General features: G+C 34.5%; 5 protein-coding genes and 1 long non-coding RNA gene across 7 annotated transcripts; 3 read left to right on the top strand and 3 right to left on the bottom strand.

The window, feature by feature from the left end:
• The first annotated feature begins 11,773 nt into the window (after positions 1 to 11,773).
• On the top strand, positions 11,774 to 13,398 carry LOC145006528 (uncharacterized). Its single transcript, XR_013662934.1, has 2 exons — positions 11,774 to 12,495; positions 12,599 to 13,398. It is a non-coding gene; the product is annotated as an uncharacterized LOC145006528 (long non-coding RNA).
• A 1,372-nt stretch (positions 13,399 to 14,770) lies between these two features.
• On the bottom strand, positions 14,771 to 16,091 carry LOC145005536 (uncharacterized). The gene is made up of 2 exons (XM_078964623.1): positions 15,209 to 16,091; positions 14,771 to 15,099 (listed from the first exon to the last, which is right to left on the bottom strand). The coding sequence occupies exons 1-2, from the start codon at positions 15,526 to 15,528 to the stop codon at positions 15,027 to 15,029; spliced, it is 393 nt and encodes a 130-aa protein (XP_078820749.1). The 5' UTR covers positions 15,529 to 16,091; the 3' UTR covers positions 14,771 to 15,026.
• Positions 16,092 to 16,180: 89 nt separating this feature from the next.
• Positions 16,181 to 17,345, top strand: LOC145005535 (uncharacterized). Its single transcript, XM_078964622.1, has 5 exons — positions 16,181 to 16,324; positions 16,414 to 16,705; positions 16,779 to 16,854; positions 16,956 to 17,080; positions 17,188 to 17,345. Exons 1-5 carry the CDS (start codon positions 16,181 to 16,183, stop codon positions 17,271 to 17,273), a joined length of 723 nt encoding a protein of 240 aa, XP_078820748.1. The 3' UTR covers positions 17,274 to 17,345.
• A 2,080-nt stretch (positions 17,346 to 19,425) lies between these two features.
• On the top strand, positions 19,426 to 30,261 carry LOC145007316 (uncharacterized). Its single transcript, XM_078966273.1, has 9 exons — positions 19,426 to 19,440; positions 19,513 to 19,585; positions 19,657 to 19,905; positions 20,015 to 20,086; positions 20,197 to 20,867; positions 20,986 to 21,226; positions 21,310 to 24,382; positions 29,750 to 29,840; positions 30,094 to 30,261. The coding sequence occupies exons 1-9, from the start codon at positions 19,426 to 19,428 to the stop codon at positions 30,259 to 30,261; spliced, it is 4,653 nt and encodes a 1,550-aa protein (XP_078822399.1).
• Positions 30,262 to 33,831: 3,570 nt separating this feature from the next.
• MEE14 (maternal effect embryo arrest 14) lies at positions 33,832 to 34,940 on the bottom strand. The gene is made up of 3 exons (XM_078965037.1): positions 34,700 to 34,940; positions 34,445 to 34,518; positions 33,832 to 34,341 (listed from the first exon to the last, which is right to left on the bottom strand). The coding sequence occupies exons 1-3, from the start codon at positions 34,863 to 34,865 to the stop codon at positions 34,003 to 34,005; spliced, it is 579 nt and encodes a 192-aa protein (XP_078821163.1). The 5' UTR covers positions 34,866 to 34,940; the 3' UTR covers positions 33,832 to 34,002.
• A 958-nt stretch (positions 34,941 to 35,898) lies between these two features.
• LOC145004722 (kinesin-like protein KIN-12D) lies at positions 35,899 to 44,608 on the bottom strand. 2 transcript variants are annotated; one of them, XM_078963701.1, is made up of 25 exons: positions 43,805 to 44,606; positions 43,579 to 43,734; positions 43,408 to 43,491; positions 43,194 to 43,313; positions 42,991 to 43,104; positions 42,803 to 42,895; positions 42,507 to 42,667; positions 42,355 to 42,429; positions 42,164 to 42,251; positions 41,604 to 41,662; positions 41,453 to 41,516; positions 41,272 to 41,337; positions 41,044 to 41,184; positions 40,829 to 40,933; positions 40,511 to 40,746; positions 40,311 to 40,425; positions 40,192 to 40,236; positions 39,995 to 40,108; positions 37,506 to 39,914; positions 37,306 to 37,412; positions 37,131 to 37,218; positions 37,002 to 37,052; positions 36,642 to 36,923; positions 36,454 to 36,549; positions 35,899 to 36,296 (listed from the first exon to the last, which is right to left on the bottom strand). In XM_078963701.1, the coding sequence occupies exons 1-25, from the start codon at positions 44,417 to 44,419 to the stop codon at positions 36,165 to 36,167; spliced, it is 5,616 nt and encodes a 1,871-aa protein (XP_078819827.1). In that variant the 5' UTR covers positions 44,420 to 44,606; the 3' UTR covers positions 35,899 to 36,164. The 2 variants fall into 2 exon arrangements, with proteins under 2 accessions (XP_078819827.1, XP_078819828.1); XM_078963702.1 differs by lacking the exon at positions 37,002 to 37,052 and having other exon boundaries at positions 43,805 to 44,608.
• Positions 44,609 to 72,089: the final 27,481 nt, after the last annotated feature.

Below are 72,089 nucleotides of genomic sequence, written 5' to 3'. Positions count from 1 at the left end.
AATATTATCAAGTCAATTCTTGGAACAAATTATGGTCTTACTCTCGTGAAATTATATGTAACAAAACATGCTCAAACATCTTTGTTTCATAAAATATAACAATGTTCGATTCCAGCTATTTGTTGGTCAACAACAATCTTTTTCTGAAAAATCTTTTCTAAAAATTCCCTAATATTTATCTAGATTGGTTACAAACTTCAAACCACTTACACCAGTCGAAGTAATTAACATTCAGTCCAATGTCATAAATTCAAATCCAAGTCCAATGGAATCTTTTGACAGCCATTTATTTTTCCTAAACACAACATCTAATTAAACTATAAACACAACTATGTACAAACTTTCTAATTACATTTTTTTTTTATAAATAAAGCTCATGGCTTTCTTTGAAATCCGTGTAGCAGGCTTTCAACCAACACATCCAAATCAAATGACCTTAGTGTGCTAGATTTAAAGAGATCCCTCGGGTTTACTTGCCCGAACTTCAAAGGCCACAGATTAGCTTTATTTACTATTATTAAGTTCATGACTTTCTATGGAATCCATATAGCGAACTTTCAACCCAATCAATCCCAAACAATTTAGCTTTAGGTGATTAGGTGTAGAACACCCCCTCAGAGTTTACTTGTTCGAATCCCAAAGGTCACAGATTAACTTAATAATAGTTTTTTTTTTAAATATAACACATATACAAATAACTAAGTTAACACATAGCACTCTTATTAATTTATTTATTTGGCCAATTTCCTTATATTTCCGTCCTTGACTTTTCTATTGTGGGACATATCACGGTCTATTACCGTGAGGACTTCTAAGATATTTTTCGGGGGACTAAATGTTAACATGCAAAAACCCGTAAGTATAGTTGAAAGCTATGTCCTCAAGCAGGGTATATATAAAAGGGAATAAGTAGAAAGAACTTTTAAGAGCGCTGGAAGGCGGGACATTGAGATTTTGCATTCTTTTTATGAACTTTTGAATTTGAAATTTTAAGTGCAATTGAGCATTACTACTCATAAGGCCGGTCATATGTCCCAAAGAATTAACTCATACCTGCTGTTATGCTTCAGTGTTGACAATCTTCTCATTTTCTGTTTTGCACAAGTAGCTTCGGGAGATGTGCTCGTGTGTGATTAACTTGCTTTTAGATTTTTTTCAATAAGAAGAGCAAGCCAATTTCAAGGCACATGACTCATTTACATGCTCAACTGTTTTGAAAAGATTCGGTTGCTTGGGATTGGATCGTTTTTTTTTTTTATGCAAAAATTTGGATGCAAAGAAAATAATAAAAATTAGAATAGAAAGAAAATCTTTTTGGTTTATGAAAAATTTTCCATGCAGAAAAAATGAAAAAGAAAATGAAATGAAAATTAATGCAATATGTACAAATCTACATGCAACCTACATGCAACGGGATTTATGCATGGATGGATACCCCTCCCCAAGCTTAAAGTATAGCATCGTCCTCGATGCTTGGAGAGAGGCGTAGCCATCCTATTGAGGACCGGGCGGAGGATATGGAGGGAACTGTGAAGGGTAATCTGTAGGATAGTAGGGAGGCCATTAGGGTTGGGATGCTGATGGCTGCTGCGACTATGTGGGAAGCACAAGAACTCTATGGATATCACTCAGCAGATGGTGAATGTTGCGGTTGTGCTGCTCTTGAGTAGCCCATCTTTGATCTTGCTCAGCCCACCGCAACTCTTGTTGGGCCCAATGCTCTTCCTGTAAGTTACGGTAGTCTTGAAAATCAGAAGTGATTTCAGCGACACCCGTATAAATGTCCCCGACTTCCTGTTGTAGACTGGTGTAACGATGATTCAAACGCGCAAACTCGCCCATATAAAGATTATGTTCAGAAAAAGGAATAGGGCGAGAGGAACTAGAAGCACCAGAAGTAGGAGCAGGAGGAGGAGAGGATGGAGGACTATGATCTACTGTAACACCTAAGTTGGATCTGAGTTTCCAATTAGTTGATGGAATATCATTGGCTAAATTGAGTATCTTCTTATTTCTGCTGTCTATACGTAGATACTCTTTCCCATCTACTGTCCAATGAATATCCCCAGTGGGAAGGCGGTGGAAGAGATGCATTGTTTCCATAACATCAATTGATAGACGAGTACGGCCCATGATGATGTTTGTTGGGTTATTAGGTAGATGGAGGCCAAGATGCTCTACAATAATAGAAACCATGCCTCCACAATGTAGCTGTCCACCATTGCTCGTAGCACTTCTGAGCATTTTTTAAATAACCCAACAACCAAAATGAGGGACTTCTGCAGGCTTGTTAATCATACACCACAAGACTTCTAGCTCTTTTTTATTAGCCTTGCTAATCTCTTCTTGAGGGAATAAGAGAGAAGCAATGATCCAGTAAGCTACTTTTAAGACCGGATGGATAATGCTAGAAGCTTTGGCAGTGCCTGATTGATACTCATACTCACAAGAGATGTTTCTCCAAAAATTTGCACAGTCTTGCTCAAAAACAACATTTTTTCTACCCTTAGTTGTGTATATATCCCTTCTTGCTTTAGGAGCACCAATCATATCACAAAGGATATCAGCATGAAATTGATGTGTTTGGTTGAGCAGATGAAAAGTTAGGAGATGGGTTTGATAGTCAAAGGAAATGGAAGACAAAAGTTCCAACATCGGTGTTTGGTAACTAACTGCATGAAGATTCAAAAGACCCTCCCATCCTATGTTTTTAAAAAGCTTGTGAACACCCTTGTATATGTGTAAATCTTTGAGGGCCTGGATGTCCACAAATTTTTGAGCACCCATTGTTCTTGTAACAAGATTTGCATACAAGATTTCCTGTCGATTGTTCTCAAAAATAAGAGCAAATTCATAGGGGTTGTCTATGGCATGTGGGTCTTGCTCATCATGTGAGGTGCCAACTCTATGTCTTTTACCCCGGGAAGCCATAACCCAAATGAATCAACAAAATATTGCACACAATTAAGACAATTGAAGCACAAGAACTAGCAAGTTTCACCAATGTGTTCTATCTAAATGCACAAAGTAAGAGTTTGGAACAATTATACCAATTTGTGCTTGATAATGGTGATAAGATGATATCCAATGCTTCCCCAAGCTATCCCCAAGCTTATCCTACAAGAAATTTGAAACATTAGGTTGAGATTTCAAGTTCAAAAATTCTAGGGTTTTGTTAAAAAAACCCAAAATCGGCCATGGGAGAAGGATATAGATGTGGAAGATAAAGAAGATGAAGAAAAGGGAGGAATTTCATACCTTGGAGCTTGATTTTTGATGCAAAATTGAGGAAGATTGAGTATTTGGAAGGGTTTTTTCGAAGGGGGCAGTAGGGAGAGAGGGAATCGCAGGTATTGAGTGAAGAATGAGTTAGAAAAATCGAGATTTGACCTTAAAATCGTTCAGCCCTGTTTTTGCGTTTACACGGCCCGTGTAAATCAAAGGGGAGGGTTTACACGGCCGTGTAAATCCCTGAATCATTAAACCCGTGTTCAATCGTTTACACGGCCCGTGTAAATGCAAGGCATAAGTTTACACGGCCGTGTAAACTTCTGAGAAAGCCAAAAACTTGATTTTTTTCACTTTTTGAAATTGCAACCCGCTAAACCTCTACTGCCCGAAAAATGATTTTTAACCCTTTTTTAGCATGAAAAACAACTTGAAAGTTTGAAAACAAAGAAAATACAATGAAAATATACTAAATGACAAAAATACCCCCGGGTTGCCTCCCGGTTAGCCGCCCCTTTTTCATGTCGTTGGCCCGACTTGGATCCCAACTATTTGTCAATTTTCATACTTTGGATCCATTACTTCCTCCACCTCTTCATTCTTGACTTGAAATCCTTCATAATAAGGCTTCAAACGGTGACCATTTACCTTAAAAATCTTCCCGGTTTTCTCACTTGTGATTTCTATTGCACCATGCTCAAAAACATTAGTGACAACAAATGGTCCCACCCAACGGGACCTTAATTTACCAGGAATCAATTTAAAACGTGAATGGTAGAGTAGTACCTTTTGACCTTTGTGAAATACCTTGCGTGTAATCATCTTGTCATGGAATGCTCTAGTCTTTTCCTTATAAAGAACCTCATTCTCATACGCTTCATTGCGGATTTCTTCCAATTCTTGTATGTCCAGCTTCCTCTTCTTTCCCGATTCACTTAAATCCATGTTGAACTGCTTGATTTCCCAATATGCCCTATGTTCCAACTCAACGGGTAATCGACACGGCTTTCCAAAAACAATACGGTATGGCGACATTCCAATTGGAGTTTTGTATGCAGTGCGGTACGCCCACAAAGCATCATCAAGGCGTGTACTCCAATCTTTCCTTGTTGTATTCACGGTTTTCTCCAAAATGCCCTTGATTTGTCGATTGCTCACCTCAGCTTGTCCATTTGTTTGTGGGTGGTATGCGGTGGAAACTTTATGAGTGACACCATATTTCTTCAAAACACTCCCGAGTATACGATTACAAAAATGTGTACCACGATCACTGATCAAGGCCTTTGGAACACCAAATCTGGAAAAAATGTTAGCCTTCAAGAAATCTATCACAACTTTTGAATCGTTAGTACGGGTAGCCTTTGCTTCCACCCACTTGGAAACATAATCCATAGCCAAAAGAATATAAATAAAACCCGAAGATGATGGAAAAGGTCCCATAAAATCAATGCCCCAAACATCAAAATTTTCACAAACTAATATGGGGTTTAAGGGCATTTGATTCTTTGAGCTTAAAGAGCCTATTCGTTGACATTTATCACAGCTTGAGCAAAAAACATAAGAGTCATGGAAAATACTTGGCCAGTAAAATCCACTCTCTAAAACTATTCTTGCAGTCCTTTGAGGACCAAAATGTCCTCCACAAGCATAAGAATGACAAAATGTTAAGATAGAAGATACCTCATATTGATCCACACATCGTCTAATCATTTGGTCAGCATAATATTTCCACAAATATGGCTCATCCCAAACATACCTCTTGGCTTCTTTCTTGATCTTGTCTTTTTGCTATCGAGTTAAATCTGGTGGAAATTGATTTGTGACAATGTAGTTCACAATATCGGCATACCACGGGGCAACTTTTGCTAAAAACAGATTTTCATCAGGAAATGCATCATGAATGGGAGTTGAATCTTCGGGAGAAACAATCCTGCTAAGATGATCAGCTACAAGATTTGACTTTCCGCTCTTGTCTTTGATTTCAATGTCAAACTCTTGCAAGAGTAATACCCATCGAATGAGTCTAGGCTTCGAATCTTTCTTTGCAAGTAAATACCTAATAGCTGCATGATCAGAATAAACAATGACTTTAGAACCTAGCAGATATTGACGAAATTTGTCTAAAGCAAAGACAATAGATAACAATTCTTTTTCAGTTGTTGAATAATTGGCTTGTGCACTATCAAGTGTTTTTGAAGCATAATAAATGACATTAGGAACACGGTCTTTTCTTTGCCCTAACACTGCACCAACTGCGTGATTACAGGCATCACACATGATTTTAAAAGGCAAACTCCAATCCGGTGATTGAAGTATTGGTGCTGTGATCAACAACTCTTTCAACTGATCAAAAGCTTGCTTGCACTGTTTGGAAAACTCGAATTCTGCATCTTTTTGTAGGAGCTCACACATGGGACGAGATATCTTGGAAAAATCTTTAATAAACCTTCTATAAAATCCTGCATGACCAAGAAATGAGCGCACCTCACGAACACAAGTGGGATAAGGTAAAGATTTTATGACATCTATTTTTGCTTTGTCCACTTCTAGACCCTTAGAAGACACAATATGACCTAGTATGAGACCTTTGTCAACCATAAAATGACACTTTTCATAATTCAAAACAAGATTGGTTTCAATACATCTTTGCAAAATCTTTTTCAAATTTCCCAAACATTCATGAAAAGAATTACCATAAACAGTGAAGTCATCCATAAAAACTTCAATGATTTCCTCAACAAATTCCGAAAAAATACTTACCATGCACCTTTGAAAAGTGGCTGGAGCATTGCAAAGCCCAAAAGGCATTCGTCTATATGCAAATGTTCCGAAAGGACATGTGAAAGTAGTTTTTTCTTGGTCCTCAGGTGCAACAGGTATTTGATGGAAACCGGAATATCCATCCAAGCAACAATAATGTGTTTTTCCCGCTAACCTTTCCAACATTTGATCAATGAAGGGAAGTGGGAAATGGTCTTTCCGGGTTGAGGAATTGAGCCGTCTATAATCAATGCAAACTCTCCACCCGTTTTGCACACGGGTGGGGACTAACTCACCTTTGTCATTCTTTGTAACGGTAATACCTGTCTTCTTCGGCACGACTTGGACCGGACTTACCCACTTACTATCTGATATAGGGTAAATCATTCCCGCATTCAACAACTTCAAAATCTCTTTTTTCACAACCTCCATCATTGGAGGATTCAGACGCCTTTGAGCTTCTCGGGAAGGCTTGTAATCTTCTTCCATAAGGATTTTATGCATGCAAAGCAAAGGACTTAGCCCTTTGATGTCGGCTATAGTCCACCCAATTGCTTCCTTATATTCCTTCAAGGTGGTGACAAGTTCTTCCTCTTCTTTTGTTGACAACTTGGTGGAAATGATCACTGGTAGAGTTTCCTTATCTCCAAGATATGCATACTTGAGATGCTCGGGTAAAGTTTTTAGCTCCAATTCTGGTGCCTCCATAATCTCTTTATCAATTGTAAATTGATTGGCAAGTTTTTCCACTCTTTCCTTTTGAAGATTCCTGTCTAAAATAAGAGCTAACACATCAAGATTAGACAGATCAAAACACTCCTCTGTCAATGGTTCAATGACATCCACAAAATTCAAAGATGAAATATCACTTGGATATCTCATAGCATCATAAATATTGAAATTTATCACCTCCCCATCAAATTCCATGGACAATGTACCATCATAAACATCAATTTTCGTCCTGGCTATTTTCAAAAAGGGTCTTCCTAGGAAAATTGAACTCAAATTCGGTGAATCATCATCATCCATATCAAGTACATAAAAATTTGCTGGAAATACTAGTTCATTCACTTGGACTAACACATCTTCTAACACACCTTTGGGATGTACTAAAGATCTATCAGCCAATTGAATGATTACCCCGGTCTTCTTCAATGTACCAATATTTAATGTTTTAAAGATGGAATATGGCAAAACATTGATAGAAGCTCCAAGGTCTAGCATAGCTCGTGGAACATGAAGATTACCTAATTTGCAAGGAACCGTAAAAACACCCGGATCCTTACATTTTTTAGGTAATCTTTTTTGTAACATTGCAGACACATTTTCCCCTACTTTAACAGTTTCATTCCCTTTCAACTTTTTCTTGGATGTACATAATTCCTTAAGGAATTTTGCATACCTAGGGACTTGTTTGATGGCATCAATAAGAGGAATATTTACCTCTACCTTCCTGAACATCTCCATGATTTCATTATCTTCTCTTTCACGCTTTGACTTGCTTAATCTTGAGGTAAATGGAGGAGGAGTGACTTTTGCTTCAATAGGAACTTGCTTGGAAGGTGTTTTTGACTTCTCTTCTTCTTTCTCTAGCTCCATCTCTTCTTCTTCTTCAATCATTTTAGGACCTTCATATTCTTTACCATTCCTCAAAGTGATGGCACATGCACTATGTTTTGGATTCTTCTCAGTTTGCGCGGGTAGTTTGCCTTGTGACTCCAATTTACTCACAGATGTGGCGAGTTGAGTCATTTGTTTCTCCAAAGTCTTGATGCTCGTTGTGGTCTCATTTTGAAAGGTTTGAGTACTTGTGGCTAAACTCTTAACAATGTCTTCCAAAGACATTCCCGATCCGCTTGAACTACTTCCTTGATGCATGTTTTGAGGTTGATATTAAGATTGATGAGGAGGTTGAGTTGGCTGGAAATGTGGTTGATAATTTTGTTGGTGGTGCATTTGATTTTGAAATGGGGGTCTTGGTTGATAAGGTGGTGGTCTAGGCTGAAAATTGGTATTAGGTTGGTGCCAATTTGGATTGTTTCTTGGCTGGAAGTTTCCTTGTTGTTGACTTGAAAATCCCATAGCTTGAACTGGCTCTACATCTTCTTGTAACATGGGGAACATATCAGTGGGATGTCCAACTTGTGTACAAATGCCACAAGGTCTAACTATTGGTGGTTGCACGCCCTTATCTTTTGCAAGCATCATTACTACCTTAGTCAACTCAGAAAGTTGACTTTCAATTTTTGGAGTAGAAATTTCTTTCACCCCCCTTGGTGCATCACTATACCACTCTTCTTCTTGGACTGTATGCTTGGACTCTTCTGCCATGTTTTTTATAAGAACTCTGATTGTTGTTGGAGTCTTATCAACTATAGATCCACCACTTGATGCATTGAGTAATCTCCTATCCCAAGATGACATTCCTTCACAAAATTACTGCAGCAACTGATATTCTGTAATCCCATGTTGTGGACATCTTGAGCACAATTTCTTGAACCGTTCCCAATAAGTATGCAAGGCTTCTCTCTTTTGTTGTTTGATGCCAATTATCTCTCTACGTAAAGCTGAAGCTCTCATTTCGGGAAAATATTTATCCAGAAACATCCTTGCAAGTTCATTCCATGTTGTGACTGAACCCGGTGGTAAGTCATACAACCACTCCTTGGCTGAATCTTGTAAAGCAAAGGGAAATGCCCTTAACTTGATTTGATCTTCTGTGGCTTCATACCCACACAAACAACATGAAATTCCTTAAGGAATTTATGTGGGTCTTCATTCTCAAGACCACAGAATGAGGGTAACAAATGGATGAGTCCAGACTTGAGTTCAAAGTTAATTGCTGCAGGGTAATTTATGCACAAAGGTTGTTGGGTGACATCTTGAGTAGCCCATTGTCTAAAGGTTTGTTCAGGTGGTGGATGTGGAGGATTTTGATGTCCTCCATGGTTGTCTGCCATGGTAGGAGTAAGTGAAGATGGTGGGGTGATACTTTTGGATGTTAGAGAGGATGTAGTTGATGGATTTGATGAAGAAGCTCTGGATTGTTGTTGTTTCTTTAAAAGTCTAGCTTGCTTCCTTCTCTGTTTAGCAGATTTCTCTATTTCCAAATCAACTGGTAAAGGTGTACCTGTGTGAAAAGATCTTGGCATAAACAATTAGTACTACCGTATCCCCGGGAACGGCGCCAATTTGTTTGGATGTCAAACCAACAAATGATGGGATAAAATAATATTAATATAACTCAAATCACTGCCTTTTCTAATACTAAAGATAGTATAGAGTAAGCAGGGTCGGTCCACAGAGATACGGGACTTTTTATCTTGCCATATTTTCACACATAATTGGGGGTTTGTATTTAAACTTGAATTAAACTTCATAAATAAGAAAGATTGAAAACAAACGCAGTAAAAGAAATACATTTCTGATTCTGACTCTTATATATGTATTATGTTGAAAGATGTAATATGATTATAACTCATGTTCAATCTAGGTTGGTAAGTTGGATATTAATAAACTCTAATATCCAAATTGGCAAAAGTATTTTATTCAAAATAAGCTCTTTAAATAAAATTTCATTTATTTGATTCAACCCAAATAAGCTCTTACATTAAATCATTAAATGACATTAGGTTCTTGCATTGATTACCAACAATGTTTAACATTCCTCTTAAGCTTGGGAATATAAACATTTAATCTTTGATTGCACTAATTTTGATCTAATTACAACCAAGTAAGTGAGTGTTACTAACATCAAATCATAAAACATATACGAATTTCATTATTTGATTAACTAGATTGAATAGAACCCTAGTTCATTGAGCGAGTGAAAAAGAGAACTAACCAAACACATGATTAAGATCAAATCAAAGATTACTAGATGTTAAACATAAGTCAAATTCAAGTTACAGCCTAACAACACATACTTAAGAATTCAGATTCGGAAATGATAATAAAATCAACCACACATATGTAGGTTGGACTACAAATCAAACAAGTTTAAACTTCAAATTGACTTACAAAAAGAAATTAAATTGTTTTCCAAGTGTTAATCTACTTGCCAAAGCTCTGAAAATCATTTCTTCTCCTCCCAAAATCCGACCTAACTCCCATAAAAACTGATTGTCTGAATTATAAGAAGACAAAAACCACTTTAAAACTGTCGAGACGTTAACACGGCCCGTGTAAATCAAAGGGTTCCATTTACACGGCCGTGTAAACAAGAAAATTAGAATGCTTAATTTTTCCAGGTCTTCGAAGTAGAATGTCCTTGCATATACGTTTACACGGCCCGTGTAAATCAAAGGCATAAATTTACACGGCCGTGTAAACTCCTGTGAAGCCAAATTCTTCATTTCTTCATTCTCTCTCTTCAAAGCTCCAAAACTTCTACAACTTTATCTCCAACTCTTGATAACTTCCTCCAACAAGATCCAACCTTCATAAGTCCCTGAAATATCCTAAAAGCGTGTGAATGGAATTGCATCATGAAAAATCCCGAAATTATACAAAATGCATGAGTCTAAACCTAAATGTAATGCACTTTTATGAACTAAAACTATAAAAAATGAATGCATGAAATGCACCTAACAAAGTGCTTAATAGATTAAGCACTTAAGCCCAAACTTCAGATCCATGACTCAAAAGTACTCTAGAATCATAAAGTCTCAAACTTTAAGATGTTGGACGACAAAAAAGTCCTTAATACATGGTCTTAATCCATTAAGACCTCCTACAAAGAACAAGGAACCAAACTAGCTAAAGGGACCTTATTTTTATGCCTTAGGACCCATCATAGGGGCTGAAAGGACAACCCAACACGTCCAAAAAAAAGCATGCACATCAATGGGACTTTTGGGACAAGAAGAACATCAAAAAGCTACAAAAACGAGATCTAAAAAATCCAAGCATAAAGGTAGAAGTTGTTTACATTCTAGAGTTTCTTAATGAAGTTATAATCTAAGATTTATTAGCTTGCTTCACTCTCCAATCACCTTGATGCAACTTCTACTTCTTCAACCACGCAAGAAACACACTCTAAGCCCTCTCTCTCTCTCTCACACACACACACACATATACACACTAGAGAAGGTAAGGTTTGCCAAAAATGATTCCAGAACTTGGAGGCTGAAAAGATGGGGGTAAAGGGTCCATAAGGATGCTTAAATACTCCATAAGCACTTAAAGTTAGGGTTTTCACCCGAAAACATGTATGCCCAACGTACATATGTGTATGCCCAACGTACTAGGCGCGCCCTAGTACGCTTAGCGTACCCACATGTACACCCATCATATAACTCAAGCTCCCAATAATTACCAATTTGCCATTGGGGCTAATTCCAACTAATTCAAGGGGAAAAATGACAAATTTAAATTACTAAAGGAAGGATTTCAAAATATCTAAAAGCCCGCGATTTTACACCAAAAAAGAAGGATCGTCGCCATGTTCGTCAAGTTACATCGTGGTGGTCGTTTTCATATTTTTCGTAAGTGGCAGTGCTCATATTTCACGGTAGTGACGGTGAGTATTTCTAACTGAAGATATATATATCTATACTACTTTATAATAGAAATCCAACTATTTCCATAAATAGATTCAATATAATAATAATATTTTTTAAGACGTCCAAACCATTAAGCTGTTAGTACAAGTAATCATTAATAAAATAATATTAAATTTTAAGAGGTATAACCCTTATTACGCTATTTACAATGAGTTTATGCATAGAAAAATACCAAATCTTACGCGGTTAACATGAATTACGTACATATTGAATAGGCTTTGGCTTTCTTCTTCAAATTGAACTGGTCAAAGAAGAACCCGTCTTCCTCAGATTTTGCCAATTGAATCGGTCTATAGATAAACTTTATATATCATCTCTTATCTTAGTATCTATAGCCCTTCCTTGTAGAATAACCCTAGATGAGTCGCCATCTCTTCTCTCCTTGAACTCTCTCCCTCTCTATTAAATACTCTAAAATTCCTCCCATATTCGACGCAGTTACCCACCACACCTTGACCACTGAGACCATTACAGTCGCTGCTAAACACCTCTGCCTTTCTCTTCTCTTGCATATCTCCTTTAGAAACCCGAATATCGAACATCACAACACCATCAGTAAACTTTGTTGTCACATAACCTTCACTACCATCAAACAGGCCACCTTCATCATCATCGCACTTCATCTTACCACCGTTCACAACCCCCATCTCTCGACATCTAGCATATGCTACTGTTCTATTCTCTAATTATTTGATTTTGATCGATTGCACCGGTCAAGTCTAGAACGAATCTTTTTCTTCATATCTCTGCCCCATCCCCTTATATGACCAATTGACTGCAAAAAATTTCTTATCTGTGAGGTCGTAAGTGTTACGCATTTTACACACATACCTGGAGACCTAACCATCTACTACTCACAGCTGGTCGCACTCGACTCTCTAGAAACCTCAGACAACCATTTTCACAAGTGTCACAGTGGACCAGGATCCAACACGATTTCAAGGTTAGTGCTCTTTAACTGACAAAATTTTGTGAATTTGAGAATTTCTCTTTTTGTGGTCATAGGTCTCCAACCATCTCTCTCTCTCTCTCTCTCTCTATTGCAGAACCAGGAGGCAAACACTATTAATTTACAAACGTTCTCTAACAATACAGGTTTTTGTTAGCAATTTTAAAGTGTTCTTTTCAGTCATTTATCACATAATCGTCAATGTTTACTCTCAATTTCCGGTGTTTCCTCTCCATTTCAGGTTCTGATGTTTGTCTACATTTTGGGTAATCATTTGTATATTAAATATTCTTGTATAAGTGTATCTAGAGTAAAGCTTTCTTGTTTAAGTGGTACTAAGGGTATTTGTGTCCTTTTGACATTTCTCAACTATCTGTATCAATTCAGGTATATCTTCAACTATCTGTACTGATATGGACTCCAGTTAATGAAGGAAATATCTTATTACTCTATCATTTTACTGTAGTTGTTGAATCCTTATCCATTTAATTAATGTTTGTTTTCAAGAAAAATAACAATGCTTGCTAAACCCACCACCTTTGTTATCGTTCTTTGCACTTCCCCTTTCTGTCTCTCTATCAAAAAGCTACCTCATAGCTTCCACATATTAGTTTCCTCTATGCATCCTTCTAAAATTCCGGTGCTGCTGACCATCGTCCTGTATCTATGCGTATGTCTAACTTTGTGTTTATGTGTGTTTACAGGACTTGAAATGGATTGATATAAACCAACATCTCAAAGAAATCGTGGGTAAGCTTCTTAAGATCTGAATATGATCTTCTTGTTGGGTTTTTAGAGCTCTTGTAGTTGAATGTTTAGTTTTTTCTTTAAAGTTGCAATATGTAAGTTTTTGTTATTGTTTGGGGTAAACCCATTTGTAAGTTTTGTTTTTGAAAATTGCAATGCATAAGTTTTTGGTTTCATTTATTGTCAGACAACAAAAAAAATTTAACTGACAAAATTTTGTGAATTTGGATTGATTTGTTTCAAATTTTATCATATACATATTTGACTATTGTATCATTCTTATATTTGAAGGTACCATATGAATAATAGTTTCTTCTTTGTTTTGTATGTATCATGTACAAGAACATGGGAGTGTTTTGTTCTTAATATTTTGTATGTAAATGAAAAAAATAAGCTTTATTTATGCATTATACCATTTGTGAATGAAAGTTTTTTTTTTTTTTTTGTTAATTCTCATGTGTCTTTCTTTGACATTCGTAATTGGTTTGGTGGGTTCACGTTATGTGGTTATATTTTGGTTTTCGATTTTGTTTTCGGGTTAAGTATTTTGTTAATTAATTTATTAGGAAACTATGATTTCATTTAAGATTAAAAACTTTCTTCCGTCTTTGAGTTCATTCGCATTTATACATTAAAAACTTTGCATTTTCATTCAAATTCTTCGCATCTTGCATCCATCCGTCTTTGAGTTCATTCGCATTTCATCGCATTAACTGAGAAATTAATCAGTTGTCTCATATTCGCATTTCAGTTGTTTGAGAAACCCAGATACGAACCTAAATGCGAAACCCACTGATTTCAAATGCGAACCAACCAAAAATCATCAACCACGTACTTGTGTCACCAAATGCGAACTGAATATCACCATTAAATTCTCCTCGCATTCTATAGATGCGAACACAATCCAGATCTCCGACTCCAAGCTTGCGAAATCAAAATCAATTAACCTCAAACAAATCGTGAACTTCTTATGCGAACTGTTTTGACCCACAAAACCAAATGCGAACTCAATTGATGTCATATGTGAACTGATTTCATATATGCGAACACAATTGATTTCATATGCGAATCCACATCCATCGATATGAAACCAATACCAGTTACAAGCAATTAGTAGCAACCATCGATCCTCTAATTTTCAATTACTCAGCCTTCGCTTTTCATACAACCCGTCGACCCTGAAAAATCGATAAACACCAAATGTCTCATTTTTAGATCGATTTTCTGATTAAATGTCATATTTGAAGAATGATCGATTTTCTGATTAAATGTCATATGTGTGACATTTAATCAGATTACAAAACATGTTTGTTATTAATGGATGAGATAGATTTAATGTATATCATCAGTTTTTTTTTTAAATGACAATTTAAAAAATCCTAATCAGTTTGGATAGAATTTGAAGTGCTTATCTGATAAGCACTATGATAATTTCGAAGTTAGTGTTATCTTTTTCTAATTAATAATGATATAAACTGTAAAGATAATTTCGAAATTAATATGTTGACTAACATTGATCCTTAAAATTTGGGATATGAATGGTTTTGAGCGGGAAAATATTGACACCTGGGTAACCCTCTACAATAAATACCTATGGATTGTGTGACATTGGTTGCCTTTTAAAAGACATAAAAACAAGGCATGCATTTATACCCCAGAAAATAATAATGTAATAGCAAAGGAAAAACAACACCATAAAAACATGTTACTTATTTGAAACAATCCAAAAAAAAGACAACCATAAAAATTCCAACATCAAATAAATCTACTAAAAAAACTTAGGTGTTAACAACTGCATCTTCATCATCCTGAGATGGCTGGTTTTCAGCTGCAACAGTAATCAAACCACTCCTGACAAAAAAATAAAATTTAAGGCATTCATAAGTTTCTTGATCCTTGAAATATATAAAAAAAACAGTTTTTCATGATCGTTTGTAAAACAAAGTACAAATGATCTTACCCGACATCAACAGGAAATTCACCATCTTCTTCATCACGAAGCCTATAACATCTGTTTCGGCTTTGAACTTTGACACGGGGTCTCTTCAGTGGTGGTGACAAAGTTTTTGGTTTTGTTGAATCTAATGTGTCAGACTTTTCCACAGCTTCATCATCCAGCTTTTCATCTTCAGAACTTAGAATATCAATAACCTCATCCCAATTCCAATTTAGCAATGCCCATTCCCTTTTCTTTTCTTTCTCATGTTTCTCATGCATACAAAGTTGAAGGATGATTTGTTCACATTCCTGCTTATTTACAATGCTACTTGAGTTCGACATTATGGCCGTTTTTCTATGTCAAAAGTAGTATTAGTTACAACGTAACAATTAAATCAAAAGAGAAAACAAAAAATATGTGAACATACCTTCTTCCCAGGTGGAAGAATCAAGTCATTATCGAATTTCAGAGAAGCAAACATAGGTATTTATTGTAGAGGGTTACCCAGGTGTCAATATTTTCCCGCTCAAAACCATTCATATCCCAAATTTTAAGGATCAATGTTAGTCAACATATTAATTTCGAAATTATCTTTACAGTTTATATCATTATTAATTAGAAAAAGATAACACTAACTTCGAAATTATCATAGTGCTTATCAGATAAGCACTTCAAATTCTATCCAAACTGATTAGGATTTTTTAAATTGTCATTTAAAAAAAAAACTGATGATATACATTAAATCTATCTCATCCATTAATAACAAACATGTTTTGTAATCTGTACATATATACGTATTTAAGATTACGAATCTTGCTTCCATACTTTACCATCAAACCATTTGTTCCATTGATTTCATAAAACCATCTGTTCTATATGCTATATCAGAATCAAACAGGTATTGAACTTTTACTTTATTTCATAGTACAAGCAATATGTATTAGAAAAACCATCAAGTATAGCAATTATTAACTGAAGTGTTTTTCAGTTGAAATGGATATTTATCATACTACTGTTAATGAATTTTCTGCTTTGGGGCAAATATATGAATGGTGGAACATTACAAGTGTTAGAGTATTGTATGTTTGGGAGGACATGGAAAACAACAGGATGCTCTTGTGGATGATAGATCGCCAGGTAAGGTTTTTTTCCAATTAAAATATTCAACTTCTATTAAAAGTTTAATTTTGTAAATAATACCATTACCATTTTGTTATTTACACCAGAGAGAAAAAATATTAGCAATCATACCTCGCCATTTAGTGCCCGGATATCGAAACATGAATCTGAAAGGAAATGTATTCTCTGTGCAACATTTCCAAGTTGATGAATACCATTTGGACAATCCAATGTACCAACAGTACAAAATCTGCACCAGTGATAAGGCGATAATGATAAACCATGCCACAACTTTTACTCGGTTAGTAAGCGATTTTGCCAGTGGATATCCACTTTATCCAATTGTGTCTACTGTCACAACTGTTGCACAAGATCATACAAATAAAAGAAGGCTTGTTGGTATATTTATATCTTTTCTTTAATCATTTTTATATCATCTACTATAAATTTAACAAGAAAATATGTTTTTTAGATGTGGTTGGAAGAATAGTATGGGGAAATCGAATCAGACAGCTGCGATCATTTGAGTTAATTCTCCAAGATGAGACGTAAGTATATATGTATTTAAAAAAAAATTAAAACAACATAGTTTTTTATTAAATTTATTATCATTCATTATAAGAGTTTAAACAGCATTACCTTTTAATAGGGGGAACGTAACAAAGTTATTGTTGTATAACGTACCAGCAAACCTTATGATTAAGGTTATTGTTGCAACATACAACAAATCCATACTCTATGTTTCTTGCATGAAGCTGGTCCACAACAATTTGGGTCAGTTAAAAAATATGATCAGTATATAATTTATATTAATATCAACATATTCCAAATTGTAAATACATATTATTAAATTTTATGCCACATGTTTCATGTTTTTGCAGGTAATTTATTGGTTTCTACTGTTTTAACCGACTTTGATGTTGAACCACAAATGTATGAAGCTGATAGGATTAGAGCTAGATATTGATGAGAGAGTATTAGAAAAAGATTTTCTTGAAAACTTTTTTAATTCCCGTGTTTTCAATTCAGTTGTGGAACTTTTAACACATATGGTTTTACCACATTATATCTTTTATCAGTTTTAAGTTTTATTATTGGTTTTGTTAATTTGTTAACTTTTCATTCGTGAATGTGGTGTTTTTATTTTCTTTTTGACTTACTATATATATATATATATATATATATATATATATATATATATATATATATATATATATATATATATATATATAATTGCTTGTAACTGGTATTGGTTTCATATCGATGGATGTGGATTCGCATATGAAATCAATTGTGTTCGCATATATGAAATCAGTTCGCATATGACATCAATTGAGTTCGCATTTGGTTTTGTGGGTCAAAACAGTTCGCATAAGAAGTTCACGATTTGTTTGAGGTTAATTGATTTTGATTTCGCAAGCTTGGAGTCGGAGATCTGGATTGTGTTCGCATCTATAGAATGCGAGGAGAATTTAATGGTGATATTCAGTTCGCATTTGGTGACACAAGTACGTGGTTGATAATTTTTGGTTGGTTCGCATTTGAAATCAGTGGGTTTCGCATTTGGGTTCGTATCTGGGTTTCTCAAACAACTGAAATGCGAATATGAGACAACTGATTAATTTCTCAGTTAATGCGATGAAATGCGAATGAACTCAAAGACGGATGGATGCAAGATGCGAAGAACTTGAATGAAAATGCGAAGTTTTTAATGTATAAATGCGAATTGGGGAAGAAAGCTAAGAGTTTCGCATTTGGCACCTGATCTTTTCAAGAAATAATATAAGTGGTCCAACTTCGCAAAATGGGGTCATAAAAAGACAAGTGCAGAATTTTCATTTCGCATCCCTGTAGTTGGACCACTTATATTATTTCTTGAAAAGATCAGGGGCCAAATGCGAAACTCTTAGCTTTCTTCCACAATTCGAATTTATACATTAAAAACTTCGCATTTTCATTCAAGTTCTTCGCATCTTGCATCCATCCGTCTTTGAGTTCATTCGCATTTCATCGCATTAACTGAGAAATTAATCAGTTGTCTCATATTCGCATTTCAGTTGTTTGAGAAACCCAGATACGAACCCAAATGCGAAACCCACTGATTTCAAATGCGAACCAACCAAAAATCATCAACCACGTACTTGTGTCACCAAATGCGAACTGAATATCACCATTAAATTCTCCTCGCATTCCATAGATGCGAACACAATCCAGATCTCCGACTCCAAGCTTGCGAAATCAAAATCAATTAACCTCAAACAAATCGTGAACTTCTTATGCGAACTGTTTTGACCCACAAAACCAAATGCGAACTCAATTCATGCAATTCCTATTTTTTTTTTTTTAAGAATCTACAAAAATAATAATTAAAATTGAATTACATGTAAAACCAATTCAAAACAAAAAATCTTATTTTGTTTCCCGGTATAATTTTGAATACTTTTCAACTAATAAGATAAAAGTAAATCAAAATGGATTACGAATTTTCAAATTTTATTATAAATATACACATAAGTATGAACTATATGTAATCCTTTCATAACAAACTTTTAACCTATATATATATATATATATATATATATATATATATATATATATATAGATATATATAGAGAGAGAGAGAGAGATATTTGCGTAGTAGATGAACCATAGGCGCCAATTGCAAACATATTCTATAATTATAATTTAACATATAAGAAGGCTTCATCGGTTCTACAGTCTGCTACTGCGTATGTTTACTATTTACGATTTTTACTTTCTCGATTATACACCATTCACACTCACTTTGTGTTCCTTTGTACATGCATAAACTACATATATTCTATCGGCTTCACAAAAACCATCTGCTCTATCGGATTCATCAAAATCAAACAGGTATGTGTATTTAACTTTAAATTATCTCTTATTCAAGTACTATATGATGAAAAAGTCTACTATTTATAGTATTTTTTTAGTTAGATGCAACGTGTTTCAAAGTAACTAGCTTCACCTAAGAAAAGAAGTATCATCAAACCAATATATGTCGGCAACTCAAGCATCATCTCCTTATAGACCATTCACATTACCAGAAACACATAAATAAAATCTGGTTTTGATCTAAACTATTATAACAAAAACAAATGGTAATAAATTTCGTATTTGAATAATCATACTTTTTGATTTGTTATGTATAAAATAAAGTATACATTTTTTTGTGTGTTTTACAGTTTGCAATGAGGTTTGACGGTAAAGAAAATAAACATAATAATGTTATCCAAATTGATGCAGAAAATACAAAAGGTATATCACATATTTACAATCATTATTAGTATATCATCGTTATACATTATTCATTTAAAAAAATATTGCAGAAAAACGAAAAGCATATAATAAGGCATGTTACGAACGACGAAAGGAGAAAAACAAAATGAGACGAATAGCTAATGGGGAAGGAAATAGTCAAAACGCAACATTTTTGTCAAATGTGCCAACAGTAAATAGGAATCTGGTGGATATTACCAATGCATCTCCTACATGTGTAATGGATTTTGGTCAAAAAAAGTTGATTTATAATAGAAACCCTTATCAACGTCAGACGGAACCAACCATAACAAAACCAGGTAACTATGTCTGAAGTTATCATATTACAATCTAAGTAGTACAACATTACATTTAACCATAATCTTTCATAATTTACATTCTTAATGAGAAATTTTTGTTTATACGTAGGTATTCAAAGTCAGCCTGACGTAATACTACCTCCACGCGATGAATTGATAACTCAAATTTCAACATCAATAGGTCAGTATTTGATTTTTACCGAAAAATATCATATATATTGGCTAATAATTATGTGTAATTATTTTAATTTTATTTATATTACATTTAACTAATGAATAAAATGTCTACAGATCCACAAGGTTGTATCCATGGCAATGTCACTCCATCAGTACAAAATGGTAGCATCTCGGATGATCCATATAGTTTTGTTTTCGCCGGTATCCGTAAAAAACATCGTGTGGTGAAGTTCAATGATATATGTAGTTATTGTGGGGCAAAACGACTACAATTTGAATCTGCTGGCTTTTGTTGCATGAGTGGAAAGACAAAGTTGGCAGACTCATCTATTCCTGACGAATTACACAATCTTTTCACCTCAGAAACAAAATTAGGCAAATTGTTTAGAAAGAATATACGTGCATACAACACCAACTATTCATTTGCATCAATGGGCGTAGAAGTGGATGAATCGATGGCCAATATGACATCTGGGGTATACACTTTTTGTGTGAATGGAGGGATATACCATAGAATCGATCAGTTAGTTCCAAGGAAAAAGGATGAACCTAAGTTCTTACAATTGTATTTTTACGATGTTGAAGCTGAGATGTCAAATAGACTCGAATGGAAGAATCTTGCTAAACCAATTGTTGAAATTTTGACTCGCGTTCTTGCTACAAACCCATACGTTGCAATATTTCGTAGCCTTGCTGATCTAGGACCGCTCGACAATTACAGAGTCACTTTAAATGCATCAGTAGAACTAGACCAAAGGGTGTACAACCGGCCAACCACATCCGAGGTTTGAAATTAATTATGTACATATGTTTTTGAGAAAAAAGATGTTTCATGTATTAAATATAACTATGCAAATTACGTACCAGTTTTAATCATATTTTTTCTATTGTATAATTTCACAGGTTGCTGGTATTTGGATTGAAGGCAATGACAACATAACCGCATATAAAAGAAGTATTATAGTATATGGAAGGTCCGACAAACCAAAAACAATTCAATCTTATTGGGGATGTTATGACCCATTGTGTTATCCTTTATTCTTTCCAAATGGTGAGCCTGGATGGCATTCTAACATACTAAGGCAAGGGGTTTCATTCAATGAGATGGTTAATGACGACCAAATCTTCGATGAAGATCTAGAAGGTACGCATAGCCACAATTTTAATATTGTTAAATTTTACAAATGTAAAAATTGATATAATTTATTCAATTTAATCATTATGTAGAGACTGATATAAGAACGGGTAGGAAAACTGTAACTATGCGGGAGTACTACTGTTACAAGTTGCAGATTCGATCAAACTTGAACGTAATTATGTTAGGAGGGAGATTATTACAACAATTTGTGGTAGATATCTACATCAAGATTGAGACTTCGCGTTTGGAATTTTGTAGAAAAAACCAATCTACAATAAGAGCGGAGTTATACCAAGGTGTTGTGGATTGTGTCAATGCCGGTGAGGTACAAGCAAGTATGATTGGGCAACGTGTTGTTTTGCCAGCAAGTTTCATCGGAGGTCCTCGTGACATGCGACGACGATTTCTCGATGCTATGGCTTTAGTTCAAGATGGAGGGAAACCTGATATATTCCTTACAATAACGTGCAATCCGAATTGGCCTGAAATCCAAAATGAGTTACTTCATTTTCAAACAGCACAAGATAGACCAGATCTGGTTGCAAGAGTTTTTCGTGCTAAGTTACATGACCTTAAGGAACAACTCTTGAAGAGGCACGTCCTTGGTGTGGTGAGTGCATATGTTTATGTAATAGAGTTCCAGAAACGTGGTTTACCACATGCTCATTTTCTCTTAATAATGAAACCTGAATGGAAGCTCACCAATACAGACCATTATGACAAGTATGTGTGTGCCGAAATTCCAAACCCGACAAAGTATCCTATACTACACGATCTGGTCAAATCACACATGATACATGGTCCTTGTGGTACATTAAACAAAAAATGTTCTTGTATGCAAGGTGATCCACCAACCTGTCGTTTTAGATACCCTCGACAATTCAACGAAGCCACAACACAAGGAAAGGACACATATCCGGTTTATCGAAGGAGAGATAATGGAATTGCTGTGAATAAACAAGGTATTATGATGGATAATAGATGGGTTGTCCCATATAACCCAAAGTTGTTGATGATGTTCAACTGCCATCTAAATGTTGAGGTTTGCTCGAGTATAACATCAGTGAAATACATCTTTAAGTATATTTACAAGGGTCACGACAAGCAAGTTATCCATATTGATCCAGATGCACAACCTGTTGTTATCAATGAGATAAAACGTTTTCAGGATGCACGATACGTCTCCGCTCCAGAAGCAGTATGGCGAATTTTTAGCTTTTCTCTTAATCAAATCCACCCTAATGTGATCACTTTGCAATTGCATCTTCCAAACCAACAGTTGGTTAGGTTCACTGATGATGATGCAATGAAATCAGTTGTTGAGAGGGAGAAAGATAAGAGATCAATGTTGACTGCATTTTTCAAGATGAATAAAGATAACGTTAATGCAAGAGAATATTTATACAAAGATTTTCCCAAACACTTCACATGGAATAAAGAATCGCGTCTATGGAATCCTCGAAAAGTATCACGAGCAGTTGGTCGTTTGGTTTCTGCAAATCCTGCTGAAGGTGAGCGATACTATCTACGTGTGTTATTATGTCATGTTAGGGGTCCTACATGTTTTGAAGATCTGTACACAGTCAATAACGTAAGACATCCCACATTTCGAAAAGCGGCTCTTGAAAGAGGGTTAATAGAGACAGATGATAGTTTATCGCAGTGTCTTGTAGAGGCCTCCTTGTTTCAGTTTCCAAATGCTCTCAGAAGGTTGTTTGCAACGATATTAGTTTTTTGTGATCCTGGAGATGTTCGCAAGATATGGAATTCCCACTACAATTCTCTCTCCGAAGATTATAGTAGACAATACGATAATGTCAATCGAGTACAAAATATGGTCCTTACAGACATAAGCGTATTCCTACAGTCTATGGGTAACAAGCTTGATAACTTTGATCTCCCGACTGTAAACACCGATTTGAATTTTCAGTCTGGAGTTTTTCGAGAGGTACAAGAAGAATGCTCTATAATTGTGGAAGATGACCATTTGCGTGCCAAAGAGTTTCTCAATCCTGAACAAAAATATGCATATGATGAGATCATGAGGCATGTGTGTACTGATTGTACAGGAGTGTTCTTCATAGATGGTCCTGGCGGAACAGGAAAAACATATCTGTACAAAGCTTTACTTGCTAATATACGCAAACTTGGTCATATTGCACTCGCCACAGCTTCATCGGGTGTTGCGGCTAATAACATGCCTGGGGGGAGAACAGCTCACTCGCGTTTCAAACTTCCTCTAACTCCAGATAATAACTCATTCTGTAGAATCCAAAAACAAAGCGGTACCGCTCAACTACTTCGGCTTGCAAAAATAATCATATGGGATGAGGCATCGATGGCAAAGCGACAGGTGGTGGAGGCGTTTGATCGGACAATGCAAGATATCACTGGGGTGGCACTCCCTTTTGGTGGAAAGATAATGGTTCTGGGAGGCGATTTTAGACAAGTATTGCCAGTCGTAAGACGTGGGACACGAGCACAAATTGTAGACTCTAGCCTACGAATGTCGCCTCTTTGGTCTTCGATTATAAAGTTGCGGTTAACAATAAATATGAGAGCACTTACTGATCCATGGTTCTCAAACTTTCTATTACGGGTTGGTGATGGAGTTGAAGAAACAGTGGACGGAAGTTTTATTCGCATCCCTGATGATATGGTCATTCCATACACTGATAAAGAAAAATCATTAGATTCTTTGATTGATGCAGTGTTTCCCTCATTGGAATTTAATAGGTCTGAATCAGATTATATCATATCGCGGGCAATATTATCTACAAAAAATGATAGTGTCGATGCGATTAACGATTACATGATCGATCGATTTCAAGGAGAAGAGAGAATTTACTATAGTGTCGATGAAGCCATAGATGATAAAAATGGCTTCTATCCGTTGGAATTCTTAAACTCGATCAGTGTTAGTGGTTTACCTCCGCATTACCTTCGATTAAAAGTTGGATGTCCGATAATACTGTTACGGAATATTGACCCAGCAAATGGGTTGTGTAATGGCACCCGATTGATATGTAGAAGCTTTCAGCAAAATGTTATTGATGCAGAAATAGCTGTTGGTCAACATGCAGGAACAAGGATATTTTTGCCTAAGATTCCTTTATGTCCATCTGATGATGATATGTTCCCATTCAAGCTAAAGAGGAAACAGTTTCCTATTCGATTGTGCTTTGCAATGACAATCAATAAAGCTCAGGGACAAACAATTCCATATGTAGGTATCTATCTTCCAGAACCAGTATTCTCGCATGGACAACTTTATGTTGCATTGTCCAGAGGGGTTTCACGTTGCAATACAAAAGTATTAGTACAGCCTAACGAAAATTCAAAAGGTGATGGGGTTTATACAGCAAATGTGGTGTATAAAGAAGTATTGCACGATTAATATTTTGTATTGTCTTGACTGGTTGCTTTTTATTGGTTATTTGATGCATGATGTAACAAATAACACCATAGTTTGATTATATTGTCTTCAACATGTACTTTTTTTTAACATAACAATTTTGTAATGGAAACATATCACCGAAAGAACTCACGTGCCCCGCCGCTTTGCGCGGGTAGACGGCTAGTATATATATATATATATATATATATATATATATATATATATATCCTAAATATAGTAAGCTAGTGCACGTGTCCATTCAGGAATACTATCCTAAATATAGTAGACACACATCTCAGGATCATCTCTTAACATTCTAAGTTTTTTTTTTTTTTTTTGAAAGAGCCTTAACATTCTAAGTTTAAGTCTAGAAATCCTCTAAATTCTTAGTTCGTTTAAACTAAGGCTCTGATACCAATTGTGACATCCCCATTTTTACAGCCAGAAACGACTTATTTAATTATGCTTATTTCGTTTCAGAGTATCCTTTTTAAAGAATTATAATGCGGAATTTGTTCCCAATAATGTGATAATATTATTACCAAGCATTTTCGAAGAAATGTTTTTCATTTATAATTTCGAGATGTCATCTTTAATACAGAAACATAAGTATAACGCAAAATTTTCAATATCTAATGGCCTATATTTCCTTTAATCTCTTATCATATCCAAACATCAAGTACGTACGTATCGATACATGTTATACAAAGAAACTGAGTAGGTTAGGTTGGTAAAACAAGCATGAGTACATAGGGTTTTCAACCTACAATATTATAATCTTTAATTATATATTTTTCAGCAAACAAATAACCTACTTACTCATTCTTGTTATCCTCACTTCCTAATATTTAAATAATGATCTCGAGGGATCTTTCCTAAAGGATCTTTATCAACAGAAGTTGGCATCTACCCTTCATTCAATATCTAGGCACAACAGTATAATAGTACTTTGGTTATAGCATAATATGTCACAACTCATTATTTTGCACAACATTTTACTAACTATTATATTCCTAGGTGAGTAGGCACAACGAGTCACAACACGTTATTTCGCATATTCCTTACCTCAGCCTCTCATTTATTATTTTACCTAGCCATTTACTAACTTATCATAGCCTCTCATCATTTATTTCACACAACCCTTCGTTACCCAATCATATTTTAAGTGTAATAATTCATATATGGTTTAATTAAGTGATAGCTATATCATATTACACATATATTAAACACAGCTAAACAACACACATAGAAATCAAGCATTTTGTATTTATGTGTAGGCAGAAAGTAACAATGCACTCATATGTTAAAGTGATGACATGGAATTCAAACAACGCTTCGCTCTAGCACTTAGTTTTTCCTTTGATGTGACCTAGTATAAATATCATTAAGTCTTAGTCCAAAATTCCTTATGACTAATGATAGTATAGATTCCTCAATAATCCTAATGCATATTGATCTATAGTTGATAAGGAACAACCAGGTAGGATCATATCAAAGGTAGGGTCCGTTTGGTATACATCGTATACTGTTTGGAAATCTCACTTTAAACACCTTACTAAATCCAGCGTAGACATCATCCCCGTAAGTAGATCAATCAGTAACATGACGTTGGATTTACTGACAAATCTTATCTACAAATTCATAATGACTATGAATTTAAATATAAATTTTACACTAAAATAATATAGAGTGTAATTTAACTTACAAATATTTTCTAGAAAAAAGTTCGAAAATTGCACTGGCAGAGCTTCTACTCGAAGGCTACTACTTGTCGGGCACTCAGGGGTCGTAGGGCTTTGCCGGAATACTAAGAACTAAGGTAAAATAGCTATAAGTCGAAGAATATCGAGAAAGAAAGCTTGTAGGGGATGAGATATGAGAAGCTTATGTGGAGGCGGGTATTTATAGCAGAAAATAGATATATGATCTATTGGTTTTATGATTACTACGATTTTCGTAAGTAGATCAATCAGTAACATGACGTTGGATTTACCGACGGTTTCTTGTCCTCGTCAGGAGTTTTAAAGCGGAAGAGAAAAGAGAGATAGAGTGTAGAGGAAGATAAACTAGAGAGTTGTATCATTTTTATAGATGTGCAAAACAAAAATGAATCAAAGAAAAAAACGTGAAAATCTTATTTTGTAAAGATTTTAGTAGATTGTAATTGATCGTGGTTGTACACAATTAGATTTCTAAGGATATTTGGAGTAAAATCAAGTGCTAGATATTTTTGTGTTGTAAATCTCGATTCTTGATTCTCATGTCATTAATTTGTTTCGTGAAATTTTTCTTAAAATGTCTGCTTGTTGTCTTGGTCGTTGTGATTCCAGAAATGCACACGGAAATCAATTCCGATATACCAAACTCTGTGAATTTACGTTTAAAGTTTTACGATTAATGGGATCGGGTTCGGCATATTTTACGAATCTGATTTTGGTCGAGGTTAAAAATATAATGAAATAATAAACTGTAGCTTGAATTCAAAAACATGCTCAAAAGTGATTTTCAAGGTTCGTAGCTATTCCAAATTAAGCAGTGCATGGTTTGTTTCAGAAATCAGATAAACACAGATTTTTTGTAATTTTAAAGAAGCATAACTTTTTCATACGACCTTCGTTTTGGACATTCTTTATGTACACAAAATCAAGAGAACATAATCTTTTCTAATATCTTATCCATAACTCTCAGATATATCTGATGCAAAATTTTATTTTTAACGCCATAAATAAACTAATTTTTGTTGATTTTTTATTCAATCTTCAACGATAGACGGTTTGAGCAGTTTCAGACATTCTAAAAGAAATTATAAATATAATATATTTTAATATTCATTAGAAACATAAAATTACACACGGTTGGTCAATAATACATAACGGTTTGTGGTGGTTTGACCGCTGAACTCTGACCGATTTTTACCAATTGTTACACTTTGACTTTTGTTGCCTGTGTTTAATATGTAGCCCAACAATGAGATGGTAGTCTAACAAACAAAAGTAGACTAGCCCAAAAAATAAATAACAAGGCCTTGAGTTCGTGTGTATCCAATATCTCATTCTTAATTGATTCATACGCACCAAAAAATGCAACGCCCTCTCCAAAATCGACTAACAAGAACGAAGCAATTCTTCAATAAATCACCAACACCTTCTCTTCTCACACCTAGTTTCAATTACAAGTATTCCCTCCATTTTCATTCTTCTTGATTCAATCACAAGTTCTTTTCACTCTTCTTTTTTGTGTTTTTTGCAAGTTTAATTGGCAGAGAAAACGATGTATAAGGTCTAAAAATTCGGATATGAAGGTGTGGGTTTGAGGATCGATAATTGGTGGGTGCTCGGTAATGGGGGTGATAGGGGATAGCTACGATGGGGATAAGGGTGGTTGAAGAGGCTAGTATTTATGTGGGTGGTGTCAGGTAACAGAAAAGGGTTCAATATTCAAGGGTTGTTTGATTAAGATGAAGGGTAATGGATATATGATGGTATAAGTTGTGTATGGTGGAGATAATGGTGGAGAAACAGTTGTTGTATGGAGGGTTAAGGGTGGTATTGGTTGGTATAAGGTGGAATGGTGGTGGTTTGGCATAGAGGCTAGTAAAGGTATGGTTCTCGGCTGAAAGATGATGGCTGTATTGGTGATATATATATATATATTTTTTTGGTGAGATATAATGGTTGATATGGTGGATATAAGGGTAGAGAAGGGTGGATGAGAAGGGTTAAGGATCAGATGGTAATTGGTGGTTAGTGGTAGTAGAAGGTGGTTAACAGAGGTAGGAATGGATATGGAAAAGGGTGGCGTTTGGTGATGTTGGATGGAGAAGAGTTCAACTACCTTTATTTCCCATAAATCATCAAAGAGTGCAAGTCAACAAGTGACTTTTTGGTCTTGAAATCAATGTATTACCAATTTAGATACATGTAGTTTTCTTTTTCACTGAGTTGTGTGTTTCATACATTTTGCCTCATGAACCATCACTTCCATGATTTGTCTAAAATTGTATATCTGGGAAACAATGAAAGAGAAAATTACATGGACTTGAATTGAAATGGCTCACAAATTGAGCTTAAAAATAGCTAATTGATGGGCTTCTAAAATTGCAACTTGAGCCTCAATTGGTCTTCTTACATGTGATGATGAAATTTGTTACTAAATAATTTATCTTTAAATTGTATCTTCCACCAAACTCAAACATCATCGATAAAATTAGGAGTGGGTATGAGCCATAATCGTCAATTCCTTATAAAAATAAATTGGTAGTTATAAAATGAAGACCATAAAACCGTCAATTCCTTAGAAACTTTGGACTTCATAAAAAGAAGTTCAACTTTCATTAAAACCCGTAGAACAAGTGATGAGAAACCCACCAAAGTAGGATTGCACTTGCAATAACAAGTAAAATAAATCTGTCAATATATTTTCAAAGCACAAAGTGTTGTATTTTGATTTTCTTAATAAAAAATCAATTCCCACCAACCCATTGAATAAGCGGATGGGAACTCGTGATACTCTGGTTGCACTTGTGATGATAAATGGTAATGCAAGCCGCCAATTCATAAAAAGTAGCTTGGAAAAAGCTATAAGTGGATTTCGTTAGATGAAAAGCAACTTCCATCAAACCCGTCGAATAGGTGGTGGGGACCTAAGAAACTTAGACAAACTTGTAAAAACAAATTAATGGGTCATCAATTTGTTTAAGAACTTTGGACTTCTTAAAAGGAAACCCAACTCCCATCAACCTATCGAATAAACTAAAAAGAACCCACTAAAGCAGGTCAAACCCAATTGAATGGGAACAAGAATCATCAACCAGGAGATTCAAAATTCATCACAAAATTTAACAAAATTTTTCTTTATGATCTCAAAATCCATATAAAAATATTAAAATTAGGGGTGAAAATAAACTTTTTAATTCATTTAGTAAACACAAAACGGACACTAAACAAAACTTATGGTGTTCAAGGTGGGTTTGAGAAAGTTTATGACGCTTTAAGTGGGTCATATTTTGAATAAATTATGATGTTATGATGATTTGGTCAGAAGTGGTGCTTATGGGTGAAGGCATGTTTATCTTCTTTACGTATGTGAGTTTTTATTAATGGGATCTTTTTTTCTGAATTTCAAATATGTAGAGGATTAAGACAAGGTGATCATTATTTCTTTTTCTTTTTCATACTAGCTATGGTAGATCTTCATGGTGCTATTAAAGATATAGCAGAACATGTTAATTGTCTCTTATTTTGATGTGGATGAAATGTTATTTTCTGGACAAAATTGCAAGAATCGTCCCTATGGTTAGGTTGAAATTGCCACTTTGGGCCAAACATGTTTGGACTAGCACTCATGGTCCAAAGGTTTTCATTTTTTTGTCACTTTGGTCCAATTTACTTTAAAAATTTTTATAATGACTATTTTGCCCTTGGTATTTGCTTTTTCAATTTTTATTTATTTATTTAAATACTTTTATAATTTAAAGAAAATAAAAAATACATCTATCTCTCTGTCTCCCCTTCTATTCCCCTCCACTAGTCAACCACTAGCAGCACCATCGGTTACCACCGCCACCACCCTCGACTTTTCGGTAAACACCGCCACCACCGGTCAATACCTCTCTCTCCCTCCATCACCTGGCGGAAAAATATGAACAACCACCACTTTCACATGCCGGAAACCACCGCCACTCTCTCTACCTCTCTCTCTCTCTCTTTACCTCTCTCTCTCTCTCTCTACTGATGAACCCATAGTCTTTCTCCAGATTTTCTAACATACAAGAATACAAAAAAATCTGAAATTTAACATACATGAACACATAGGAGACAGAAATGTTGATCGCAGATTGGAGCTACAAACTTTTCTTGGTCCGTTATCAATTCAAACCTTCACAAACGTAGATCGATCTTCTGCCTCGTATCACCGTCTTCGCCTATAAAACCCTAATCGTTCTTGTGCCTCCTATCGCCAGCGCCATTCGTGGTGAAACCCTTGGTAGTTTTTATGCCTCTGATCTATGAAAGGGAATTACAACTACTAGACGATAAGGGAGGTCTGAAGATTTGTTTGTGGTGAAGGGGTGAAGAAAGAAAGGAGAGACGCTCAAACCCAACAACGTTACTCAAACCCTTACGTTGGCGGCTAGGGTTTTCATATGGATTGTCCTCTATGTCCTCTGCTCCGATGACGACTTCACCTCTGCAAACCCTACATCGACGAATAAGAAGAAAAATCTGGCTCAGTTCATCCCTCTTTCCCAGTTTGTCCTTCAACTTCATCGCCTTCGTCGAGTCGCATATGGAGTGTATGTGTTTGCTCTGAGATCTGAAGAAGAAACGAAGTGATGCAAACCCTAGCAACGTCGAAACCCCCGCGTTCCAGCCGCCATCATCTCCTCTTTAAACCCTAACTTTGTCTCTCCCCTTCTCTAGTGATGGTGCCTTCTCATCAGATCTTGAAGAAGAAAACCCTAGTTTCGGATCATAAAGGTGGCGGTGCTAGGGTTTCGTAAAAGTAACGTTCAAAACAGAATGATGATGGTGGTGTGGGAATCAGATCAGGTTCAAAGGTTGCATAGTCGTGGTGGCGGCCAAGAGTTAATAGAAGAAAGGAAGAGGGCGTCGGAGGTTGGTGATGGCGGCGGTGATGGCAGATAGTGGTGGCAGTTAGGGTGTTATTATGTATGTGTTTCCCTAAGAGAGAGAAAGAGAGGTGACGAGAGAGAGAGAGAGAGAGAGAGAGAGAGAGAGAGAAGCATTTTTCTTTTCTTTTTTATTTTTTATTTTTTATTTATTTTGTAAAAAAAATTAAAAAAAAAAAAAAAAACAAAATACAAAGGGAAAAATTATCATTTAAAACCATAAGGGACCAAACTCGCAACAAAATAAAACTTTTTGGACCATTGGTGCTAGTCCAAACCTGTTTGGCCCAAAGTGGCATTTTTCGACATACCACAAGGACCATTCTTGCAATTTTGTCTATTTTTTGTAGAGTCATTTGTATCTTGAATTCTTTTTCTTTGCTTCTGGGTTGCATATAAATTTGCAAAAGTCAAATTCATATATGATAGGATGGCCATTGAGGATATCGAGACATGATTAATGAGTTTTGTTCGACGAAACTTCCCTTTATTTATTTAGGGATTCATATCGGTATGAATATGTTTTATGTGACCATGGTGTGCACCCCTAACTTTAACCATATTACATAATGGGGACCTTGGTGGGTTGAACTGAATGGCGGAATTTTATTATGGAAATATTTTGGAAAAAGGACTTTCTAATTGGTAGGTTAAAGCTCTCTCTTTTAATGGTCATCCTATTTTAGTAAAGATCATGTTATGAAGTTTAGGATTTTCTACATGTCCATATTCAGAGCGTAGGATAAAATTATCAAGTTAATAAAATCTATACGAAGTATATTTGGGGGAGGATATACCGATGAAAAGAAATTACTATATGTTCTAGTTCTTATGTGACCTTTGTTTTACATTTAGGCTATGGGGTATATACCCAACGCAAAGGGCATGGTGATGATGCGGACAGAGGATCACAAGTTCACAACATACACACCAGCTACCTTGATGTGGAGGGGCATGTCTTAGTCGTGTGTCACCGGATGACTCTTTCAACTAGTCAATAACATGTCCCATTTAGCATGCTTTCGTCTAAGTGAGGCTAACTTCATTCATTATGATGTATTAGCGAACTAGCAAGTAAGAAACTAAGTCTAAAGACTTCGACAAAGAAAACAAATACGGATATTACTTCAAACTCTTAAAATATTAAAAGGAAAGTCTTGAGGGATTCTACAAAATAGCCCTCCCTCTATTTATAGGATCCTTACAACTCAAGGTTGGTAGAACTTGTGCTATCTTTAACTATTCTAGATTTATCCTACTAATCTAAAAAGACTTCTATATTATTCTTTACTACTTTATGATATCCTAGAGATTTTTAGGATGTTCTAACGTTATCCAAGTCACCATTGCAATGTCTAGTATGCTCTAAATCGTTTCATAGTCTTCCAAGTTATTCTAGCTTCTTCTAGCGCCTTTTTAACTATTTTTGGGTGTTAGATATTCTTGCATCTTCCAGAGTCTCATTGGGTGTTCTCGATCTATCCGGAGACATTCTTGATCGTTCTAGTGCTCTTTAGAGGATCCAGGAACTTGGTTCGTGGCATGTGGCTGACCACACGAGTAGGTCTGGAAACCGTGTCGTGTTTGGGTTTACGGATCGTGGGTTGACAGGTTAAAAATATACCAACCCGAACACGATCCATTTAACTATATAGGTCACAAGTTTGTGGGTTTTGAACATAAACTCATATATGTCCCGTAAACCCACTTATTTATACGGGTTCACAGATTAGCGGGTTCGTGGTTCGGATTTTGGTTCGTAGGTCGGATTTGCATTTGTGTATTCGTAGGTCAGATTTCATAAATAAAATTAATAATTAAGCATGAATAAATTCTTGATGCAAGCATATTCGTATTTTACAAAACTTAAGTTTTAAACATACAAATGAAAATTAAAAACATTCATGAAAATATGTTTAAACTAAAACATCAATACAAGCAAAGATAAATTCAATGGTATGCTTCGATGTCGTTCAATGATGATTCAATCATTCATGACGTCGTTCTTCGTAAGTTCATTATGTTCATTACTCGATTTTGTTTGTGAGATACTGATATTATTTAGGGCAAACAATAAACGTGTCGCAATACAAATCAGCAAATGGTTACCCAGAGGTCTAATGATCAATGGTTACCTATGGGTCAATTGATCATTGGTATCGGATATTCTACATTTATGGTCAACTGTATAGTCTATATAATAATTAATATATTTAAAAAATATATAATTTGTTATTAAAATTATAAATAGCACGTAAATCCATGTATTGTTTGAAAAACTCATATATAACATGTTTAATAAACGGATACACAAGATAATGGTAGAAAAGTTCAACCCATATTTATTTCGAGATTTGCTCCCTCTTTCTCTGTTTCTTTACCCTCAAAGCCGTAAAAATTCAGAATTTTTTTTGCACGTAAAGCAACTCATATTAACTGTCAAACACTACCAAGCTTTAAGCTTTTTCTTTAATTTCGGTTATTTCAAAAAGCTATAAAGCTATAAAAAGCCGAACATAACCTATATCTTCGCCCAAATCACACAAATCTTTAAATTACAGCAGAAATTCAACAAATTCGAAGGAGGAGTTAAATGGCTCATATATTACGACCAAATATCTTGTATATATTACATCTAATCTAATACGCTAAAACCAAAAACTTGTTCAAGAAAACTAGAACAAACTACTCAATAAAAGAAGATATTTATATATACAGACAAAACCACCATAAACTAAGCATTCGACATCGACACTAATCTGTTTCATGATCAGGAGCAGGGGAATACCAAGCAGGAAATCTTCCTTTTGACCGAAGCAATCTGGTGAACGGCGAATCCGGCATTTTCCCCTTTTCTTCCTCCTCCATCTCCGCCCTACTCTTCGGCAGTCCGTCCGGTACCGGACATGTTCTTCCACCTCCGGCTGCTTCTGTAATCTCCGAGTTTGTATTATCCATGTTTGATTCATTCTGATGTTCTAATTGCTTTTTCGATTTGTGAATTTCGGAAATCCCGTGTAAGCAACTAACTAGCGATTTCACACCTCCTGATTCCAGAATCACCCTCTCCACCACCTCCTTTGGCTGTTCTTTCTGTTCACAAATGAAAAAGATTGCCACAAATTAAACTTCAATTAACGAAAATCAAGTTGACAAATTGCGTTTATGTATTAGTTGAAGGTAATCGTGTTCTTACTTCCAGATCTTTAAGCTCGAAGTAAGCTCTCCAACAGCTGTATGACGGGTCTCCTTCAAGCGTTGAACAGTAATCTGATCACGAAGAACATGAACTTCAATTATTACAACAAAACAAACAGAAACTAAAGCTGATCTATCAAATCCGGTGGGTTTTAGGGTTAATCAGCCGAACTGTAATGCGTTTTGCTTCATTGTGATTCAAAATCAATTAGTATACTTAAAAAAAAGGAGATTAGATCATTGGAGAGGGTACCTGCTAGATCGTTTTCAGATTTCTGGATCAACGGAGGATCCTTAACGATTCTCTGAAACTTGCTCCGACTAAACGGTTCGAGTTTAGGTATATACGCATTGTTTCTGGAAGAACAACAGATCGTCGTCGTCATCGACGGAGCTAATGGCACTGATCTTATCATCATCGTCTCCGATGCAAATTACGTGTATGGATTTTGAGTAGTTTTTTGTAAGTGAATGATAATTCTTAATTTCTTATTCATATGATATTAATAGACATCGATGGTGTTTGGATAAGGATGAGATATTTTAATGAGTTTCATGTTTTAGTTCCTTTTTCGTAGTTTTGATTTTGCTGTGATCTTGGCCGTTGGATGATGACGATTGGCGGTTTCCAGAATCCAGTGGGTATAAAGGACGTTGGAAAGGGGGTTTGATACTTGATACTGTATGGTGCGATACATGGGAAAACAACTTTAGGATATTTTATTGTGTACTTGTGGAATGTGGACCAATGGCTTTTTCGCTTTTCGGATTTATACAAATATTATTATTTTTTTTTTCTTAGATGTATATCTTATCTATCTGAAAGCATCTTCATTTATGTATTTGCTTTGGTTTTCGGGTTATTTGATTTGAAAATAGTTTTCGATGATGTCTCGTGGATCTTTAAATTTCTAACGAATATATATATATATATATATATATATATATATATATATATATATATATATATATATATATATATATATATATATATATATATAATGTAACTCTTGTAATTAAGTTGGAAGTTTAAACTATAAATTTTTATTTAAATGATTATTTAATTGATGAATCAAGTGTAGGCTTCCCAAATCAACAATTAAGGTATGTAGAAGTTTAATGTATATTATTATTTAATCACTTTAACCTTTAATGAGATGTTGGAAAATTAATAAGTTATGGTAATTTTCAATTCTTTAGGGAGTTAGATATGGTTAATTTAATAAATGTTTTTTTTTTCAATAAATACATACATAATGTCGTTTTCGCTAAAATATTTAAGATTATTGTTTTTTATTAAATGTTTGAATGTAATTTGTTTATTTATATATAATAAAGGGATATTCACAAAATAATAATAATAATAATAAAGACCACATTGTATTTCAAAATAAATTTACTTGATTCGTTTCAATATGATAGGTGAATCGGAATAGATACATCTAAAAAATGTTTTAAACAATAATGCAATGACTTTTTTGCTATATAACCTTAGAATTTACATACCTAAAAGAACTATGCAATAACACTTGATATACATGTTCTACAACAACATGAAGAATATAACTAAATAGTAAGTAGCTAAGCTAGCATAAAACTAACTCTACATTTTCAAGAAATCTTGAATTTGTGATCACTCACACTTCCTTCCCTCTTTTGTTTCAAGCAAATTGCAATTAAAAAATGTTTACCACTCATGAGATTTTAGGTATTCAAAGTCAGCAAGGCTTTCTTTCACTAGTTGCACGTAAGTTCGCAAGCTCTTCCTTCACCCGTCTAATTATTACTTCTGCCCTTTTCAACTTATGACTGATTTCATCATTCTGAGCCTTTAACACATTGTTCTCCTCCTGTTACATTGACATTATTATAGAGCCTTTTTGATATGACTATCAATCAGTCAGATTCAGATTGTTTGATATAACTCAATCAGAATCTGACTCAATCAACAACTATCAAACAGTTCCTAAGACATGTTTTTTCAACAAAGAAGAGTAAAAATCGAACCTTTATTTTGGCATGATGATGGATTTGTTGTTGGAGATTTTGTTGTCCTTCAACTTCAAGTTCCATCACATTCTTCTTGAGATTATCGATCTCATTCTACATTCATCAAAAGTCGATAAGCCAAAAAAATATTAAGTAAAACAAGAAGATATCAAGTAATCAATTCATCAAAAGTTTGATATTCAAACCTTTAACATTTCATTTTCCATTGTAAGCAATTGTTGTTGCTTAACACCCTCATTATTCTCCTTTTGCCAACTTGCAACCAATCCTTCAAGCTCTTGAATACGAATTCTTGCAGAAATTAGCTCTTCTTCCTTCTCACAATTCACTTGTTGTACAAACCCTAATCTTATGCTCTTAAAAGGAGAACCATTTTGACCCTTTGACCTTGATCCACTTCTCTCAACTCTTTTTAATGGTGAATTTATGTTATTCACATCAGGCGTTGTTTCCCCCATTGCCTTAATCTAGTATTATGCATTTCTTTTGTTAATACAAAAATACATCAACATATTATATATTATATAGTTTATGGATTTGCTTACTTTCTCATTATATTCTCTAGATTGAACCTTTTGGAGATTCAACTCAATGATCTATTGAAATAAACAAGTCATGAAAAAATTTTGAATAAAGAAAATGATAAGAAGTAAAAAGTAAAAGTAAATTAAGACCTGTGCATCTTTGGAGATGATTTCTTTTTGAAGAATGATGTTGCGCCTAAGAAGATCTTGAAGCTCTTTCTCTTTTTCATCTAAATCTCTATAAATAAACAAAATCATATATAATAAATTTACATGTTTTTAACAATGTATGAATTTTGGATTTTAAGTTTTTTAACAAACAAACCTTTGCATAATAACAGAATCATTGCTTTGTTTCAAAGCATGAAGCTCTACTTCTGCCTCCTCCCTTTGCAACCATTGTCTTTCTGCATCTCCTTTCACCATCTTAATCTTGGAAATTCAATAAACTTTGTTAATATAAATAAAAGAAAAATATAAAAAAAGAGTTTTAATTTCTTTTTCTTTTTCTTTTTTATATATTACCTGGTTTTCTAGTACATTCACAGTGCATTCTAGCTCTTCCACTGACTTCTCATAAACCTTCAATTCCTCTTCCTTTTCATCTTTTTCACAACTAATTGTTTTCACATCTTCCTTCAATGATTCTATCAAAATGTTTTTTTCATCAAGTACATGGCTTTTCACAACACTTTCATAGATTTCACATTGTAAAGCTTCAAAATTAGCTTCAAATGCTTCAATCTCATGTTTTTGATCTTTTAACATGATTGAAAGTCTTATGTTTTCCTCTTTTTGTAATCTCAACTCTTCAAATGCTTCTTCAATCACATGTTTCTGATCTTTTAACATGATTGAAAGTCTCTTGTTTTCCTCTTTTTGTAATCTCAACTCTTCAAATGCTTCTTCAATCTCATGTTTTTGATCTTTTAACATGATTGAAAGTCTTTTGTTTTCCTCTTTTTGTAATCTCAACTCTTCAACATTCATTTCCAATTCATGTTGAAGTTTGCATGATGACATTTCAAGATCAAAGCTATCTTTTAATTTCATATCCACAAATGAAATAATCATGTCTTCCTTAAACTTCTCAAGTTCCATAAAAGTACTAAATTTCTCTTTCTCAAGATCATTATTTATAGAAACCATTTTCTCTAGCTTCAACAACAACTCAATCTCTTTTTCAAATGAATCAATCACTATTTTCTCTTCATCTTCATCATGAATCACTTCAATAACATCAATTTCTTTCATTATTGTAAAAAGCTCATCTCCCATATGATTAAATCTTTCCAACATTGCTTCCTCCATAACTTGTAAATCAAGAATCTTTTTTTCAAAATTTGTAATTTTTATCGAGAGGTTTCCGGTTTCTTCTTCTTTTCTTGAAATTCGATCAAAACCATTCTTGATGTCAACCAATAACTTCCCTCTAAGCATGCTACAAGCTTCAAGTTCTTTTCTTGATTTACCATTTTGCCCTTTTAACTCAGATACTAAAGCATTCGATTCACATAATCCATGGTGAAGTAGACTCTTTTCTACATTCAAACCACTCAGTGTTTCCATTAATATTCCCATGTGACACACATGCAACACAGACACAACCCAATCTTTAGCAATTATCTCACACCATATTTCCTCATGCCACGTCAGCATTTCATGAACACAAGACTTGATGTTGTCAAAATCAAATGACATGAGATCTTGATTTTTAGCTTGGATTTCAAGAATCATATGTTCAATCTCTTCCACTTCTTTCTTCATTGAAATTGTATCTTCTTCAATTTGTTCTTCAAGAATCGAATAACTTTCTCTCTCGTTTATTAAAAAAACTTCTTTTTTCTTCATCTCTGAGATCTCAATCTTCATTTCTTCAATCATAAAATCGGTTTCTAAAAACTTATCAAAGTAACAACAAGACTCCACTTCAATTGCAAAATCTTTTTCTACAAGACATTCTTTTAACTTATCAATCTCACATTCCTTTTCAACAATTTCTTCATCTTTTTTGTTGCAATCTTGTTGGTGTGCTTCTGACATTACCAAAATTGCCCCTCTTAATGACCTCAACATCGACTCCATTTCATTACTCTTTCTTTTTGCATCCTCTAAACATGAATTCAATTCCTCAATCCTTAACTCCTTTTCATATACATTTCTTGCAATAATCTTTAACTTCTCTGAAACCCATTCTTGTTTTCCATTTACAAACCGATTTAAAACATCATCAAGAGCCATATCACCAGCACTAAGAACCTCTTCAATCTCTTCACATAAACCGAATAAAACTCTATCTTTCTCTTCAAACTTTTCTCTTAATGTTCTATTGCATTCACTCATCACATCAAGTTTCTCTTGCAAAATGATCAATTCTTGTTGTGTTTCTCTCTCCTTTAAACTATTTTCTTGCATTTTTTTCTGAATATTGCAAAGCTCTTCTTGTAAGCAAACTATAACCTCACTAGTTTCAGCCTCAACTTGCTTTCTTACTTCATCCATTTGTTCTTCATTAGACTCATGAAAAACTCGATCATTTTGGTAAAAAGTATTCAATTTCTTTGCTTTTTCAAGAGAATCTTGCACTTTGGTTAATGAAGTTTGCTCTTTTGATTCTTGACTTAAGATTTTGTCATTCAAAGAAGTGATTTCAAGTTCTTTTTCATTCAAGATTTCAGAATACTGATTATTATTAGTGTTCTTGAGATCTTCAAGCTCATTGATTGACACAAGATTTTGTATCTCAAGAGCTTCAATGATTGATTTTGCTTCTTGAAGCTCTTCTTTTAAGTTTTCACATTGTTTTGTTATCAACAAAAACTTTTCATCTGTTTCAACATGAATCAATCTCTCCTCCTTGAGAATAATTTTCAAAATTTCAACCTCCAATTGTAAATCCAGTATTTCTTTGGTGTTATTTGCAAGAATTTCATCCTGAAAATACCATTGAAATTTTCTTCTTTTTTAAATGTTACATAATATAAGTAACAAGTAACTGAAAAAGTGGAAATTACCTTTATGACCTCAGATTTTTGCATTTCTAGTAAATCATTTAAATCGGCAATTTCCCTGCAGAGTTTTGCATTTTTCTCCATGCATTTCTCTAACTCTTTCTTGCTATTTTCTAACTGAAATTAAAAAAATTAAAAAGAAAAAGTTAAAACAGAAGTTTAAATTGATAAAAGTGCATAAATACAAGAAGATTGATTACCTCAAGTTGAAGAAAATCGTCTTGTTTTTTGTCTTGTGTACTTTCCTATTGCCATTTTCAAAAGGTTTAATTAAAAAAGGATGATAAATGTAATAAAAAAAAGGAAATTAAAAAATTACCTTTTGGATACTTTGATTCAAATTCAGTTCAAGAGACAAAGTCAACTGATCCCTCAATTCAGAAACTTCAGTCAACAACATTTCCCTTTCCCCTTCTTCATAAAAATCTTGAAATCTAAACAAAATCCAAAAACACAAAATCTTGATTCTTGAAATCCATTCACTATTAAATATAAATTTCCATTTTATTCAAAATCTACCTTCTAAGTTGTTCAAGAAGCCGAATATTTTCCACAGCAAAACGTGTCACTTCAGGATTCCTCTCAACTTTTCCACGAAGAATCTTGATTTCTTCATTCACCATTTTATTTTCTTCTAACAAATAAGAATCAACACTCAATGATCCAGATAAAAGACACTCCATTCTTTGTATTTTATCTTCTCTAAACTTCAACATCATTTTTGTACACCTGTTTTCCTCTTCCCTTTGATGCACCTAATATCAAATTTTATATAACTTTTTAATTTATATTATATAAAAACACACCAAAGAAAAATACAAAAGTAGAAAAACATACCAGGCTATTCAGTTGTTCTATTTCTGCTTCAAGTTGTTTTATAGAATTTTCAGTAGATTGCTCTCTTCTTAAAGCTCCATTCAATGAAGTCTCTAATGATTTTAACTAATATAACAATAAAGTAAATAAAGTATTACTTTCAAAAAGATAACAAAAAGCCAAAAAGTCAAAAAAAAAAAAAAAAAACTTTGTTTTGAATTATTTGTTAGTATTACCTGTTTACAAGAAACTCTTAGGATCTTTTCATCATCATCTTCATAATTATCAAGTGAACTTTCATTGCTACAATTCTCATCTTTTGAATTGTTTGTTAGTGATCTTGATATGTTGAGGCGTTTAAGAGTCACAAGCTCCTCCTAAAAAAGGCATTTGATTTTATTATATTTTTAAGTTTATATTTATAAGTTTTTATATTTATAATAAAAGAAAAATAAAGGTCTTACCTTTAGAAGTCGAATTTGATGTTGAAGTGCTTCAACATCTCCTGATGCATCTTCATTAATCACAGCCTTGATAATGACAATAAGATGGAAAAATTGTAAATCTTGAAGAATGTAAGGGTAAAAAGGTAAAAAAAAGCCACCAAATGTTAACATGAATTGAAACTATGAAGAACTAGCTTACATTGTTTTGAATAAGTTTTGCACGTTGTGCAAACTTTAAAGTGTTCAAAGTCTCAGTAGCAGAACTATGAAAAAAGTAAAAAAGAAAAATTAAATGGTTAAATAATTTAATTTGCTGTGATAACAATACAAGAAAAGATATATAAGCATACCTTATTGAAGGGCTCACGTTAGCAATTATCATTGTTTTCGAGTTTCCACCTAATGAATCCTGCATTACGTTTGTAGTATGGTCATTTCTAAACAGAAGGGTAAAATGATCATTTACTCAAACAAATATTATTATCCATTCAACCGCTTTATCCATACTGGACTTAATGGGGATGAAAAAAGAAACATAGAAAGTCAAGAAAATTTTCATTTTTTCCCTATTAAGGTCATTTCTAAACAGAAGGGTAAAATGGTCATTTACTCAAACAAATATTAGTATCCATTCAACCGATTCATCCATACAGGACTTAATGGGGATGAAAAAAGAAACATAGAAAGTCAAGAAAATTTTCATTTTTTCCCTATTAAGGTCATTTCTAAACAGAAGGGTAAAATGGTCATTTACTCAAACAAATATTAGTATCCATTCAACCGATTCATCCATACAGGACTTAATGGGGATGAAAAAAGAAACATAGAAAGTCAAGAAAATTTTGATTTTTTCCCTATTAAAGTCATTTCTAAACAGAAGGGTAAAATGGTCATTTATTCAAACAAATACCTGAAGAAGGAATGTGAGTCTAGAATCTCTATACGGAACATGTTTTGTCCTTGCATTAGCACCATCTACTAGAACCATTATTACATGACTGTAAAAAGACAAAATTTACATTAACAAGAAAACAAATACAAAAACAAAAAAAATAAATTTATAAAATCACTTAGTATTATTTTAGTAAAAACTTTTCATACCCAAGTGTCGATAATGATTTGTTAATATTTGCAGCTTCTTTTAACCTCTCACCTTCAGCACCAGAACTCTTTTGCCTATTTGAACATAACATAGCATTATAATTTTAGTTTTATAAAAAATAATAAATAATATATAAAACTGAATCTTTCACCTTTCTGATCCAGCTAAATCAACAAGGTTTAATCTTGCAAATCTTAGGTTAGATGTTGAATCTTTTTCCCATCTACTTTCAATTACACATGTGAAAACACTATGTGAACGACTACTTTCTCTATTCATATTTGTAGAAGCAACTCTTCTGTTTGCAGAGCCCTATGATACATTTGACAACATTATTAAAAAAGAAAAGCTAAAATTCAACAACATAAAATATATATATATATATATATATATATATATATATATATATATATATATATATATATATTAAAAGATCATATTTTTCACCTGACTTAAAAGCCTAAGAATATCACCCACTGTATGAACTTCTAATTCGGTTAAATTCTCAACATATACTCCCTTTTTAACATCTTCCCGAAGCTAAAAGTGAGAAAAAAGAGACCTTTTTTTAAACATAGGGATGACATTTATAAGGTCAAAAAAGGGTCAAACTCAAAAGTCAAAGATTTGCATACTTGTAGATTTGTGGATGAAGGATCAAGAAGATCTGTGATTTGTTCGTTGTAGATTTCCAAGAAAGAACACTTGCAATTGTATGTAAGTCTTTCATTCTTTCGACTTCCCTCTTCCTGTAGATGGAAAATGAAGTTTTAAGATTGGAAATGCTTTTGAAGGGTAGATTTGGAATTAGGAATATGTCATAAGTCATAATTACTACCGCTATGATTCTTGAAAATAGGAACTCGAATATTCTAGGTGTCATTCCACGATATTGGCTTGGTTTCACTTCAAGATTATTTATTTCACCAAGCATTGTGTGTGTTTTCCCACTTCCAGTCTGTATAATTACATATAATATGAAGTAAGAAACTAAAAATTATGATTAATTGATTGACAAATGTTATTCACTTATTCTAATAAACTTAATTTACCTGTCCATATGCAAACATACAACTATTGTATCCAGATAAGCAATTCTCCACCATTGGCTCACCAACCATCTTGAAAAGGGTTTCCTGAAAAATTTCTTGTTTTTTTTAAGAATTGTAATAGAAAAATTCAAGAAGAATAAACTTAATTTATCTGTGTTTTTACTTGTATACCTGGTCAATTGTTTCACATGCTACATGGTCAAATGTAAACCTAGTTTCTGGATTTCCAACCCATGTCAAACATTGTGCACTTTCCTGTTTTAGACACCTGTTGTAGCCTTGTGAAGTGATTTCCATGCCATTGAGAGGTCGGATACGAATCAAAACCTGAAGAAATTATGCGCATAAGTGAAAAAGCAAAATCTTTTAAGATTAAATTATATGAAAAGAAGCTTACTTGAACATTGTGATCCATCCAGAATGATGGATCTTCTCTAAGATCAAAATGAGGGACCTCGATGGTATTTACAGTTGTACAAGTGTTGGATGTTACAGGAATTCCTTTAGATAAAGCAGCAAAGTTTCCAGTACGAACAGGAGGCCTAGAGTTACCTCCATAAATTAACCCTGGATTTGGAGGCTTGGTTACAGTTTTTGTAGGTGTAGAATGTGCAGAATTAAGCTCCGGAAACCCTAAAGAAGCTCTTCCCAATGTCCTACATGACCTAGGAGTATTCACAGTTGAATCATTGCCCCACCCAAATCGATCTCTAGCTACAACCCCTTGCTTTTCTGGAGTTCTCATTGTCATAGCAGATTCCTGATGCCTACTTTTAGCTTTAGTCGGTGTTCTATGTGTTTTTGAGCTTCTGAACACTGGTTCCTGAGCTGGTTTACTAGGGTTTTGAAGGGGTTCTTGAATTGAGTTCAATGGAGGCCTGGAACAAGAGTCGATGCTCATCCGACGAATCGATGACTCACGAATGTTAACATTCACCGGCACATTTTCAGTTTCTTCGAAATTAAGATTTTTACCGGAATTTCGTCGCGAGAGCTTTGAATCTCTCATCATTATGAATCAAGAAACGAAAACCAATAGTCTGAAAAGAGAATGAGAACCAAACAGTATACTAGACGCAAGATCAAGATAATCTAGTAGAATATCGAGCTGAAAATGGAGGTGAGAAGAAGATCATTTCAAATCTAGTAAAATGGAGCTGAAAATGAACTGTAGTTTGTTTGGTTGTTTTCATGTGTTTTAAGGGAATGTAATTGAATTCAAATGACTGTTTTTTTGAATTGAAAGCTTTCCGAGATCTGGTTTAGGATTGACGGCTGAGATGTGTTGCTGATTTTTGAAATTTGGGGCGCAGGTATTAACGTATATCGCGCTTTGTTGGATTTCAAGTTGGAGAAGGGTCTTATTTAGCAATATACAATAAATCAAGGGGGAATGGGTAAAGTAAGATATGCAATACTATCGCTTACTAACGGCTATATTTATCCAAAACCTAAACTTGTTTTATTTTAGGGTAAATTACATGAATGGTCCCTATAGTTTTGGATAATTTGTGTTTTTGACCCTTAATATATTTTTCTTAACTTTAACGATCCTTATTGTATGTTTTTATTATGTCTGTGGTCCCTAAACTTGTTTTATTTTAGGGTAAAGTAAGATATGCAATACTATCGCTTACTAACGGTTATATTTATCCAAAACCTAAACTTGTTTTCTTTTAGGGTAAATTACATGAATGATCCCTATGGTTTTGGGTAATTTGTGTTTTTGGCTCTTAATATATTTTTCTTAACTCAAACGATCCTTATTGTATGTTTTTATTATGTCTGTGATCCCTGCGTTACATAAAAAGACTAATTTTCCCTTACAAATTTTTTTTATTTTTCATTTGTTATATATTTATTAAATATATTTAACAAAATATTGGGGGTCACACCCCTTATCTCTTTATCCTCTTTTATATCTAATAAGCATCCATTGATGTAAAGAGTAACAACGAATCCTATATCATTAAGTGAAAATAGGTAAACCAAAATAATAAGGTAAACTATAAAGAATCATTTTAACCATAAGTTGATAGATGAAGATAAAGGGATCAATGAAAATCATATTAGTTTTGTAACATCCCAAGTTTTGTCATTTATAGTCTCTGTGGATGGAAGGGTAAAACCATGAAGAGCCTAAGGGCTAGATTGTAATTTTGGGACCAATAGGAGTACGTTGCGCGTACACGAGGGTACGATGGGCGTAATCTTGTGTACGTTGGGCGTACTCATAACCGAAGGAAACCTTAATATCTCGGGTTAGGGGCTATATAAACCTCCTTATGGTCCATTCCCTCTCATCACTCTCAGCCTCCATCTTTCATAAACGTCCCAAAACCCTAGTCCTTGTGAGAGAGTGTGAGTTGGTGGGTATTTTGAGCTCTTCAAGGTGGAGTCATAGCATCAAGAAGTTGGAGAAGAAGTTTGGCTTGTAGATCTGAAGTTGTGTTGTACCCTAGAAACTCCAGAAGGTAAAAAGCTTCAATCTTTATGTTTGTATAACATAGATCTAGCCATTCTAGTATTTTGGAATCATTTCTTGTCCCAAAAGTTCCAAGATGATGTATGTTGTGTTTTAGATGAAATAATTTGTCCTTCTAGACTCTTGGAGGGGTGTTGAGTGTTAAATATGAGGTCCAATGGCTTATGAGGTCCCATGCAAGTAGTAAAAAGGTCTTAATGGATTAAGAACATTCTGGACGTCCAAAGTGATAAAGTTCGAGACTTTATGAGTCTCAGGCATATTTCATCGATGGATCTAAAGTTTGGGCTTAAGTGCTTAAGCCATTAAGCACTTATGAGGGTTTTTGTTCAGTTTGCGTACGCCCCATGCAGGAAGGTGTACGCCCAACGTACAGGATCAACGACCCTGTCTTCTAGTCAACATGAGTCGAGGTACTCCCCGCGCAGCAGAGGAGTATGCCCAGCGTACACCCTCTGTTGGGCTTTTGACTTTGGGCTTTGAGTTTTGGACTGTTTATGGGCTAGCTGGACTTAGGCCTTGACTGGACATTATAGATATGGTGTTTTTGGCCAAGTCTTGTTAATGGATCTTGAATTTAGGCCCAATTAGGTAGTTAGGCCCAATTTGGAAAGTTGGGCCAATTATGGGCCTTATTATATGGACTTATGGATCATGGGTTTGGTATTGGGCCATGGACCAAATTAGAGGGAAGACAAATTGGGCTATTGTTATATGGGATTCTTGGTCAAAATTTATATTCCCGTTTATTGACTTGTTATTCGCTATTTTGGATAGTTCGGGATTATCGGTGAGACGGTGGTTCGGGAATCTGCTTCTTCAGTTCAGATCGGCATTTCGAGGTGAGTTATCCTCACTATATCAACAGGATCTTAGGCACCAAGGTCGGCCCTTTCTCGGATTGTATATTGGTTTTGTTTGATATGCTTTTCGATCTGTTAGATCTGCATCCTGGTAGTTAGGATGGTATATTGTTAGTGACCGGTTAGGTCAGTATCCTGGTTAGGAGGTTCCTATGTTATATGTTATGTTAGATCGATTTGTTTGTCTATGAATTGTGATGTGATTACTTTGTTATACATGCACATGGTTGTTTGTTTGGGGTTGGGTTGAGGCGGGTTCTGCTTTGTGTTGTAGGCCAACATACCCAGGGCGGACCAGATAGACTACAGACCCGGAAGGGCACACAGTCAGGCCCAAGGCCGAGTGCGCGGTCTGGATATGCTGAAGGCCCGAGAGGGAGGTCTAAACGTACCGAGGCTTGGAGAGTGGACCAGACAGACTGAAGGCCCAGTGCGGGCGGCCCAGTCATACTGTAGACTTAGGGGGTGGACTAGGTGGACTGAAGGCCCGGTGCGGGCGGACCAACCACACTGCAGACTCGAGATGCATGGATGTTCTTTAATTGTTGATATGATATGATTATGGCCATATGAGGTTGGTATTTTGGGGGTAACTCACTAAACCTTCGAGCTTACATTTATCGATTTTTGTTTCAGGTTTAGCGGATGATCATGGGAAGACGAAAGCGTGATCGTACACTTCCTCTATTGATAATTATGATTTCTGGGAACTCTGATGTCTAAACTATTTTGAAAACAAATTGTAATAATTGAATGGTTTTATATATGAATTAAAAAGTTTTAAATTGGCTTGAATTTTATGGATGTGACAAGTTGGTATCAGAGCCTTGGTTTGAGTGAATTGGAGGAATATTCGTGTGAATCTAGTCTCAAATCAAGGGAAGGTTTTCAAAATGATTTCTAAAATGGTTTTCAAAATAAGTAAAGGAGGATTCAAGGTGTACGATCAACCAGAGCCAGCAAGTAGACCCCAAAATACCATACAATTATTTGATTATGTGTTATGTTAGAACACCATGCTAGTGCTAGGCTATGGATCTTCAGGAATTGCATGATAGAATTGCCTGATTACATGATGCTTGCTAGCCTAGGGTTTTCCTTATATGAATTGACATCATTACTGTAGTTACTTGTGTATGCATCACGGTTATACATAATTAAGATCTTATAGCCTGAGAATGTTTGATTTGGCCTGATGTTTTGTTCTTGTCTAATTGGGAGCTTAGGGTAGGATTGGATATTCGAAAGCTTATAGGGTCCAACGTTATGTATGACTAGCAAACACTAGTGTTGCAGGGCTGGTGGAAGTTTCATGGATAGGTGGGTGTGCGAGGTTGGGAGGCCATTTATGTGATATTTAGCATTCCTCTAGAAGTGAGGATTAAGCACTCGCTATGTTTACGCATATTGTTAGGGTGTTGTGGTGATACTTGAGACAAATATGGGTACGTGTGGAAGATAGTATGGGCCCGTACTACTGAAAGCACAAGACCCATATGCGTAGCAAGGAAGTCACAACCCCTAGGGTTTTTGGTTGGGAGTTGGTTCCCGGATTGTTATGAGGAGTATCTAATATTTTTCGACATGTTTTCAGCATGGTTGTTACACAACAATTCGTGACTTGATCCGGGTCGGGATCAGGAGAGGAAGGACAGGAGGTACCCACAGCGCCTGAGACTATCGACCAGATGAGGCCAGACGAGATGGATGATAGGATCCGGGAGATCATGCATGATGAGGTTGATTCTATGTTCCGGGATCAATTGCCAGAAATGTTTGGGTCTATCAAGACTGCTATGGTGGAGTATTTCGATGATCGTTATGCAACCCTTACTGAGGTGGATATCGTGGCAGCCACAACAACTGTATCAGCGGCAGGGTTGGGAACTAGTTGGGTTTTTCAGTACCGAGATTTCGATAACACGAAGCTCCCGACATTTGATGGTACCCAGGATCCAATCGTGGCCATGAGATGGCTGTCTAACGTGGAGGGATGTTTCTTCACATGTTCTTATCCTGCTAACCAGAAGGTTAGGTGTGCTCTGAACCTGCTAAGGTCCGGAGCAAAGCATTGGTGGCGGTTGATTACTGGATCATATTCGGATGGGCAACGTGTTGCGGTTACTTGGGATCGATTTCTGGATATGTTCCGTACCCTTTACGTCCCGCGAGTTGAGCGGGAGAGGCTAGCACACGAGTTCTTGGATCTGCGATAGGATTCAGAGTCAGTCACACAGATCACTCGCATGTTTATTACTATCATTGTTTATGATCATTAAATAATTAGAGCTAGGATTAATCACATCTTAGATAAAGTAATTAACGCTACTAACATTAACTGTGTTAGAGAGCATAATTAATCTTAATTTGTGCTTGGTTTCTTAACTTAATCACAGGAAAGTAACTACTATCATCCATAGTCCAATATGTGTTCATTATTGATTTGGTTTTTAATTTGTGCTTGATCATTACATGGTAATTCATAAATTAATAAGTCTAGATATTTAATCATAATAGCTAGTTAACAAATTCGTAATTAATATATTTTTTCCACTAAATATCAACCATAGGAGAAGTTGAAATCGAATCTAAGCAGAAGTATTATTTAATCTGGAAGTGATTTTTTTTTGCTTAATTGTTTAGTTAAGTTCTTCCGATCTTGCAAAATTAGTAAAAATCCCCACTCTAAGTTTGTTTTTTAGTTTAATTAAAACTAGTTAGATTAATTAATTGAATTATATTCCGTGTGTTCGACACCCGACTTACCCAAGCTATTCTATAATCCGACTAGGTACACTACCTATAGGTGCATAGTTATTTAAGTTAAGTTATAAATTTAAAACAAGTAGGTATTTTTGTGCACATCAGAAGGCATTAGTCTATGCATGTGCCAAGAAGATCTCGCACATATGTTTTTAAGTCTGCACACTTCCAAAAAATACACACTTTGTGAGTGCACATGTATGCACGTGGTCTGCGCCGTGCAGAAAAAAGTGATCACACAGATCTGCAGACGGAAAACAAACAACCCCTTAGTGAGCATACACATTACTCTACCATTATACAAATCACTTACTTACACATAACACATTTCACATAAGATATAAGCATTCCTATCACATAACGTTGGTACCAACCATAACCATTTCCCCCTTTTGGGAACTTCCCCCTTACTCCTTAATAAGGAGATATGATATAAGAGCGCAACCTATCTCACTAAAGAACAAACTACATTCTGTTTTTCCTTGTTCACTCTACCAGATTAGGTTATCCATGAATAATAACATATAGCAAGTGATGCCTACATACATGAGAGTTAGTGTAACTCACTTTCTTGGTAACTTGAAACACTTAACTAGCGGGAGCTATATGGGTCTCCTCATTTACGAGGACCTACACAACAATTATAGCAATAGTTAGCTTGCTTTATTACATTACCCTTAAACTACTTATAGTCGTATTACTTTAACTTCTCTTTGATTGTACTGTTCTGTTTGAGATCTGATTTATTACCCCTCAACCCATTCTTAAATTATGATCAAATTATATTGTTATAGATCCCTCTCATGGCTTTCCAGATATTTTAATATTTCACTCTAACAATTTTTAATTTATTTAATATCAATTTTACAAGTTAACATCTTTGAATTGTCACTTTCTGGACCCACTCATAAAGGTGGTAACTTTCACTCTAGGAAACGTAAAATTCTAGTCTTATTAAAAATTCATAAAAATTCATGGTATAATATATATGATACCCTAACCATAACTTATGGCATAAGATGAATTGGGGTTACGTAGAATTAATTGTCCGCATCACAAGTTGACGTATGATTATAGTAACTTTTTGGACCAACCATCACTTTTTGTATAAACAACACCAATACAATTGGAATTACATCAAGCCCTTGATATGGAGGAAACTAGACATCTATATATAACTATAGCCCTTTACTTTTCTACATTTGATGTATTAATGAATTTATTATAATATTTGGAAGACAACGTATGAAATATGTGACAACACAGACCAATTTGATAAGATTAACAATTATACCCTTCAAGGATTTGGAATTAGGAATAGTGATTCAAAGTTCCGAGGAACTAGACACTCAAAGCTTTCCGTAAAACTAAGTCTCGTGATTTTTGGACACTTTGATAGCCTTGCATGATTTTTAGAAGATAGGAACAAATTGCAACAATCTGCTGAAATATTTCATGATAGCATAAAAAAAAGTGTTAAACGACTCTCTTAACCTCATAATCGGGTCAGGAAAAACAAAGAAAAAGATAGTAGACATCCATACCTTTCAAATGATATATACCGCACCTTCAAACAATTTTTATAGAATTAAATAGAAGTTAGGGGCACAATCAGAATTTAAAGCCTTAAAGTTTATTAAGCCACCTTTACCCCTCCATTAAGTCCTTAATGATTAAGCTTTAACTTCATGATTTTCATTAGATTAAAAGGTCACGTAACAGGCTCTTAAGATGTGTGAGTTATATCGACGTAATGACTTAATGGCTTGTCTAAATACATGTTCGAAACTAGGAACTTTTACAAAAATCCTAACTTCATTATATGGGTTAAGTTTGCAACCTAACCCATTAAGCACTTAACATAGGTAATAGGCTGGAAGTAAACTCTCCATAACACCATCCACCTACTAGTGGTCCGATGGTGGTGTTATAGTGGTCAACGATGGTAAACCACCAAAAAAAGGATGTTATATTAATGGTATAAAAAACAAATTTCAGGCAAATTTGGATTTTATTAGGATTTCAAAGCTTTCAGCAACACCATAATAGTTAGTTTACTAGAAGAATCAAGAGTCTGTAGTGCAAGCAACTCATAAGCACCCTTGGGTGGTGGTGCTGTAGTAATTTCACAGAAGTCAGCTGGCAGCAAGAGGCTGCCGGTGGTGGTTTATGGCGGTAATCCAACACCCAGCGACACAAGGACATGCCAGGAAGGAAAAATAATAAAAGAAAGTGTTATCCTTAAACAAGCTTCGAATTTGTTCCCGTACTCTCACCTCTCTTCTCCGACGAGCTATTCTGGCAGCAAAACCCAACAATTTCAGCGACCTCCTTCTCCCCCGCCTCTTTCTTTCTCTCTCGCTCCCCTGATGTGTTGTAAGTGAATGTGATGGGGGGGGGGGGGGTATTTGGGTTATATAGCAGGTGATGAAATAATTCAGAAGTCATTAGATGGTTTAGTTTATTATGTTATTAGCATGTTTTAGAATTTAAATAAGTAAAAGCCATGTGGGCTATAGTACCGAGTCTTAAGCTTGGTGGAATTAGTTGCTAGTTATTTGCATATTTTTAGCCTTTAAATAGTGTGGTCCCTGTACGTTGAGGTATCATCCCTCACTTCAATTCAGTAAATAAAAAGCTTCAAGCTTTAAGTACTTCCTGTGCTCTGTTTTTCTTTGTTATTGTTCCATTGACATTTTTCAAGTTACAGGCTTGTGAAAAGCCAACATTTGGTATCAGAGCGAATCTGGTGCATGCCAAAATATCAACCTCATGAAGAGATAGATGGAAGCAACAATGGCAATGGTGATAAAGACGGGCATGTGACACTTAACTATCCAATGTTATCAAAAACAAACTATGGAGCATGGTCAATCAAGATGCAGATCTTTATGATGGCCCAAGGTGTTTGGGATGCTGTAGAACCCAGGACTGCCAATACTCTTGTCGAAGCAAAGAAATATAACATGGCCTTGGCTGCAATCTATCAGGGAATACCTGAAGATTTGCTCATGACATGGGCGGAGAAGAAGACGGCCAAAGAAGCGTGGGATGCTCTCAAAATCATGTTTGTTGGGGCAGATAAAGTGAAAGTGGCTAGGATCCAAACACTGAAGGCTGAGCTTGAAGCAATGTGCATGAAAGAGATGGAGAGTATTGATGACTACACAGGAAAAGTAGTCAGCATAGTGAGCACTTTACATACCCGGGGGGATAAGGTAGAAGAATCTCACGTAGTGAAGAAGCTACTAAGGGTTGTGTCACCAAAATTTCTTCAGATTGCATCAACGCTTGAGCAGTTTGGATATTTTGGAAACAATGTCCGTTGAAGAGGTGATCAGAAGACTCAAGGCTTATGAAGAACGTATGAAGGGTGCAGGTGATAGTGATGATCGAAAGCTCCTGTTAACTCACAAGGAATGGTTCGAAAGAAGCAAAAGGAAACAAGAGGGTGATCCAAAACAAAAATCAAGTCGGGGTGGATTTGGAGGTTCATGTGGTGGTCGTGGCAGGGGCAGAGGAAGAAACGGCGGCGGTCGAGGTGGTCGTGGCAGAAGCGGGTCACACCACCAGAAAGATGGAGGTCAAATTGCTTCAGGCAGTCGTGATAAAAGTGAGATTCAATGTTACAACTGCCAGGAGTTTGGTCATTATGCTGCTGAGTGCAAAAATCCAAGGAAGGAACGAAACCATGAAAGCAATTTAATCAAAGAGCACCAAGATAACGAACCTGCACTTCTGTTTACAATATATGAAGATAAAGGAAATGTGTATCTAAATGAAGAAAATCTCTGTCCCCAGTTATGATCACATGGTAATTCCCTGAATCATTCTCAAACTTGGTATTTAGACACAGGAGCCAATGATCACATGACAGGTGATAAATCCAAGTTCATGACTTTGAACAAAACAGTTCAAGGTTTCGTGAAATTCGGGAATGAGTCAAAAGTGAGAATCGAAGGAAGAGGTTCAGTTGTATTCGGATGCAAAGATGGAAGTCAACGAAGAATGAATGAAGTTTACTACATTCCTGATCTGTGTAGTAATATAATCAGTCTGGGTCAACTAGCCGAGGGTGGAGATGAAATAAGGATCAACGGTCCATTTTTATGGGTCAGAGATTCAAGAGGAAAGTTGTTGATGAAAGTGAGAAGATCATCAAATCGCCTCTACAAGATAGATCTGCAGAAAACCGAAGGCATGTGTTTAACTACTGAGATAAATGACCAGTCATGGTTATGGCACAAGAGAATGGGGCACATTAACTTCAATTCGATGAAGCGTATGGTTAAGAAGAGAATGATCGAAGGAATGCCGACTGTAAAGATACCCTCACAACCCTGTGATGGTTGCTTGATAGGAAAACAAACAAGAAACCCATTCCCACACCACACAAATTTCAGAGCAAAAAAGAAACTTAAACTCATACATAGAGACTTTATGTGGTCCAGTTATGCCTCCCACTCCTTACGACAATAGGTACTTCATGCTAATTGTTGATGATTTTAGCAGAGTAATGTGGGTCTATCTGATGAAGACAAAAGATGAAGCTTTCCAAGTATTTAAAGAATTCAGGGAGAAAGTAGAGACGGAAACAGGAGAGAAGGTCAAGATTCTTAGAACTAATTGTGGTGGAGAGTTCTTGTCGAATGACTTCACAAATTATTGCAAGAAAACTGGGCTTGAAAGACACTATACATCTCCATATTCCCCACAGCAAAATAGGGTTGTGGAAAGACGGAATAGAACAGTGCTAGAGATGGTGAGGTGTAATCTAAAGTCAATGAAGATGCCTGATGCTCTGTCGGGTAAGGCAGTGGCATACTCTGTTTATGTATTGAACAGAGTCCATACAAAGGCTTTAAAGAACTCTACTCCTTATGAAATGTGGACCGGGAGAAAGCCTCGCGTCGATCATCTTAGGGTGTTTGGATGCATTGCACATATGAAAGTTGCAAAAGGCAATTTAAAGAAGCTTGAAGACAGAAGTATTCGATTGGTTCATCTTGGAGTTGAGAAAGGGTCAAAAGATATCGATTGCTCACCGATCTCTATGAAAATACTGAAGAAGTTCATCTACCCCCAAGGGATCTTTTATTACTAAGTAGTGATGAAGAACCTACAACGTACCTGGAAGCAAGCAGGAAAATTGAATGGGTACAGGCGATGAAAGAGGAATTGACTTCAATTGAGAAGAACAATACATGGAAACTGGTTGATCTCCCAAAGAATCGAAAACCTATCGGACTAAAGTGGGTCTTTAAGCTTAAGAGAGACCCAAATGGAAAGATTGTGAAGCACAAGGCCCGTATTGTAGCAAAAGGGTATGTACAGAGATACGGAGTCGATTTTGAAGAGGTTTTCGCACCGGTAGCGAGGATCGAGACAATCAGGCTTATCTTGGCCTTAGCTGGATCAAACGGGTGGAAAGTGCATCACTTAGATGTCAAATCGACATTCCTAAATGGTAACTTAGAGGAAGAGGTTTATGTTTCTCAGCCTGAAGGTTTTCAGAAGAAAGGCGAGGCTCACAAAGTGTTCAGACTGTCTAAAGCTCTATATGACCTTAAGCAAGCGCCTAGAGCTTGGAACACTTGTTTAGATCAACATTTGAAGAGTCTTGGTTTTAAAAGATGTGCTCATGAGTATTCAGTCTACACCAAGAAAGAAAAAGGGAATATCTTGATTGTAGGCATATATGTAGATGATTTCCTAGTAACAGGAAGTTGCTCAAAGATGTACAGGTGTTCAAACGAGATATGAACATCAAATTTGAGATGAGTGATCTTGGACTCTTAACATACTATATGGGAATCGAAGTCAACCAATATGAAGGAGGAATTACTCTGAAACAAGAAAGCATACGCCAAGAATCTGCTTGCCAAGAATCGGATGAAAGACTGTAATTCCTCAAGGACCCCTATGGAACACAAACCCAAGCTGCGAAAGAAGGAAGAAGGAGAACTGGTGAACCCCGTCGAGTATTGAAGTATAGTGGGAGCCTTAAGGTACCTAGCTCATACTCGCCCAAATATCTCTTTCGTAGTAGGTATTGTGAGTTGTTTTATGGAGAAGCCAATGGTCCAACATCTCCAAGCTGTGAAGTGTATTCTCAGATACGTGAAGGGTACTTTGGACTTTGGTTTAAAGTACTCAAGAGGGAAAGAAGATGTAACTCTTTATGGGTATACTAATAGTGACTTGGGTAATGACATCAATGACAGAAAAAGTACAGGTGGAATGGCGTACTATGTGAACAATAACTTGATCACATGGGCATCACAGAAGCAAAGGTGTGTGGCACTCTCATCATGCGAAGCAGAATTCATGGCAACTACTCTAGCTGCTTGTCAAGGGATCTGGCTAAGAAGATTGGTAAGAGAGATAACAAGTCAAAAGGTGCCTCTAGTTGAGCTGTTGGTGGACAACAAGTCCTCATTAGATTTGATGAAAAATCCCATGTTCCATGGAAGAAGCAAACATATAAAGATCCGATTTCACTTCATTCGTGAGTGTGTAGAAAATGGAGAAATTACAGTAAAGCATGTGAGGAGCAAGGATCAGAAGGCGGATATCTTGACAAAACCACTTGGAAGAGTAAAGTTTGAAGAAATTCGTGATCTTCTTGGTGTCAAAAAGGTATGATTTCTAAATTAAAGGGAAAAATGATGAAATAATTCATGAGTCATAAGATGGTTTAGTTTATTATGTTATTAGCATGTTTTAGAATTTGAATAAGTAAAAGCCATGTGGGCTATAGTACCGAGTCTTAAGCTTGGTGGAGTTGGTTGCTAGTTATTTGCATATTTTTAGCCTTTAAATAGTGTGGTCCCTGTACATTGAGGTATATCCCTCACTTCAATTCAGTAAATATAAAGCTTCAAGCTTTAAGTACTTCCTGTGCTCTGTTTTTCTTTGTTACTGTTCTATTGACATTTTTCAAGTTACAGGCTTGTGAAAAGCCAACAGGAGGCTCGTAAGGGTTGTTCGAATCCAATCAGCAAGCCAAGACGTTCCTCCACTTGATTCCCATCAACCATTAAACAAAATTTCCCGATTTTACACTATGAACCCTCATATTTTCTATAATGGCAGAAATAACCCCTTAAAGTAATTCCCTTGCAATAAAGGTTTTCACTGCTAGAAATAACCCTAACTTAATAAACTTATAATTTCTCTATTAATTATTTTATATTATTATTATTATTATTATTATTATTATTTGTATTTATATCAATATTCCTATAATAAATAATTAAATGAAAAACAAGGTGTTACACCACATGAAGAAAACACAATAACATAACCACTTGAACCCGATCAATGCCATCATGGGGCTCTTCGTCATGTTTTTATTTATTTATTTATTTATGTATTTTTGTTTTTGTAGCCCCTAGTAATCCTAAAACCAAAGTAACTTCACAATAATAATTATTCGAGTAACGGAAACTAACGTTGCTAAGTGAACAAATTCTAGGTTGTTACACTAGTAGCAAGAGAAGTAATTGAAATCCCAACCTCTATGTGTTTGTCCTTACAAAAATTTCAGTTGCATAGAATTAAAATTAACAATTTAACTTTTGTAAAAAAAGTTGCCATTTTTATAGATTTACAACATTTAAAAACAACATTTTTTAAAAAGTTGCAATTTTTAATAAAATTTGTAACATTTTTAAAATAAATTGCAATTTTCAATAAAATTTGCAATTTTTTAAAAACAAAGTTGCAATTTAAATAATTGGCAACATTTTTAAACAAAGTTGCATTTAATCTTCTAATGCAACCTTTCTAATAATGACAATATTTTTTTTATAATCAAATGCAACTGTTGTGAAAATGTTGTATCTAAAAGTTCGCACCAATGTACTTTGGATCAAAGTTCACACATGGTACCTCAAATTATGACATGGAACAAGAGGGTGGTTTTAAAGATGTTCAAATATGTCCCAATAGCCACTTAATATATAACCCAATAGTCAACCTTTGGAAAAGGAGGACCGATGTCCCATTGACAATATATATAAGATTGACAATATATCTTATATATGATTAGACTATATAGAAGGGATGCAATCTTGCACAAGATTAAACTGATATACACTACAATTTATAAGGCCATAGTGAAATCTTGGTGGACCAATTTATAAAGCCGTGTAAGCTATGGGCTATAAGACATTTATCCTTCTAGGAATGTTTGATATTACAGTACATGTGGGCTGAACTTTTATTCATTCGCCTTTCTTCATTTTTGTTCCACATTGACTTAAAAGAAGAATAAATAAATTGGTGGTTTTCTTCTACAAATAGATATAATTCATATCTTCTACTCAAATCATTTTGAACAATTTATGTTTTATGCTTTATCGTGTATGACGGATTTAGTTCAACTCTTTACATTACAAAATGGCAAACAATTGTATCTTTTCATACTAAATAGTAAAAATACAATTATTATATAAAAATGCTATACTGATTGCTACAAATATTAAAATATATACGTCGTATTTTTTTAAACAGTTTGCAACTTATAACTGTAAAGGCCAACAAGACCAAAACAATAGTTTATATATAGCTAGAGGTTCTTTTAACCTGATGGATAGTATCAAATACATGTAGGCCTCATATGTGTATTTAAACCAAAACATTAGCTTTCTAAAGTTAATACTCATTCCGCCCCTTGAGAGTCTAATGATGTTAACTGATATTCTATGTGTGTCATGGGACGGATTGATATGGTCCATTGAAATGATAAAATTTACCAATTTTTTTTTAATTAATATTTATTTTATGGATTATGTTCATCGATTTTGCTTGACATCAACGAAACTGGACAAGATTGAGTCACAACTTACACTTAATAGTACGAATAAATGTTTTTGATGATGAATCACAACATTTTGATGAAATAACAAAGATTTTTGATGAATAATTGATATTTTATGAAATGTCGATATTTTTTTGATGATGAACATGTTACGTTGACGTTTTTTTGATGAAGAACAGATGACGTTGTTGAAGAACAGATGATGTTGATGGAGAAAATATCATGTTGATGAGAACAGATGAACGATCCAGATGAATGAATAATAACAGATGGTGTTGATGAAGAACGAATAAGCGATTCAGAAAAACAATGTGTCTTTAATGACTTAATCTAAATGTGTTTTACATATATAAAAATGATTGACTGAGAATGATTTCTCCATTTTCAACATTTTATTTTTTATCAATTGAACTTTTATATATATATATATATATATATATATATATATATATATATATATATATATATATATATATATATATATATATATATATATATATATATATATATAAGTTCGATATTGCATTCTAATACATTAGTTGAGAACTTATTTAATGATGACGGTTAATCTCATGTTTGGGACTAAACACAAAAATTACTACAAATCATAAGGACCATTTATGTAATTTGATGTGTTGACATTTTTTGATTTGTTCTACTATTTGTTGCCCTAATTATTAATTTTTCATATAACCTTTCCATATATATATATATATATATATATATATATATATATATATATATATATATATATATATATGGGAAAAGTGAATATACCCTTAAGGTTATATAAGCTTAGGTACCCAAACACACCATAATACGTCGTTTTGTTTGATATATTCATTATAATGTTATTAAACTTCAACCACTAACTTGATTTACTTTCAAGGTTTTCGAAATTTCACTATTACCTTCCTCTTATATCAATTTTTTTTGCCGACCACCTACTAGTCTATATATATTGTAGTTGAAAATGAAAATTATATAAGAGAAACATAAATATGTAATTTATAAAAATCATTGAAGTAAATCAAGTTAGAAGTTAAATTATAAAAATAGTGGAGAATTAGAATGCATTATATAACACAAAACAACGTGTTATGGTGAATTTTGGTACCTAAGCTTTATAAAAATCTTTAAATGAAATCAAGTTAGAGTTGAATTATAAGAACATTAGACAATTACAATGTATATATATAATACAAAACGATGTAGTACGGTGGGTTTAAGTACCTAAGCTTATATACTCTTAAGAGTATATTCACTTTTCCCTATATATATATATATATATATATATATATATATATATATATATATATATATATATATATATATATATATATATATATATATATATATATTACTACTTATAAAAGAAATCTAACTATTTCTATAAATAGATTGAATATAATAATATTATTTTTTTAAGACGTCCAAACTATTAAGCTTGAAGTACAACCCATTTATAATATAATAATATTAAAACTTTAATCTTATCCTTTATCCCCTAAAAATCTCGTATCAAGTTAATAGAAGAATTTATTTGCAAATTGAACCCGTCAATCTCAACACTTCAGCCATTTGAAAATGTCAATGTCAACAATTTATAGAGGATCTCTTCTCTCACATTGGTAACAAGTCATCTCATAATATCTATCTTCGTAATCCCTTCAAAGTAAGAAATATACGCACACTCTCTCGAAGAACCCTAACCAGTAACCAAGACAGTATAACCACCACCACCACAGCTGCTCTGCCTCCTTCCGCCTTCAACCAACCACTATCACGACTACCGCCCTTCATCTCACCCACGACGTGAACTTTCTTTTGGAACATAACATTTTTCTTTAAAAAAATATCGTTGAAAGAAGCTATTTGTCCCCGCCGCTGTGCGCGGGTAATGGCTAGTATATATATATATATATATATATTGTTTAATACTCACAACTGGATTTATAAGGATAGTAACTGTCATCTTCATTAACGTACGAATTGGGATTCATTCGTTTTATTGTAATAAATACTATTAATTAAACTTAATGTAAGAAATTTCGATTATCGTGAAAGCATCAACGAATTAATTAAACTCGTTTTATTCTTTTTCAATTCGTTTTATTGCTAACCTCTCCCACGCGCATCGTGAAAGCCTTAGGCTACCCGATATGGAGGTAGTTTCACGTGTCTTGGGCTGAGGTGGCAACCTCTCCCACGCGTGAACACCGCCCTCATAGCCGGTGGGGTGCATGTGACGTGGTGCCAAAGACGCAAGAGGACGCCCAATCACAATTCGTTTAAGCTTGTAACGGTCGGAACTTGTAAACTAACGGCTATATAGCCGTTTCTAACATTAAAAAAAAATTTTACTTTTTACCATTTAAACACAAATATTTACACCTATAAATTATCCACTATTCTACTTACATTTTACATTTCAAAAAACACTCTCTATATTTTATTACCTTCTACAAAAAAACCTCATCTCTCATTTTTTTTTTCTCTCAACATGGATTCAAATCCAAACACCCCAAACACCCCCAACACTCCAAACACTCCAAATGAAAATGTTAGTTAAATGCAATTGCTAACCTCCCCAATCCAACAACAAACTTTATTCACCACTTCATACCCACAAACTTTCTATCAACAACCACAATAATTCAATCAGCCCCAATTCAAGCCTTTCAACAACAACCTTCCCAACAACTTCAATAACCTTCTCAACAATTTCAACAATCTCAATCTCAACCTATAAATCTCGACAATGACGACGACGACGAACGGGTCCAAGAAACACAACAACCAACTCGTCGAAGGCAAAAAAAAAACCAAAGATCCAAGAAAAAAAAAAGACTACCGCATGGAACGAAGACGAGGAGGAAGCTTTAGTAAAAGCTTGGATTTTCATATCCCAAGACGGGGATGTCGCCAACGCACAATCGGGTCAAAGTTTTTGGTGTCGTATTCTAGATCATTTCCACGCGTTATTAGGAAAGAAAACGGAGCGGACGTACGACTCGATCAACGCAAAATGGCGTGATTTACGAGCGGCTTGCACAAAATTCAATGGCATATTTGACAAGCTTAAAAATATGCATAGAAGTGGTAACAACGACTTCAACATTTTAGCGACCGCGTCCTACGAATACAAAGTTACCATCAACGGTAAACCGTTCGGCCACCAAAAAGCGTGGGAAGTTTGTTGTAACGGTCCAAAATGGGTTCTATATCCGGAAATGGGGCATTCGGGATCTACAACCGGTTCCAACAAAAGGGCATGAACGTCCGAGTCGGACGTGGGTTTTGGACTCGACCTCAACGATGACTTCGACGCCACCGAGGGGGAGGGCCCACCGAACGTCCAACTTCGTCGACCACCGGGACGGGACAAAGCAAGAAAAGGAGCGTCTTCAAGTGGAAAAGCACCGACAACTAGCGACAGCGAACTTGCGACATCCATAGATAAAGCTCTAGTTTTCCTAGAAAAAATACGAATCGTCGGAGGCCGCTTACCGCCAAAAAATAGCTCTTACCGATCTTCAAATCATAAACACGAAGCCCCAACCGGATCTCGATTCGGAAAATCTTGCGACATTTCTTAAAATTCAACGACAAGTCCGAGAAAAATATGGACTTTAGGTTTTAATCTGAATGGTTTTAAGAAATTTAAGATTTTATTTATGGTTTTAAGTAATTTAGGATTTTAAATTTTTAATGTTTTTTTTTAAGAATTTTAGAATTTTAATTTGTGTTTTTTATATTAATGTAATGTGTGTTTTTGTTTTTTAATTTGTGTTTTTTATATTAATTATGGTTTTATTTTAAATTATGGTTTGTAATTTGTTTTTTATTTAATATAATGTTAAAAAATAAAAAATAATAAAAAAAGGAATTTGTGTAGTGGTAACCATTTCCAAGGTTTAATGGGTTGGTGGTGGGTTGGGTGTGAAGCTGACGTGACACATAGGTGACAACACTTTTTCGGTGGGGTGAATGTGACCACTCCCCATAACCTAATGGATGAAGTGGGGGTATACACATATACATTTCTTAAAACAGTTAAAAACCATAAATTGTAACTGCATTGATACATATGTATTCCTCAACCGTTTTTTAATGAGTATAACGGCATAAAGTCAAGAAAATTGATTTTTCCATTAAGAATTCTAGCAAGATTAAGTTTTTGTAATCATTATATACGAAGTATTTATGAAAACGTGGATATCAAAGGTGAAATTATTAAAACAAGTGACGGTAACCATATTCTTTATAAGGATGATCTCGAATTAAAAAGAATAAATTAGAGAAAAAACTTACAAATTATCTAAATCAAAGGGACCATTCATGTGATTTACCTATTAATCAATAAGGTAACATGTGTTATTTTCTTATTGGTTCTTAACTTGATGTCCTAATGATATATTATTTTTTTTTTCAGCGAATTTTATAAAAAGCTGCGATTTTTTCTTAAAAAATATCAAAAAAAAGTTTTGTGATCTCTAAGTATTTTTTTTATGCATTTTTATGATTTTTAGGGTTTTTTTGTTTTCCATAAAACCTATATATATATATATATATATATATATATATATATATATATATATATATATATATATATATATATAAAATAGCATTAGATCAAACTTATAAGATTTTTTCTTTATATTTATCTTCTAATCTAGATAAACATCAACCAAGTTGCTTTATGCATTACTTTTAAAACTTAAAATAAATTATTTGTCATTTTCAATCAGCACTAATAATTACTTTAAACATGATAAAACAATGTGCGCTACAGTTGAAAGTGCAAGAGTAACCACTTTGCCAAAGAATATTCCAATGTAGGCTCATTGCCATTTTAAATAAACAAATGCCATTATTTGAGTATTCAAAAATCACAAATACAAAAGGTACTAACTTTTATATATATATATATATATATATATATATATATATATATATATATTCTTTTAAATTCGAGATGAATAATTGAAATCGTAAATCTTTAGGAGGTTTTCTGCGATAAACAATTCTTGATTCTGATTAATCGAGTTAAATGGGTGAATCAGTGCATGTGATTTTTGAGCAACCAAAGATTTATAAATATTGGAGACTTAACCATAGGATACAGACTAATTTAAAGAGATAGATCGCATGATCTTATGTTTCTAATCGGGATACTAAGGGTCGTTTGGTTCGCTGGAATCTGTTGGAATCGGAAGGAATTAGAATTTAATTTCATCACTTTCCTATGTTTGGTTCAAGTTTTGGGAATGAATTGGATTCCTAAATATGTTCAATTTTCTTTCCATTGAGGGAAAATAAATTCCATCTAAAAGATGAGGAAATTCAAATTCCTTCAAGTGACTTTTCATTTTTAACATTAAATGAAAAACCTCTATCACTACTCGCGACCACCTCCACCACAACCTTCGCCACCACCACCACCACCACCTCCGCCACCCACCCACCGACCCACCACCACCAACCATCCTCACTAATAACGTCGCCACTGCCACCACCTTCTACACCACCACCCACCGCTTCCGTTACCACCATCACCATCGTTGACACCATTACTACCACCACCATCACCACCACCACTACCCATAACTTACCACCTACACCACAACCATACCACTACCATAGTTACTACTAACTCTATCATCACCACCATCACCTCTATTCCACCACCACCGTCGCTGCCGCCTGCACCCACCACCACCACCGCTGCCGCCACTAACACCTACCGCCACAACCAGCACTGTTTCTACGATTAACACTAGTGATGTCACTACCACCACCACCTCCACCTTCATCACCACCACACATTACCACTGTCACTCTGTCACCATCGCCGCCGCCACCACCACCGTTTACTATTTTTATAATTTATATAATATATTTTTACATATAATTATAAAAAAAAAAGTAAAAGTAAGCAATAACCAAAAATAGTAGTTCTGTCATTTTACACTATACAAATTCCATTTTCCGCAAATCAAACAAAATATAATATTGAATTCAAATTCCATTTACTGCTAACCAAACAGAATATTGAATTAGATTCCAATTCAAGACAGATTCCAATTCATCAATAGATTCCAATTCCTTCAAAAACATTCTATGAACCAAACGCCGCCTTAAGATCCTTTCTAGATCTTCCTTCAAAATTTGTCCTAGTGTGCTTAAAATCGTTATTTATTTATTTTTAGTTTTTATCTTTTTTTTTTTTAGTTTTTTTTTTTTTTTTTTTTTATTTTTAATTTTTATCTTAATTAACTACCACATGTCTACTTAATTAACTACAACATGTGTACTTACAACTCCAGTTAAACATATTTTCTAACCTATACGTGACCTTTTATTATTTATAATAACCAGAATTAGTAGGGTTGATCGATCCCTCATGGATTATGTATAAATCACGGATATGACTAGGTGATTCGGTCCTAGCTAGTCTATAAAGATAGAATCGTTTGATCAAGCCAAACCAGATCGTATATATGCATGGGTGAAGTTTTTATATATATGTATTAACGTTCAAATCAGATTATATTTTGTTTGATTCTCGTTTCATTTTATATTAATGTGTGAAATAAACTAATACCTATGGATACATTGTTGCTTTCCCATAACAATAAATAATGGTACTTTTACGCATTCGTCTACGTGTAAAGTCTAGTGGTTTCGAAATATATGTTTTTAATAAAATTATGAGAGGATAATGCATGCATAATATATTGATAAAGTGTTAGCTAGGGTCAATTTTGTTTTCCCGTACATATTCCATGCATATTCTGCACCACATATTCAATCTCAATAATTGAGTTATTAGTTTATTTTGTATATGCCCCTTCAAGGTTCCAATAGCCATATAAAACCTACTTCGATCCTTTCACTTTCTTCATTTATACACACACTATATATACACATACATAGATGCATGTTTATACAACATATATACAAACATAAACAAAGAGATGGCTGGGAAAATGGCAATATGGATGAAACTAATGGAGGTGGGGTTTGAGTTTATAATGGAGTTCTTTGAAGCATTCAAGATTGCAATTCATCAAACAAATCCAAAAAGCATTTCTTTCACCCCCTCAACCCCTTACATTAGTCTTATTCTTTAAACAAAATTTGTGTAATTCTTTTATTAGATTTTTTTAGTGTCTCCTAGAGGCGATATTTCAATCTCATGTCTAGCGACTTATTATACTAATGAAGCTTTAGGGTTTCGAGAATTTGGTAGAACGATCGAGTGTGGAGACTTCTAGTTTTGACTTGCGGTATTGTAACATTCGTTACTTTGACTTTTTGTTGAGACTTTCTGTCTATAACCTCATGCTATTGTATATTACTCTTAGCATATCCATTTTTGCAAATGAACTTCTTCCTAAATATATGATTTTGTAGCTTTTTTGAGAATTTGAATCAAGTTTTTATTCGTTTGGTTTGGAATCAGAATTGAATCGGTTTATTTTGTTTTTTATTTTCTACTTTTCTGGTTATTTTTTTTACTTTGCAAACAAGAAGAGACATTGTTTTACGTTTATATTTTAAAAATTGAAAATATACGAATTGAGTTGATTCAAAAAAGAAATCAAACCATTTCTGAGTTGTGTTAGCAAAAGGGTAACATAAGAAAAAGAAAAAAAAAAGTGCATGCCGTCGGGTGCGTAGAAATGTTTTTTTAACATATAATTAACATACCATTATCGTAAAATTTCGTAAACATGACTTTGCTGGAACCATATACCAATTCTTTAATTTTGTTAAAATTAAATTTTAATAAAAGAAAAATGTAAAAAGGATATTAAAAAGAAAAGTTAGTCATTTTATTTTGGATAGAATCAAACCTAAAAGAAATTTTAGACTAAAAATAAAATAGAATCAAAACCTAAAAGAAATTTTAGACCAAAAGACTATTCTTTTTAGCAAAAAAAAAAAAAAAGGTGCAAGAGGTGGATAAAAAGGGAGAGGAAGGGTAGAATGTTTTTTAACATATAATTAACGGTTAATTTATTAAAGTGGTACATAATTAAAAGGAATAACTATGCAAGATTTTAAAATAAAAAATGATCATTACGGTAAAATTTCTTAAACACAACCTTTTAGAAACCATATGGACCGTTTCTTAATTTTGTCAAAATTAAATTTAATAAAAGAAAACCTGTAAAAAGGATTATATGACCAAAACCACAAAGAAATCATTGTCTAAAATACTTTCTTTTTGGCAAAATTAAACTTTTGGACCTGAACGAAAGAAAACAACATACCATAAAGAATAAATATGCGATTTCATCCAACTAACAATGCAAGGGAATATAAGCTCCAAAACCCCACTCAAATGTCAATGAAACATTTATTGTTGATTACACCATACCAGGTACATATCATGTGTCCCAATTACTATCATCTTAATATGTTAAAATTAATCCGTTGGAAATTTTATTACTTAAAACTCAATCCTAATCTCATCCATTACATTGACATGAATATCTTAATTCCTGTTTGCAACAACATCCACAAGTTTAATATTTAACAAATATTATATAAATATAATCATTACCATACAAAATTTATTAATATATGAATCTCATGATAAACTAATAAAGATCATAACATAAATATTAAAGAAATCAACAATTTCTAATTACATAACAAACTTGCTATTATCACATATTATATTATAATACAACTTTGAAATCATACATAATAACAATAAAAATATAAGTATTATAAGAATGGTTCGAGGATGGGTAATTTGAGTTACCATAACTGGGGGTATAACTGTAATATCATAATCATCCTAAACCGATAAAAACTTTTAGAAAAAATCTCATATTCAGTCCCATAACCATTTACTAAGCCCAAAACTCATCCCAAAAGTTTTAGTTTCAATTTTTACCATCAAGTTTGAATATTTTCACATCCCAGCTCCAGCTTCAAGCCTTCTCTCTGCATGCAACTACTGAGAGGCATAAAAAAAACACTAAAAATTTCACGATAATATATATGGTTCTCCCTTCCCAAAAACATGATTTCCTCTATTATCCCTAAATAAATATTGCAGCTTGGTATTCCAAACAATTAAGAAAGTGTACCATTACCTCCAATGTAAACTAGGTCAAACCCTATTGATAAAGACTATTGGGTCTTATTGTCAAATCACCAAAATACTCATTGAAAAATTATGGTTTAAAAAATCCAATTGATTTGTGTAAAAAATTATTTTGTCAAAAGTTTTGAAAAACTTAGTTTGGATTTCCATAGGAACAATACAAATGACAATAATGCGAAAATTGATTGAATTATATCAGACATGAAAACGAAGAAGAAATAAGATGAAGAAGAAGCATGTAACAACTAAAATGTTCCATTATAATATATTTATGAAAATACAAAGTATTGTATAATTGAGTACACTTCATAATATAAATTTTGAATAATTCATTCCTTTGACAAATGATAAGAAAATAAAGTTTCTTCAAATGGATATGATAAATATTCTCTTTTTTCAACAGTATCATAATGATAAGAGGGAGTGCCATGAGATTGGTGAAAATGTTGAGGTATTGGACGAGTACTATCCAATAATTTTGTCAAATGATGAAAGAGAATGTATAAGAAGGGGTAAGGCTTAACGGAGTGGAGCTCGGTGAAGCTCGATACATCCGATGTGGCCTCGGTGTACACTGCGTCACCAACTGCCGAGTTCGGGGGTCAAACTCGGTAACCAACTGCCAAACTCTCTCTTCTTTGTCTTCTTCCCTCTTTTCTTCTCCACCCGAAACCCACTCCCTTGTATCTTCTTCCTTCTTTTTTTCCTTAGCCAAAGCTGAGGTGGAGCTCAGTGCGGTCGGCACCACTCTTCTCGGCCTAATGAAGTTACGATGCCATCTACTATTCATCGGAGTAAAGATAGTGTTTTTTTTTAATAAAGTATAATTGTGTATATTGTTGACAAGTATCAAAGAAACTTTCATGTTGGGCCTTGGTCAATAAACAAACATCTTTGTGCTAACATGATATGTCCGCTTAACAAACAATAATATTTCTGTTGATGCCCATTAATTTAAGCATACTTCGTTAAATATGTCATTAAGTTTGGTATGATATATATGAAATTTGAGTTTTATTGATTTTTTTTGGTGATGTGACATTAATTTATTGTAGTTGAAGGTTGTTATCAAGAATAAATTAAATGATTTTAGTTGTTGTTCATCGAGTAGAGACTACTCATTCACAATGAATTAGTTAGTTGACTACCTTATCTCGATAAGGAAAAGCACATAGTTACTCTTTCTTGGTGAGATACTAAGATGGTCTCAATATTTCTCTTGCTTAGCGAAGGCATTTCATGTGTTGATTATTCTTAATGGGATTTGGTTTATTTACTGCTTTACCTTGATGACTTGATCAGTAAATGCTAAAACAGAAAAACATGAAACTGGAATTGCATAACTCGTAGGGACCTTTTATTGTAGAAAGTAACTCAAAACTACAATCTCTAATAAAGAGTACAAGAACCTAACATCTATATATACTAAACATAATCAAAATTAGCAAACAAATAAGATTCCTAATAATCTAGACTTTCCTTATAGCTCAAGGCGTTCTAGAATAACTTGGACACCACTCCAAGGAATTGATGCACTAGACCATAACATACCTGGAAGACTTATCTGTCTCATATATTCACCAACAATCACCCCCTGAATTTCTGACTCGAGGGTAATTCTTGCACGCAAATCAACACTCTTATCTCTGCGAACCTTATTCTAGCTAAGGCCTTCGTAAGTGGATCTGCACGTTGCCTGTCTACCGGAACTTGTTCAACTGTCACTTGTTCATTTGCTACACGCTCAAGAATGAAATGGAATAGGGTGTGGATGTGTTTGCTTCTTCCATGAAAGACATGATTCTTTGACATTGTAATTATTGTTTTGTTGTCTATTCAGATCATCACCTCCTGGTTCTTCATTCCTGTCAATTCAGCTTACAACTCCCTTAACCAAACTGCATGACACACAGGTGCAGTAGCTGCTATGAACTCAACTACACACAAGGACAAAGCTATTGTATCTTGCTTCTGGGAGCACTAAGTGATAGGTAAGTCACCAAGGTAGAAGAGATGCCCTGTTGTACTTCTGCCATCATCAACATCTACTTTGTGGCTGTTATCACTATAACCTAGTAAGCTCATATTTTTACTTTGTTTATATACTATCCCAAAAGATATTATACCATGCAAGTAACAAAGAATTTGTTTAATAGCGTGTGCATGATATTCTCTTGGATTTTACATATAACGGCTAACTACTCCAACCAAATATGCTACATCTGGACAGGTGTACAAAAGATATCGCAAATAACCCACTAGTTTCAATATTGGGTATCTCCAACTTCATGCTCATTTTCAGCTTTAAACAATTTTAGTCGTGGCTCCATAGGACATTGAGTTGAATTACAGCCTTCCATACCAGCTTCTTTTAGAATTTTCATGGCATAGCTCTCTTGCTTTACCATTACACAACCATTTTCTTGCAATACTTCGATACCCAAGTAGCAAGTTAGTTCACCAAGGTCCGGCATTTCAAACTGCAATGTCATCAATTTCTTGAATTCATTTATGAACTCTAGACTTATTCCTATCAAGAATAAATCATCTACATAAACTGAAAGAATTATATATTATCCATTTGAAACATTTCTATAAACCACATTTTCTTGCATGCAATGTTAAAAACCCATATTTTTCAACGTATTATTAAGTTTCAAATTCCAAGCTCTTGGAGATTGTCGAAGACCGTATAAAGTTTTTGCCAATTAGTACATTTCTTTTTCTTCACCTTTCTTCACAAAAACTTCTGATTGGCTAGCGTACACTTCTTCTTTTAAAATCTCCATATAAAAATGTTGTTTTTACGTTTAAGTGATGAATCTTCCATCCGTTTCTAGCCGTGAGATCAATCAATATTCTTATTGTCTCGAGTTGAGCTACTGGCGCGAATACTTCATCAAAATCAATGCCTTTCTCTTGGGCATATCCTTTATCCACTAGACATGCTTTTTACCTCGCAATTGATCCATTTGTATTTCTTTTAATTTTATACAACCATATTTATCAAATGGGTTTAGCATCTTTAGGTGGAGGAACTAATTTCCAAGTGTTGTTCTTCTCGATGGAGTTAATTCTAGCATTCATTGCATCGAGCCAATTCTTGTTCGTTTTGGCTTCCTTGTAATTATTTGGTTCTTCATCAAATGTAAACATTAGATGATCCACATTGAGCTCGCATTCATTTAATTTTCTTGACAATACTGAAGTTCAAGTAGATCGTCCAAGTGGGACATAATCTACATCATTATTATCATCAACCGGTTGCGATGGGCTGCTACCAACCTAGGAAGTGTCATTGGTTTGGTTGATTTGGGCCGGATTAGTGGGTTGTTCGGTGTCAGTTGCAACTGGGCTCGAAGCACCATTAAATACTACTCCATAAGACCATAAATGTAACCAATCCATTTCCATCTTGATTTTCAGGTTCATTACCCCATTACTATGTCTTATTTTCATCACAAATTGCATAGGCAATTATAATGATTTTATTTACCCGCAGATTATATAATCGAAATCCTCTCAAATTGGGTTCCTTTCCAAAATATACCAACATCCAAGACCTATCATCGAGCTTCTTTAAATGTTTTGCGACTACTCGATATGCAACACAACCAAATAGTTTGAAGTCTTTAAGGTTTGGCTTTTCACCATAAAATTTATCGAATGGTGTAGCACCTATCAATGCTAGAGCAGGTGTACAATTTATGATGAACGTTGCATGATGTATCGCTTCACCCCAAAAGTAGTTTGGAATATCTTTCACTTTCATTAGGCACCGTGTCATCTTGATTAGAGTCTGATTTCCCCGTTTGACGATACTGTTTTGTTTAGGTGCATAAGAAGTTGTCGACATACATGAAATCCCTTCTTCGTCATAAAAACTGTTTAACTCATGCGATGTGAATTCTCCACCTCTATCCTTATGGAATGTCTTGATCTCTTTATCGCTTTGTTTTTCAATCGATGTCTTGAATCTTTTAATAATTCCGGATGCTATAATTCCGGATGCTTCACTTTTATGCTTCAAAAGAAAAGACCATGTGTATCTAGAATAATCATCAATAAGAACCAAAATATAAATATTACCCGGTTTGGTGGTGGTGGTGGTGGTTGGGGGGGGGGGGGGGGATCAACCGATCCACAAATATCTCCATGCATCATCTCGAGAATATTTGTAACTCTAAACTTGGCTTTCTTTGAAAATGACTGCTTCGTTTGTTTTCCAACCATGAAGGATTCACAAAGTTGGTCTTGATGTTGGATTGCTGGTACCCCTTTAGCTAGCTTGTGCATCAAGTTTACCGCACCAAAATTAATGTGGCCAACTCTTGCATGCCATAACCAAGCTTATTCGCTAAACTTGTCTTGCGAGCAATGTAGTTTTCCAACTTTTAACTTTATTTTGTAGAGTCGGTTTCCACTTCTCGGGACTTCCATAAGCAATCTTATATCTCCATCTCGCATGGTTAGAAAATCACCTCGCATCCGAATATCACAACCGGCTATTGTAGATTGCCCGAGGCTAATAACATTGCTACGAAGTGATGCGATATAATAAATATCCTTCATAATTTTTGCTCATCACTTTTCCCTTCGAACAAAATTAACCCTTTTCCT

The sequence above is a fragment of the Lactuca saligna genome, chromosome 7 (genome assembly GCF_052625555.1).
Source record: "Lactuca saligna cultivar CGN05327 chromosome 7, ASM5262555v1, whole genome shotgun sequence".
NCBI classification, from domain to species: Eukaryota; Viridiplantae; Streptophyta; class Magnoliopsida; order Asterales; family Asteraceae; genus Lactuca; species Lactuca saligna.
This window is presented reverse-complemented; position numbering and strand designations above follow the sequence as displayed.

What these genes read in the sequence shown, in the direction of transcription:
- LOC145005536 (XM_078964623.1), bottom strand. Translation starts at nt 15,528, where the DNA reads ATGTCGAACTCAAGTAGCATTGTAAATAAGCAGGAATGTGAACAAATC. An exon ending in GAATTTCCTGTTGATGTCGG is followed by an intron (nt 15,100 to 15,208) that starts GTAAGATCATTT and finishes TTTTTTTGTCAG; the next exon opens with GAGTGGTTTGATTACTGTTG.
- LOC145005535 (XM_078964622.1), top strand. Translation starts at nt 16,181, where the DNA reads ATGGATATTTATCATACTACTGTTAATGAATTTTCTGCTTTGGGGCAA. An exon ending in AAATAAAAGAAGGCTTGTTG is followed by an intron (nt 16,706 to 16,778) that starts GTATATTTATAT and finishes TATGTTTTTTAG; the next exon opens with ATGTGGTTGGAAGAATAGTA. An exon ending in GCTGGTCCACAACAATTTGG is followed by an intron (nt 17,081 to 17,187) that starts GTCAGTTAAAAA and finishes ATGTTTTTGCAG; the next exon opens with GTAATTTATTGGTTTCTACT.
- LOC145007316 (XM_078966273.1), top strand. An exon ending in TCAAATTTCAACATCAATAG is followed by an intron (nt 20,087 to 20,196) that starts GTCAGTATTTGA and finishes AAATGTCTACAG; the next exon opens with ATCCACAAGGTTGTATCCAT. An exon ending in CTTCGATGAAGATCTAGAAG is followed by an intron (nt 21,227 to 21,309) that starts GTACGCATAGCC and finishes ATCATTATGTAG; the next exon opens with AGACTGATATAAGAACGGGT.
- MEE14 (XM_078965037.1), bottom strand. Translation starts at nt 34,865, where the DNA reads ATGATGATAAGATCAGTGCCATTAGCTCCGTCGATGACGACGACGATC. An exon ending in ATCTGAAAACGATCTAGCAG is followed by an intron (nt 34,519 to 34,699) that starts GTACCCTCTCCA and finishes CTTCGTGATCAG; the next exon opens with ATTACTGTTCAACGCTTGAA. An exon ending in TCGAGCTTAAAGATCTGGAA is followed by an intron (nt 34,342 to 34,444) that starts GTAAGAACACGA and finishes ATTTGTGAACAG; the next exon opens with AAAGAACAGCCAAAGGAGGT.
- LOC145004722 (XM_078963701.1), bottom strand. Translation starts at nt 44,419, where the DNA reads ATGATGAGAGATTCAAAGCTCTCGCGACGAAATTCCGGTAAAAATCTT. An exon ending in CATGTGAAACAATTGACCAG is followed by an intron (nt 43,492 to 43,578) that starts GTATACAAGTAA and finishes GAAATTTTTCAG; the next exon opens with GAAACCCTTTTCAAGATGGT. An exon ending in AACGTGAGCCCTTCAATAAG is followed by an intron (nt 41,517 to 41,603) that starts GTATGCTTATAT and finishes CTTTTTTCATAG; the next exon opens with TTCTGCTACTGAGACTTTGA.